General features: G+C 38.4%; 2 protein-coding genes across 2 annotated transcripts in view; both read right to left on the bottom strand.

Moving 5' to 3' along the window:
* Positions 1-36,405: 36,405 nt before the first annotated feature.
* On the bottom strand, positions 36,406-47,512 carry LOC136711235 (C-C chemokine receptor type 9). The gene is made up of 3 exons (XM_066687342.1): positions 47,365-47,512; positions 46,969-47,045; positions 36,406-39,817 (listed from the first exon to the last, which is right to left on the bottom strand). Exons 2-3 carry the CDS (start codon positions 46,999-47,001, stop codon positions 38,783-38,785), a joined length of 1,068 nt encoding a protein of 355 aa, XP_066543439.1. The 5' UTR covers positions 47,002-47,045; positions 47,365-47,512; the 3' UTR covers positions 36,406-38,782.
* A 24,119-nt stretch (positions 47,513-71,631) lies between these two features.
* LOC136711242 (thread biopolymer filament subunit gamma) overlaps positions 71,632-72,089 on the bottom strand; it is a 9,914-nt gene continuing 9,456 nt past the window's right edge. Inside the window, exon 9 of the mRNA XM_066687356.1 lies at positions 71,632-71,806. Coding sequence (XP_066543453.1) covers positions 71,778-71,806 — 29 coding nt within the window. The 3' untranslated portion in view covers positions 71,632-71,777. The remainder of the gene's footprint in view (positions 71,807-72,089) is intronic.

Consider the following 72,089-nt stretch of genomic DNA (forward strand, 5'->3'; position numbering starts at 1 on the left):
AGACAATTTTCATTAAAACCACAAAAATAATGTTATAAATATGTTATTGTGTTGATAATACAACATGACAATGTAAAATTGATGCCTACACTCCTAAAGACAATACAATTATAGCAAGTCACTCTGGATAACGAGTGACATTGTTGGATAACAAATTAATTGTTTTTCGATATGATAAAATACAAGTTTTATGAATCAGGCAATTACTTGACCACCTATGTAAATATATTACTTTGAGCTATTCAATATCATCTTTCACATTAAAAAAAAAATATATATATATATATATATATATATATATATATATATATATATATATATATATATATATACACTCACCTAAAGGATTATTAGGAACACCATACTAATACTGTGTTTGACCCCCTTTCGCCTTCAGAACTGCCTTAATTCTACGTGGCATTGATTCAACAAGGTGCTGAAAGCATTCTTTAGAAATGTTGGCCCATATTGATAGGATAGCATCTTGCAGTTGATGGAGATTTGTGGGATGCACATCCAGGGCACAAAGCTCCCGTTCCACCACATCCCAAAGATGCTCTATTGGGTTGAGATCTGGTGACTGTGGGGGCCAGTTTAGTACAGTGAACTCATTGTCATGTTCAAGAAACCAATTTGAAATGATTCGACCTTTGTGACATGGTGCATTATCCTGCTGGAAGTAGCCATCAGAGGATGGGTACATGGTGGTCATAAAGGGATGGACATGGTCAGAAACAATGCTCAGGTAGGCCGTGGCATTTAAACGATGCCCAATTGGCACTAAGGGGCCTAAAGTGTGCCAAGAAAACATCCCCCACACCATTACACCACCACCACCAGCCTGCACAGTGGTAACAAGGCATGATGGATCCATGTTCTCGTTCTGTTTACGCCAAATTCTGACTCTACCATCTGAATGTCTCAACAGAAATCGAGACTCATCAGACCAGGCAACATTTTTCCAGTCTTCAACTGTCCAATTTTGGTGAGCTTGTGCAAATTGTAGCCTCTTTTTCCTATTTGTAGTGGAGATGAGTGGTACCCGGTGGGGTCTTCTGCTGTTGTAGCCCATCCGCCTCAAGGTTGTACGTGTTGTGGCTTCACAAATGCTTTGCTGCATACCTCGGTTGTAACGAGTGGTTATTTCAGTCAAAGTTGCTCTTCTATCAGCTTGAATCAGTCGGCCCATTCTCCTCTGACCTCTTGCATCAACAAGGCATTTTCGCCCACAGGACTGCCGCATACTGGATGTTTTTCCCTTTTCACACCATTGTTTGTAAACCCTAGAAATGGTTGTGCGTGAAAATCCCAGTAACTGAGCAGATTGTGAAATACTCAGAACAGCCCGTCTGGCACCAACAACCATGCCATGCTCAATTGCTTAAATCACCTTTTTTTCCCATTCAGACATTCAGTTTGGAGTTCAGGAGATTGTCTTGACCAGGACCACACCCCTAAATGCATTGAAGCAACTGCCATGTGATTGGTTGGTTAGATAATTGCATTAATGAGAAATTGAACAGGTGTTCCTAATAATTCTTTAGGTGAGTGTATATATATATATATATATATATATATATATATATATATACACACACACACACATATATCTACACATATATACACATATTCATACAGTGAGGGAAGAAAGTATTTGATCCCCTGCTGATTTTGTACGTTTGCCCACTGACAAAGAAATGATCAGTCTATTATTTTAATGGTAGGTGTATTTTAACAGTGAGAGACAGAATAACAACAAAATAAATCCAGAAAAACGCATTTCAAAAAAGTTATAAATTCATTTGCATGTTAATGAGGGAAATAAGTATTTGACCCCTTCGACTTAATACTTGGTGGCAAAACCCTTGCTGGCAATCACAGAGGTCAGACGTTTCTTTTAGTTGGCCACCAGGTTTGCACACATCTCAGGAGGGATTTTGTCCCACTCCTCTTTGCAGATCCTCTCCAAGTCATTAAGGTTTCGAGGCTGACGTTTGGAAACTCGAATCTTCAGCTCCCTCCACAGATTTTCTATGGGATTAAGGTCTGGAAACTGGCTAGGCCACTCCAGGACCTTAATGTGCTTCTTCTTGAGCCACTCCTTTGTTGCCTTGGCTGTGTGTTTTGGGTCATTGTCATGCTGGAATACCCATCCATGACCCATTTTCAATGCCCTGGCTGAGGGAAGGAGGTTCTCACCCAAGATTTGACGGTACATGGCCCCATCCATCGTCCCTTTGATGCGGTGCAGTTGTCCTGTCCCCTTGGCAGAAAAACACCCCCAAAGCATAATGTTTCCACCTCCATGTTTGACGGTGGGGATGGTGTTCTTGTGGTCATTCCTCCTCCTCCAAACACGGCGAGTTGAGTTGATGCCAAAGAGCTCGATTTTGGTCTCATCTGACCACAACACTTTCACCCAGTTCTTCTCTGAATCATTCAGATGTTGGCAAACTTCAGACGGGCCTGTACATGTGCTTTCTTGAGCAGGGGGACCTTGCGGGCGCTGCAGGATTTCAATCCTTCACGGCGTAGTGTGTTACCAATTGTTTTCTTGGTGACTATGGTACTAGCTGCCTTGAGATCATTAACAAGATCCTCCCGTGTAGTTCTGGGCTGATTCCTCACCGTTCTCATGATCATTGAAACTCCACGAGGTGAGATCTTGCATGGAGCCCCAGACCAAGGGAGACTGGCAATTATTTTGTGTTTCTTCCAATTGCGAATAATCGCTGTTGTCACCTTCTCACCAAGCTGCTTGGCAATGGTCTTGTAGCCTATTCCAGCCTTGTGTAGGTCTACAATCTTGTCCCTGACATCCTTGGACAGCTCTTTGGTCTTGGCCATGGTGGAGAGTTTGGAATCTGATTGATTGATTGCTTCTGTGGACAGGTGTCTTTTATACAGGTAACGAGCTGAGATTAGGAGCACTCCCTTTAAGAGAGTGCTCCTAATCTCAGCTCGTTACCTGTATAAAAGACACCTGGGAGCCAGAAATCTTGCTGATTGATAGGGGATGAAATACTTATTTCCCTCATTAACATGCAAATCAATTTATAACTTTTTTGAAATGTGTTTTTCTGGAATTTGTTGTTGTTATTCTGTCTCTCACTGTTAAAATACACCTACCATTAAAATTATAGACTGATCATTTCTTTGACAGTGGGCAAACGTACATCAGCAGGGGATCAAATACTTTTTTCCCTCACTGTAACATTGGGTTTCATCCAGATGACACACAGATTGACGTTCAATCTAAAACAGACTGTAGTCAATCAGTTTCTGATCTATCATCCTGTCTAGGAGATATTTAGACATGGAAAAGAAGTTATGCTTTTGGGTTCTCGTAACCAGTTTTGAAAGTGTTTAGATCTTAGTCTATCTATTGATGGTATTAATTTCTTACCATGTGACCAAGTAATGAAACTTGGAGATATTTTTCATCCCTCACTTACGTCTGAGGCACATGCACTAAGGGTTACTAAGCAGATTTTGAATAGATTGCAGTACTCTGCTGCTCGAGTTTTAACATAGCTAGCTAGCCAATGTGAAATCGAAGATGTTTTCTTCAAAGATCCTTTGCAAGTTCGGGACTGCATATCTTTATGAGTGTGCATTCTTCAAACTCTCGGCTAATAACACACAGACATCTGAACAACACAATGAAAATCGCCAAATGTTATCCTCAAATACTTGTCCCTGATGTTAGTGCCAAGAAATATCAGGCATCAGGAAGCAGCAAGTAACAGAAAGTGTGAGTAGCTAGATTTCTTTTGGTCATAGTTCTGTGCTGAAAAACACGCATTTAACATAGTTTTCAGGGTGGGTGAGTAGCAAGGGTGGATCTAGACATTTTCACCTGGGGTGGCAAGGGCGTGGCAGGAGGTAGTTGTAGGGTGGCATGGAGGCATGGAACAAAAACCACACAAACCAAATAAAATGTACTTTGGTGGCTTCTGAAGGGAGATTAACCAAAAACAGATCAACCAGCCTAAATGTAAATTAGTATACGTACTGGAAAATAGATTTGCCAGATATAGTTGGACTGGATTGATGTCTCATGCAGCTACAATATCTGGTGGAGAATGGATGATGTGTACTAAAGGACTTTAGGGGAAGGAAGAAGCTGGAAATGTGCCCACTTTTGAATTTCATTTTCATTTTGTCCCTACAGTATTCAAGATGTAAAAAATATATTTAGGTTAATCTGTCATACATGTTTGCATCATGATTAATCATTAATATGTTGCTTTATTCTGAAATAATCATAAAAGGAAAATGTTGCTAGCAGTGTGAAAACTGCTTGATGAATAATATAGAAAAATGTATTAAATAAAAACAAATTACAATTATAAAAGAAAATGTTATTGTCAAAATAATGGATTTAGTAATTCATTTTAAATACTTAACAAGTTACCATTTACAACCAAGAAAATGAAAAAGAACCACAGCTTGTCTCTACCATGGGTGTATTATAAGAGCGCCAGTACTGTTAGCTTAACTGGCACTAGCATACGAGTAGCATTAGCCTAACAGGAACGACATGCATGCTTGTGACACTTAATAAACATACAGTGAAACAAAAATAACTTAATTTGAACAAAAATGTACACTTAAGGATGATTTTACAATACCAAAGTGTGCATTGAAGGTACACTTATTTACGCACCTTAAATACAAACAAACAAAAAATGCAGCAGCATGAAAGATATATTAAAACCATTCTCTCTCTGATTTTTACTATAGTCTAGACCGTGCAATTATCTTTGTCAGGGAGTTATTCGATGCGAAATCGGAGGGACAGTGTGACCCGATGCCACCATAAATTATTATAACATTGTAGTTTAAATAATGTCAATAATAATAATAATAATAATAATAATAATAATAATAATAATAATAATAATATTGAATTAAATGTACTATAATGTAAAACATTATATATTTTAGCATGGGGAGATTGGATCCGCCAGGGGCGAGTACGCTACTACACTTGTATAGGCTACAATGCATAATAGGCTACTCTACTTTGAATAATGCAAGTAAAAATTTAATAATTGAGATTCCTACAGTAGCAAATATGGAGGGATATATCATACAAAATAATCCGAGTCTGATACGAGACATTGTTGACATTAGTCAGGGAATTTAATTTAATGTGCTGGTGTCCCGTCAATTCTCTCTCAATCCTTTAAATCATTACATTACATTATTGCATTATACATGATTGCACCATTCTCAAAAGCTACACATTGCATTTGAAGAAATCGAACGTTCTTTGGCATGCACATAGATCCACAGAATCGGAATGGAATGGAATGCTGCATATAATTTGCTTAAATGTTCGAAGTCTTAACAAAACAGATGTGGTGTTTAAACACACTAATGCACTAATGCAGTTTTGTAACAGCCTATATGATGTACATCCATATTTGACTAATCAGACTCATTTTCAGAGTCATAGTTCTGGCACACATAAATTGCCTGGCCTGAGGTGCAAGCATCATGGGCCCATTTGTTGCATCTCACACACTTCACCCAAGTTTCATTTGGAAGGCTATTTGAAAATGGCTCCAGACAGACGAGGCTTTACTGGTGTGACATTTAGAATTGCTGTTTTGCACCATTTTCTTCCTTTGCAAGCTTGTTTTCGTGGGGGCCAGCTTTTGGATATGACCAGATATCCTCTGGAGTTGGTAGTCCGCTGTCAGCAATGGCATTGCTGGGCAAGGGTGAGCTGGTGCTAGCATAAGAACTAGGCAGGTCTGTGTCTGAGCTCTTGCTAGGGAGAGCTGGAATGTTGCTGAGGCCTGGCAGGGCAGGGTTGGTCTCCAGAAATACATCCCTGTTGTAAGGTTGTACCCCAGCCATCGTAAAGCCAACCTGAATGTTCAAGGGGGTTGCAGCCAGAGGATTAAATTGACACTGTCTTCCTGGGATTGTTCTTCATCCAGGCATCACACAGGGTTTTGATGTGCCTCTTTAGCACCCCTTAGATGGACCTGTCTAAGGGTTAAAGCCGATGAGAGCAATGGAGTGGGAATGACAGCATAATTATGCCATTTTCTTTGGCATAATTGAGTCCATCAATGGACAGATGAGACTCGTGGTATATATAATGATCCATTTATATTAACATTTAATACTATTATCATAGCTGATTACACAATATCACAATGCTTTTTGAGCATGTTCTATGGGTCTATGTATACTGGGGCAAGTTGTCACATGTGAAGACTTGCCCCAAGGTCATTGAGACAACTTGCCCCAAACTGACATGTGTGCTAATTTTGGCTAAATCTCAAGGTTAGCTCAACATAGGACTGCAGCTAAAGTATCAAAAGACATGTTATTGTCTCCTCTACTCAATGCAAAATTATAATTTTGAACGTTCATACCTAAAAAGTTTTATTGCATAAAATGTAAACTGACAATTTTTTTACTTTTGAAGGGAAAAAATAAGAAACTTGTGCTCACTTCAGATTAAAGTGACCTTGACCACATGTGAACAGGAAGTTGACCATAGAACATGCAGTCACACGAAGTAGCTATTTGATTTTTGAGATAGCACCTCTAGTGTTAGAGGTATGAACAGATTGACAACTTACCTCACCCTCCCCTAATGTGTTTTATAAATACACTGCTAAAAAAAAATAAGGGAACATGTAATCACAGTATAACACCAAGTCAATTAAACTTCAGGGATATCAATCTGTCCAGTTAGGAAGTCTAAGCGATTGTGAATCAATGTCGCCTGTTTTGGTGCAAATTAAAGTGACAACAGGTGCACTGGAGAGGCAACAGCAAGACAATCCCCAAAAAAGGGAATGGTTTTGCAGGTGGTGGCCACAGCCAACTGCTCTCTCCTTATCCTTCCTGACTGATTCTTCTCTAGTTTTGCATTTTGCTAGTGTCCCTGTCACTACTGGAAGCATGAGGCGGTACCTGCAGCCCATTCAGGTTGCACAGGTAGTCCAGCTCCTCCAGGATGGCACATATATACGTGCCGTCGCAAGAAGGTTTGCTGTGTCTCCCAGTACAGTCTCAAGAGCATGGAGGAGATACCAAGAGACACGAGGAGAGCTGGACAGGGCTGTAGAAGGGCATCAATCCAGCAGCAGGACCAGTATCTGCTCCATTGTGCGAGGAGTAACAGGAGGAGCACTGCCAGAGCCCTCCAAAATTACCTCCAGTGGGCTACTGGTGTGCATGTTTCTGACCAAACTATCAGAAACAGACTCCATGAGGGTGGTATGAGGGCTTGACGTCCTCTAGTGGGACCTGTTTTTTTTGTTTGTGGATACAATCCAATTTCAAATTTTATTAACACATACATGACATGTATTTTCTCCAACAGATATTTACAGTTTGTTTTCTATCACTTTGGTACTATTATCAATAGTATAAGTATAGCTATAATAGTATAGCTGATTTTTCAAAACTCTACAAAACTCTGATCACATTTGTAAAACAAGTCTTGCATTCAAAACAACTGATTGTGCTTTCATTTAGTTTGTAAACTTCACCACAAGGTCATTGATTCAACCACTAAGTTTTTTTGTGAAATACAATGAGTACATTGGTTAAGTAATCCAAACACAACATAATGCATGTAGAACCGTCTCGGAAATAAGTGGAGAAGTCGTGGAGATAAAGCTCAGAAGCCCCACGTCAGGAATAATTCCTTCAGTGAGAACTTAATGTTTACAAACATGAGTACAACTTTATAGGAAAATTACATAACATCTTATGGCCGTTCATCCAATCAGAAGATACAGGTCCGGGTCCGTTTTACGATCTGTCCTCCCGTGAAGAGGTGATGGATCCAAAGCAGATGTCCGTCTTTGATGTGCACTAGGAAGATGCGATCCCATGGTCATCATTTACCTAGTGTCAATCGCTCTTTAACAGAAACAATTCCTGCCTATCTGTAGAAACGAGTCATAAACAAATTCACAGCAGACATCTGTAGGCTATTTCAGCACTGTGTAATCTTTCATTACTGACAGGAGTTTCTAACAAATCGACCTTGTTGACCCTTTACTTGTCCTGCTAAATCTAATCTGCTCAGTCTGTATACAAAACTACTTCTAATGCTAGTATTAATATAAAACATTATATAATTATCACAAAACACTTTCTTCAACTTCCTATACAGAGTCTTCATTCCCTCCTTTTTGGAAATAGAGCAAAGTGAATAGAAGCCAAAAGAATCGTGTTTGTCAGTTACAATAATTTCTTCCTCCTGAGGGGCAGGTGGTATAGTGCTGCGTTTTCAGCTTCCATCCATCCCAACCTGCCACCTACGAGGTGTGTATGTATGTACAGTGAGGTATTCAAATAATCAGGGGATAGGAATGTCTTTTTCTTTGCCTGGTCAGGCAAACAATTATATCATAACTATACCTTAATGAATATTGAGCTCTCTTATGGAAATTGCAGTGGCCACCTACAATTTCCTGGAGCTTTACTGTGTATCTCAAATTATATTTCATCCTGCCCCAGGTCATAAAGGTCAATCCACAGTCACATAATACATACATTGTTTTGCTTCTAAAGGAATACAAGAGTTATGTTATTTTTACAAATTCAGTTATTCACATATATTTCTGTTGCATTTTAATTTATAAACATTGTACATTCCATACATCTCAAGAGAAGGGCAATGGACTTATTCTTACTTCATGACTCTTATTCTATTCATTTGAGTAATTTGACATCTCCACCAAAAGTACATTATAAATTAACTACCAATACAAGAATATATGCTACTGCGGATGTCATTTGAGCTGTTTTCACAATGTATTGCAGATTCCTATAATCTGGACAACCTTTAATTTCAGTATTTTAACTTATTTCTCCATTAAGTCAAGCATCACTTCAGCGTTGTGGACCTCAACATCGGTCTGTTCAAGATGCCGTGAGGCTGTCTTTAAAGCCGCGCCCTCGGCCTACTGTGTCTCAAGGAGAACACCAGCGTCTTCTCCATATGCACCTCTGCCACTATGGGTCAAACATCGATTCCTTCAGGATACGATTCAGAACATGCATATCTGCCATGTGGAATAAATCAGTCACCTGAAGACACAATGTGTGGTTCGCACAACATCAGAGATCCTCCTTATAAAAGGCATCTCTATCACATGGACAGTAGTTGACATTCACACAATCTATAAGGTTTCCAGTAAAGGGACAATTCAAAATAATAATCTTGATCCCAATTTATCACAGATTATTTCAGTACAGCACTCAGCTGTCGTCAGCAGCATCATATCTCCTGTGTTACTGAATCAACTTTACTTCCTAATGTAAATACTCTTTTGTGTGGAGCTGTCAAACTTTCAAAACAATGTGCTTATCTCTTGCCTTTTTATCTAACTTAAATATCTAAGACTATTTTAATAATTATTACAGCAGCTCTTTCAACAACATAGTTAATAGTTGTTAGGTAAATGATGGCAGTTATTAATCTTTTTCCCAATTAATTATTTACAAATGAACCATCATTTAAAATTATTTCCATAGTTTCATTAGGAACAACTCCTATTATTCCTATTTTCATTATTATTTATTTCTCTAATATTTCCTTCCAACATTGCCAGTGTCTTGATTTGTATTTTACCCCTTAATGGACATTCATTGTCTCAATATATAAATTTACTTTGAATAAACCTTCATCTTTAAGAATAGATTATATAATTCCTTGTATAATTCCACCCTTATTCTACTAAACCTTGTAATGACTGCTGTACACATCTTTGCATAAACATTATCATTATATTTCCCAAAAGTTAGAACCAAATTGGCACTGCTCTAAAGCCAATTCTATGGCCCAATAGACTTATTATGTAATAAAACCTTTTTTAACTAGAGCAAATATGTATTATTCGTTCATTTCAAAGCATTGGCTTTGTTATCACATACAATTTTTAAAACTAGTTTTTCACTCAATTCCCATATACAATAATACAATACACCATAGTAGCATTATTCAGTGTGTATCCACTTACATCACTTTGGAACATCACATATCATTTCACATTTCAGTCACACATCCAAACAGCACAATTCTTTCAATCCAGTAATCACTCTAATAAACTATGGAAAGGATAGTTCATGAAATGCCCATAGTCCAACAAGACTCTGTATCCTTCAATTGTGCTTAGATTTAAAAGAGGTTGGAGTTGTATGACTATTCATGTTTCTTCCCAATCTATTTCCATAATGTTTCTTCAGGCCTTTCTCCAACTTTTCCTGAAAGATAAAAGTATGTTATTTTCAGCACCTGAAATCAAACAGAAATTAATTGTTAATAATCTGTCCACCTATTCCTGGACATCGCCACCCTCCTGTTGTCAATTGGAATCAGCAGAGTTAGTTAGTTTATCACTTTCACAATATTATGGTAAGCATCGTATGCTTCCACCATCCCCCTCCCTACTGTCCGTCCACACACACTGGCATCAGTGGCCATGAGGACGGATTATGGGCCCCAGCACTTAGAGCAGAGGCCAATGTGAGAGGGGAGACTATGAACTGATGTGTCATGGCATGTGAGTAGGGAACCTGTGGACTAAATGTGAGGGAAATTCATTGTTGTTGGTTCCTGTGAAGACAGAAATAGTAGTTATTTTTCTATTCATCTGTATCAACATCAGTATTATTAGCATTAGTAATGTAACTATTCTCGATTTCCCAGGATATTACTGTCTGTTGACAATGTTGCTTGGTTTGTAGTAGTACATCTGTATTTAGTTACAAGGCAGCTCTCTTATCTCTCTCAGTGGGGAGCTGACCTCACAGACACTTTCACTGCCCCAAACCCCCCCCCCCCTTTTTTTTTTTTTTTTTTTTTTTTTTTTTTTTTGTTTGGGGGGGTGAATCCCTTCCTGATTAAATAGGGTATTTCTGTTTGGGAAAGCAGTATTTCCATACAGTATCAAGACTTTAGATTTTAAACTATATCTCATTCAATTATTTATTTATTTTACATTAAGTTGTACCTTAAGTAACTTCCTTATTTTCCCTCATATTCCATTCAATCGCCATCAAAACTCTTGTGCTGAAAGTGGCAGCACATTTCTTTCACACATACCAAACTCCCTTTTTTCACCTTCCCAAGCCTCATCAACTCTTAAACCACTTGTCAACTTCCTCAAACCTTCATCAACATCGCTCAGACCCTCTTAAAACATCACTCTGTATCCTAACAGCTGTTCTTTCTCCTTTTCCTAATTTCTTACTAGACAATTCAAGTTATATTATGCATACATATTATGTATTATTACTATTTATACACATATTTCACTCCATTATTTGAGTTAATAAATTTAGATATTTTCCTAATAAAATATATTTTAGAAAATAAGCATTTTCATTGATTTCAATAATGATTCCCAGATACCTCAGGAAAACAAATTTTCAAAAAATGTGTTTCAGTCAATGATTTCCCCAATGAAGAGCCTGCGTGGGCACTAAGACAGTCCGCCTGTGCGGCTCATATATGTCTTTATTGTCACTTCCTCCTATTGAAGTCCAATCTACACTTGTACAGGTTCAGAAGAACTGTTCCCAAAGCCAGATTGAACTGATCAATAGTTCATTTCTTACCTACACCTTGTATTTAGGGATCTTATATCTGGGGATTTCAAAAACTCTTCATTGTGGAACTCACAGCTACCAAATGACCACATCTTTAATTTCCTCGAGTATCTGGTTATCTATGTATTCATATCTTCACCAAATTTCACTGTTTCCTCAGATTCCCATTTCAAAAATTAGTTCTAATTCAATTTTCAACATTTATTTTTTTATTTCTGGTTCATAAAACTCATTCTAATAGTATTTTTATGTTTTATTTTCTCCTTCAAAATTTTGCAATACTAATTTTAGCTCACTTATTCAATGCTCATAATTTTATATTTCTATTGTATCCTTAAAATTCTTACCCTTTGACTAATTCACTCATCTTAAATCCAAGGTCTAATTTTAACTTTTATTTCAGTTATTTTATGCTATGCACCAATAACCAAATATTTTCTAAAATAAGACTGTAATATGTCACTATACTGGTTACATTCTCCTGCTATGGATTTTACATCAGGCTGTCACTCAGGGCTGCACCAGAGCTGCTCCTGTGGATTCCAGCCTTTAGTTTTCCTTTAATTTGACTTTACAGAATTTGTCCATAATATGATTTTTTAACAAACAAATTCTTGTCCTTCTGAGTCTTAGAGGACACCATGACTATTTATTTACTTTATTATTATTATTAATCTATGTATTTAGTGTATATTTTGTATTACTTTAACATTATTCTTATAATAGAATACATTATTCATTTATTATTTCTGATGCTTTATGCACTCTGGATACAGTTAAATGTCTAAATCCTCATTAATCTATTGTTAAAACATCAATAACTGTGTAATTTTAAATATGATTCTGAAATTATTGGTTACTTCCCTTCTCAGTCTTATTCTGGACTATGCACAATATTAAAAATACAAAGCATACAAAACAGACATTTACCTTACATAACCTTCAGACTATATATATATATATATATATATATATATATATATATATATATATATATATATATATATATATATATATATATATATATACATACATACATACATAAACACACAAAGCACAAAGATTGAAATCCAAAGACAATTCAGATATTAGATTAGTGGCGTGTTTTGTTGACCCTGCAGTGTCTCAAACAGCCCTTAGCATTTATTTATTTATTATATTGTTATTATTAAAAATCAGATATAAAATAATCTTTGAATTACACTACTTTGGTGTTTTCTTGATCTATTATGATCAATTTCTTCTCTAAATTCTTATTATTCAGACAAAGAATTATAGAAACTGTCAGTTTTTTATCTTGTCTTTACCATTTTAAGTTTAACATTTTTAAACTTCTCATCATTTTAAGTTTAACATTTTAAACTTGTAGGAATTCACATATAGACACGTATTTTAACGCCTTCATGCCAATCCAATCTTTGCCAACGATGGGGCTATATCGCTGGACTTTATGTACCTCAGGTTCCATCTGGCTTTAACTGCCACTGACTGTCTCAGCGTACAAGGGTTTCCTTGCTTAACTTGGAGCTCAGTAGGCCTCGTCGTACCTTTAGGTTCCCTTGGCATCTCTCCCCGCAGATCTGTCTTACCTGGAGTTCACCCTACTGTGAACCTCCGCTGTACAGTCAACCTTTCTATTTGTTTTACCTCTACCTCTCCACAGGTTCTCTTTAAATTACAATCTGAGAGCCTCACACAATCCCGAGATCAAATCTAAATATACAGGTTGGTCATTTTTAAAGCTACTCACCCATATTTTGGTCCCGGGAGTGGAGGCAAGTTCAGATCCTCGTTCGTGATGCCAAGTTGTAGAACCGTCTCGGAAATAAGTGGAGAAGTCGTGGAGATAAAGCAAACAGAACTTTAATCAAGCCGGCTCGGAAGCCCCACGTCAGGAATAATTCCTTCAGTGAGAACTTAATGTTTACAAACATGAGTACAACTTTATAGGAAAATGACGTAACATCTTATGGCCGTTCATCCAATCAGAAGATACAGGTCCGGGTCCGTTTTACGATCTGTCCTCCCGTGAAGAGGTGATGGATCCAAAGCAGATGTCCATCTTTGATGTGCACTAGGAAGATGCGATCCCGTGGTCGTCATTTACCTAGTGTCAATCGCTCTTTAACAGAAACAAAGTTCAAAGTGGTTTCTGGGTTACCAGGGTCAATGTCTGTAATTTATGCCTTATAAAGCACAAGTCTCGTATTCCAATACCCAGTCCAAATTTCAGTACACCAAAAGAAGTTCCTCCTCCAAACAATATATATCACGCCAGAGAGTAAGTCCAAACAAGCAAGGGTCATACACAGTAAGGTCTATGCTTTTTTCTTCTAAACAACACAGATAGTGTCCTCCTACTACCACACCCTTTCCAGGAGCAGAGATCACTTTATACAGGCATTGCATTAGCCCTTAATGCCTGACAGGTGAGTCTGCTGCCCTTTGGAAACAAAGGACCTGGATGCTTTTGGGGGAATGTAGTTATTTTTAGCAGCGGCCATTTTGTAGTTTGTAGTTCCTATTAATAGCACCCATCCACTACATGGCCATGCACTTTGCCATACTACCCATCACAACATCACACATAATTTCCATAATTCTTATCCAATAATCAAATGTGATTAATGAAGACATTTTCTACAATCATTGATTAAAAAAATTAACTTTTATTGAAACATAGGTGTTCTGTCTAATCAAATATAACAAATACTGTAAGAAAGAAATGAAAGAAATGTCATGAATTCAGTGTTTAGCACACACTACACTACTTTGCATCAATTTAAGTTCTAAACCACATTAGGGCTGGGCGATATCAACAAAAATCAGTATTACATTAAGTAGACCCAATTACCTCGTTAAAAATATATATATCGCAATAACTTTGTGTTAAAAAAGGCTGAGTACAATTGTGCCATATTCCAATGCAGTTGGAATGCAGACATTCTGCTAATTAATTAGTGCAATTAACATTTAGAAGTACAGAGGAGAATGCATAATCAACTCTATTAAACATTTGAAAGCTACAGATAATATATAAATGAAACACAAATGAAGCTTAAAATAACTAGGCCCACTGTACGGCTAACCTGCCCTAAACTGTTGCAAAGGCTGTCATTAGCTTACCAACTCACAAGTCACTGGCAAGGAAAACCAAAATGTTACCCTTTTTTAGTTTTACAGATGATTTGAGACATTTAAAAAATGTTGCCTCCAGTACTGAAGACTCATATAAGGTTATGTATGAAAACGTCTGTGTATAATTGTGCTATCTTTCATTGCATTTATAACCTTTGCAAACTTAATCAGTGTAAAATTCAGAGAAAAATGCAAAATCAACTTTATTGAACATGTAACTAAATATACACTCACCTAAAGGATTATTAGGAACACCATACTAATACTGTGTTTGACCCCCTTTTGCCTTCAGAACTGCCTTAATTCTACGTGGCATTGATACAACAAGGTGCTGAAAGCATTCTTTAGAAATGTTGGCCCATATTGATAGGATAGCATCTTGCAGTTGATGGAGATTTGTGGGATGCACATCCAGGGCACGAAGCTCCCGTTCCACCACATCCCAAAGATGCTCTATTGGGTTGAGATCTGGTGACTGTGGGGGCCAGTTTAGTACAGTGAACTCAATGTCATGTTCAAGAAACCAATTTGAAATTATTCGACCTTTGTGACATGGTGCATTATCCTGCTGGAAGTAACCATCAGAGGATGGGTACATGGTGGTCATAAAGGGATGGACATGGTCAGAAACAATGCTCAGGTAGGCCGTGGCATTTAAACGATGCCCAATTGGCACTAAGGGGCCTAAAGTGTGCCAAGAAAACATCCCCCACACCATTACACCACCACCACCAGCCTGCACAGTGGTAACAAGGCATGATGGATCCATGTTCTCATTCTGTTTACGCCAAATTCTGACTCTACCATCTGAATGTCTCAACAGAAATCGAGACTCATCAGACCAGGCAACATTTTTCCAGTCTTCAACTGTCCAATTTTGGTGAGCTTGTGCAAATTGTAGCCTCTTTTTCCTATTTGTAGTGGAGATGAGTGGTACCCGGTGGGGTCTTCTGCTGTTGTAGCCCATCCGCCTCAAGGTTGTACGTGTTGTGGCTTCACAAATGCTTTGCTGCATACCTCGGTTGTAACGAGTGGTTATTTCAGTCAAAGTTGCTCTTCTATCAGCTTGAATCAGTCGGCCCATTCTCCTCTGACCTCTAGCATCAACCAGGCATTTTTCGCCCACAGGACTGCCGCATACTGGATGTTTTTCCCTTTTCACACCATTGTTTGTAAACCCTAGAAATGGTTGTGCGTGAAAATCCCAGTAACTGAGCAGATTGTGAAATACTCAGAGCGGCCCGTCTGGCACCAACAACCATGCCACGCTCAAAATTGCTTAAATCACCTTTCTTTCCCATTCAGACATTCAGTTTGGAGTTCAGGAGATTGTCTTGACCAGGACCACACCCCTAAATGCATTGAAGCAACTGCCATGTGATTGGTTGGTTAGATAATTGCATTAATGAGAAATTGAACAGGTGTTCCTAATAATCCTTTAGGTGAGTGTATATATATACAAATAATAGAATGTCTATATATAAACATTACTGAAAATAAAACACAATGGTTTCCCATCTATTGTTTCTGAAAATAAATACAACTACAAATAATTAAAAAATTAAAAAATGTATTCTAATCAAATTAGGTCAATTTTTATCAAAAATAACTGGGCCTACTCTTCAGCCTCTTCTTATGCTGTTGTTGATGTTGCTACTCTAAGTTTTTGGCAAGGAAAACCAACAAACCAACACAAAAATCTTTTCTTGAGGATCGTAGGCAAGTAACAATGTTACCTCCCATACTGAAGACTCTCTCAGAGGGTGAGCTTGTGGCTGGAATACACAAGTACTTCTGTGCTAGTTGGCTCAATCTTCATTTTAATTGTGAAACATTTGTAACGTTTAAAACAAAATTAAAAAATCACAAATAAATCACACGCACTGAAGGGCTGCTTGTCTCTGCGCTGTGAGTCCCGTCTTGCAGCGGCTCCCCTGGAATCTCTGTAAACACACTGACTGAGAACTCGGGCAAAAAGATTCAAAAATGGACAGTCACGGCTCTTATTTTCACGCTTATAGCAAAAATATCTCAGAGGTTTGGCCAAAAACAACTATCAACATGTAATATAGACAAACACATAAATCTATCATATACACCAATCAGCCATAGCATTATAACCACCTGCCTAATATTGTGTAGGTCCCCCTTTTGCCGCCAAAACAGCCCTGACCCATCGAGGCATGGACTCCACTAGACCTCTGAAGGTGTGCTGTGGTATCTGGCACCAAGATGTTAACAGCAGATCCTTTAAGTCCTGTAAGTTGCGAGGTGGGGACTCCATGGATCAGACTTGTTTGTCCAGCACATCCCACAGAAGCTCAATTGGATTGAGATCTGGGGATTTTGGAGGCCAAGTCAACACCTTGAACTCGTGATTCATCAGACCAGGCCACCTTCCTCCATTGCTCCGTGGTCCAGTTCTGATGCTCACGTGCCCATTGTAGGTGCTTTCGGCAGTGGACAGGGGTCAGCATGGGCTATGCAGCCCCATACGCAACAAACTGCGATGCACTGTGTGTTATGACACCTTTCTATCAGAACCAGCATTAACTTTTTCAGCAATTTGTGCTACAGTAGCTTGTCTGTTGGATCGGACCACACGGGCCAGCCTTTGCTCCCAACGTGCATCAGTGAACCTTGGCCGCCCATGACCCTGTCGCCGGTTGGTGCTGATTGATTTACCTTTTGAAAACATAAGGTAAAGGGAATTAATTAGATTTTTTTGTATTTCTACTAAACCATTTATCTAGCACTAACACACTCATTTTTGTGAAACCCTGTACTTTAAATTGAGTGACAGTGTGTGGGTCCACAGTGGTGGACGGAGACTTTTGCATTTTTCCTTTTGCTGAAAATTTTGGTTCCGCCCGGTGGAACAAATGACTCCTACAGCACAACACCAGACATATGATCATCAGGATGGGCATTTTTAAGTTATCGGTAGAAGGGGGATAAAAACAAAGGAGTACAAGATAATGTTTGCAATGAGGTCTTAAATACTTGTATTTTTACATACATTAGGTATATTGATATTTGCTCATGTACAATTGATTTAATAGTGAGTTATAATCATAAGAGACTTGAGAACGAATGTTCCATGCTCAGAATTGCAACCTCTACTAGGGTTGTGTGAGGATGTTTTGTTACTGTCCATACCACATTCCGTACCGTATGGAACATTTAGGAGGTAGATTATTAAATACTGCGGTAACAATAAATTTGAGGTAAATCGCCCAGTCCTAGTCCACATCACAATGAATATCTTTTTTGCTCATGCACCGCAGGAAAAATATTTTGGAATGGTGACATTGGTCAGCAATAATGTCATCATATGCTTCATCCATGGCCTGAAGAAGGGTGACATGCTCATGGGGATGGCGGTCATAGACCTTCCACCTTAATTCTGAAAATAATTCCTCAATTGGGTTGAGGAAAGGAGAGTATGTGGGCAGGTATAGGTTCAGGAATCAGGGATTGGCACGAAACAATTTCTGAACAATCTCTGCATTGTGGAACCTAACATTGTCCCACACAATGACATAGATGAACTCTTTACCTTGACACACCGGCTCAATATGATTGAGGAATTCAATGAGTTGTGCAGCATTGTAGGACCCAAGAAGGGGCCTACGTCTTACCACTCCATCTTCCGATATGGCTGCACACATCGAGATGTTTCCCCCACATTGTCCAGGCACTTGGACTGTTGCTCGTTTGCCAATGAGATTGCGCCCATGGTTCACAGCAGCATTGAGCTCCATCACCCTCTAAAAAGATAGTGGTTACCCTAGATATTTTCAATTACAAGAGGCTACTGTTATAGCAAATAGCATGTGCATCAAACAGTAACAGTTGTCTTACAGTATATAGTGTTGTACCTGAACATACTCAACCCGTAGTTGTTTGACCAGGTCGTTGTTTCTCTCAAAAGGTACCAGGTAAATATGTTTCATAGATACCTGTTGCCTCTTCAAAACACAGACGATAGTTGGTAAGCTGAAGAAGGCCACATTAGCCATGTAATTATGGATGGTAATCATGTACTGTATTTTACAGTATTGTACATAAGCATTGCAGTGGTTCTTTGTGGCCTTAGGATTGTCATTCTGTACTTTCAATCTGAATATAGTAGTCAAAACAATGTAAAATCTATATACTAACCAAATGGTTAATTGATGATCAATTAATAGCAATCGGATTAGTGCTAGTAATAGGCATTTTAAGGTGAGGTGCTTTATTTAATTTTGTTTCATGAAATGTTGAAATTCGTCACAGACAAATGGGGGTCCCAAATCTGTCCCAAAAACTGAGTCTGAGGAAATCAATTGTTTATGAAGCTGTCATTGACTGGGTGCAAAACATTTTAGGCCACTTTGAGTGTGCGTTCACAACAACCAATAATATACTCCCTTGAAATGGACCAGCGTAGTCCACATGTATGTGCTGCCATGGGGCCACTGGCCATTCCCAAGGGTGAACAGGTGCAATCTGGGGCAAGTTCTGGGTCTGCAATGTAAAAACTTTCATACAATCGCTGCAATGCATACTGGTTAACCTGGAGTGTTACATTTACTTTTATTTTAAAATCCCCACAGATTCTGACCATCTTTTTTTTATAGCTGATACAATTGGTGTTGCCCATTCACTTCTGTCTACCTTAGAAAGTATGCCTGTTTGTAACAGTCTGTCCAGTTCAACCTCTACTTTGGACCTGAGGGAGTAAGGTACTTGTCTTGCTCTCAGGAATTTAGGTGTGGTATTTCCTTTAAGCACCAGTTTTGCCTTAAGGGGTTCTATTGACCTCGTGTGCCACTGTAGTTTAATTTCATGTAACCAGTTCCAATGTTGGTCCATTACCTTGCACTACTTCAACTTTAACATGCAACACTCCTTATGGTGCTATCTTCTCACGTGAGAAGGTTTTCAGCAAGGTACTGATGTTTTCCATGGCTAAGGGTTTAAACAGTACTAACTGCTATCACAGAAACAGGTGATCCTGAGTCGAGCTCCATCTTTAAAAGCTGCACATGAATCTGTCTCACAATGAATCATCTAAGTTTTCACAGTATTTTGACAACTTCCTTATCTCTGCAACATATCTGCTGACATTTCTACAAAATCATTATCTCCTCAAATGTTTTTTTAGCTGATTTTACAGGTGCTGTTAAATTACGGAGCAAGCTGTATGTTTTAACTCCCAATAAAACCCAAAAGGGCAGGCACTTATTATTGCCACTTATGTCATTCGCTACAAAATATTGCTACAACCATTCAATATAAGCTAACCAGTTTTCTACAGGTTAATCAAAACTTCAATCTTTCGATTTTAAGCTTTTTGCGTACCTACTCTGCAAGGTAATAGTTTCATCTTTGTTTTTGTTGTTGTTTCTTCCTTTCACCACTCTCTTTTATGTAGTTTGTTTCCACATCAAGAGCAGTAGTGGCTCTTGACCATTAATACTTGTGGGGTGGTCCCTTAATTGCTAACCACGCCCACTTTTTAAATAGTTATTTGAATAATTACGTGAAAATTAAATGGAATTCAGGCAAGTGGAGAGTCACTTGTGACTGAGTTTTAGGCTATAGGAGAATGGACAGTAAATAGCCTATTGAGACCATTGCAGCTAGTAGTCCACAAAACACTGTGGTTGCCTACTTACTTTAAAAGATGGATTTCCTTTATCCTATAACCCAGTGTCCCTGACAAAAAAGTCACAAGATAAACTAAACTCTAAAAATAGCCTACTCAAATTTAAACATATTTTCACAACAATGAGAAGGATATGTTCAGGAGAAAGAGTTTTGTGTCCTCTTTTCAGTTTATTCTCTTACCCCTGTGTTAGTCCATATATCTCCTGCTAATGATGACCAGTACAATATGCAGGGAAAACAGAATACTGTACTCCATGTAGAGCAGCCACAGAGCCGAGTTTTGTTATCATACCATGCACTTGAAAATGTCCTGTTTTACATTTCCCTCATTTCCTTTGTTTGTTGAGTAATGTTAATGTCTGGTCTGCCAGGACCAACTTGTACCATCTTGTAATTGTAGTCATTCAATGTTTTTTTTTTTAAGACACTCTAGTTACACACAGTAGCGCGGCTGCATTGATCGCCATCTTTACAAGTGTCTAACCGTGTGGACTGACACAAAAGAGACCGGTACAGGGCTCAGAGTTGTGCAGTGTGAGGGGCAGACTCTTGGCTATATTAGAGCTTCCTGCAGTTCCCATATTTGACCACAAATCACCATGCCTACTGGAGTGGGTCACTGAGCTCCCTGCCCCAAATATTGCACAATAGCTGGATTGAGACTGAATCCCTGAAATAATGATTTTAACTCTGAATTATCGACACTTGTTGTTTAATTCGATTCACTGATTGTCCAGAAACAATACAGTAATATTTATTACAAAGAAATTAATGATGTATTAATGTGGATATTGAGTTCATGAGAGAGAACAATGTTTTTGGGTGGATTCATTTTTTAGTGGGGCTATGCCCCACCTGCCCATATGAATGAAACATGCCTGGTCAAGAGTATCATCTGTTTGTAGCAAATCAAGTATTCTCATCCACCATTTGTAATATATTACCTATTATATGATCAAAGGACACAAGATGTCCCTTCAATTTAATCAAAAGAGCAAGCAACAGGCGTGAAATCAAGAACCTCAAGAGCTACTACTGGATGACCCTGTAATATTAATATTGCCTATTGAAATACACTACATTGCACTCAATGCAGGACCCTATAATTATTGCAAAAATGACCTTTATTACAATCTTTATTATTTGCCATAGGTGGGTATGTCAAAGTTAAATTCTAAATTCTAATTCAATTTTTAATAAGATAAGGGGGTGGAAATCTCCATCTTTTTGAGATTATTATTATTTTTGTGACAGTGGATGCCAGACTTGACCTTTAAAAGACAGCCAAGCTCTCACACATGGGGAAGGTCCATATAGCCCCGAAGGTATACAAAAGCAATTAGACAATTAGTTCCTGCTTTGTGCAAAAATGTCAAACATCCACACTAATTATATATATACACTCACCTAAAGGATTATTAGGAACACCTGTTCAATTTCTCATTAATGCAATTATCTAACCAATCAATCACATGGCAGTTGCTTCAATGCATTTAGGGGTGTGGTCCTGGTCAAGACAATCTCCTGAACTCCAAACTGAATGTCTGAATGGGAAAGAAAGGTGATTTAAGCAATTTTGAGCGTGGCATGGTTGTTGGTGCCAGACGGGCCGCTCTGAGTATTTCACAATCTGCTCAGTTACTGGGATTTTCACGCACAACCATTTCTAGGGTTTACAAACAATGGTGTGAAAAGGGAAAAACATCCAGAATGTGGCAGTCCTGTGGGCGAAAATGCCTTGTTGATGCTAGAGGTCAGAGGAGAATGGGCCGACTGATTCAAGCTGATAGAAGAGCAACTTTGACTGAAATAACCACTCGTTACAACTGAGGTATGCAGCAAAGCATTTGTGAAGCCACAACACGTACAACCTTGAGGCGGATGGGCTACAACAGCAGAAGACCCCACCGGGTACCACTCATCTCCACTACAAATAGGAAAAAGAGGCTACAATTTGCACAAGCTCACCAAAATTGGATAGTTGAAGACTGGAAAAATGTTGCCTGGTCTGATGAGTCTCGATTTCTGTTGAGACATTCAGATGGTAGAGTCAGAATTTGGCGTAAACAGAATGAGAACATGGATCCATCATGCCTTGTTACCACTGTGCAGGCTGGTGGTGGTGGTGTAATGGTGTGGGGGATGTTTTCTTGGCACACTTTAGGCCCCTTAGTGCCAATTGGGCATTGTTTAAATGCCACGGCCTACCTGAGCATTGTTTCTGACCATGTCCATCCCTTTATGACCACCATGTACCCATCCTCTGATGGCTACTTCCAGCAGGATAATGCACCATGTCACAAAGGTCGAATCATTTCAAATTGGTTTCTTGAACATGACAATGAGTTCACTGTACTAAACTGGCCCCCACAGTCACCAGATCTCAACCCAATAGAGCATCTTTGGGATGTGGTGGAACGGGAGCTTTGTGCCCTGGATGTGCATCCCACAAATCTCCATCAACTGCAAGATGCTATCCTATCAATATGGGCCAACATTTCTAAAGAATGCTTTCAGCACCTTGTTGAATCAATGCCACGTAGAATTAAGGCAGTTCTGAAGGCGAAAGGGGGTCAAACACAGTATTAGTATGGTGTTCCTAATAATCCTTTAGGTGAGTGTATATATATATATATATATATATATTTAGCCACCAAAATGTATTACAACAATAAGAACAGTCAAAACTAAAATTTCTAAAACACCAAACCAACCGTGTTAAAATACAACAAATCAACCTCAACAATATTAAAAGACAGTACAGACTTTCTTGTTCTTAAAACCTTCCATAAAACCCTGGCTCAAGCCTTTCCCTCATGTAGCAATCAATAAAAAGATCTAGTATAAAATACACATAGCATAAATATCAGCACTTTAAAACCAATAGTTAAAAAGAAGAGTATGTGAGGTGGGAGGAACGGCACATAACACACATTAGTCTGAACATATACATCTCACCCAGCTCCAAAATACAACTAGAGCGAATTCAGCAATCTCCTTTAAACTTTAAGTTTCGGTTTCAGTTTAGTTTCCGTCTCGGCAAGCTGCTCTCCCAGCTCGCAACCTCTTATACAGCTGGGCTCTCTCCGTCCTCACTTGGTCTCCATTTAAACCTGTTACAATGAGGGAAAAAAAGTATTTGATCCCCTGCTGATTTTGTACGTTTGCCCACTGATAAAGAAATGATCAGTCTATAATTTTAATGGTAGGTGTATTTTAACAGTGAGAGACAGAATAACAACAAAAAAATCCAGAAAAACGCATTTCAAAAAAGTTATAAATTCATTTGCATGTTAATGAGGGAAATAAGTATTTGACCCCTTCGACTTAGTACTTGGTGGTAAAACCCTTGTTGGCAATCACAGAGGTCAGACGTTTCTTGTAGTTTGCCACCAGGTTTGCACACATTTCAGGAGGGATTTTGTCCCACTCCTCTTTGCAGATCCTCTCCAAGTCATTAAGGTTTCGAGTTGAGTGGAGTTGATGCCAAAGAGCTCGATTTTGGTCTCATCTGACCACAACACTTTCACCCAGTTCTCCTCTGAATCATTCAGATGTTGGCAAACTTCAGACGGGCCTGTACATGTGCTTTCTTGAGCAGGGGGACCTTGCAGGCACTGCAGGATTTCAGTCTTTCATGGCATAGTGTGTTACCAATTGTTTTCTTGGTGACTATGGCCCCAGCTGCCTTGAGATCATTAACAAGATCCTCCCGTGTAGTTCTGGGCTGATTCCTCACCGTTCTCATGATCATTGAAACTCCACGAGGTGAGATCTTGCATGGAGCCCTAGACCGAGGGAGACTGACAGTTATTTTGTGTTTCTTCCATTTGCAAATAATTGCACCAACTGTTGTCACCTTCTCACCAAGCTGCTTGGCGATGGTCTTGTAGCCCATTCCAGCCTTGTGTAGGTCTTGGCCATGGTGGAGAGTTTGGAATGTGATTGATTGATTGCTTCTTTGAACAGGTGTCTTTTATACAGGTAACGAGCTGAGATTAGGAGCGTGCTCCTAATCTCAGCTTGTTACCTGTATAAAAGACACCTGGGAGCCAGAAATCTTGCTGATTGATAGGGGATCAAATACTTATTTCCCTCATTAACATGCAAATCAATTTATAACTTTTTTTAAATGCATTTTTCTGGAAGTTTTTGTTGTTATTCTGTCTCTCACTGTTAAAATACACCTACCATTAACATTATAGACTGATCATTTCTTTGTCAGTGGGCAAACGTACAAAATCAGCAGGGAATCAAATACTTTTTTCCTTCACTGTATATGTTCAACAATATGGTTTGATTTCTCAAATTAATTGACAGAAACCAAATTTGCACTGCACAAGGAGGGGAGAGGGAGAACTCATAAATCATTCTTAATTAATTAATTCAGGACATGTGACATTTTATCCAGGGGCTGGAGACCACTTTACATACATACATACACCGATCAGCCTATGACCACCTGCCTAATATTGTGTAGGTCTCCCTTTTGCCGCTAAAACAGCCCTGACCCTTCGAGGCATGGACTCCACTAGACCTCTGAAGGTGTGCTGTGATATCTGGCACCAAGACGTTAGCAGCAGATCCTTTAATTCCGAGGTGGGGCCTCCATGTATCGGACTTGTTTAGCCAGCACATCCCACAGATGCTCGATTGGATTGAGATCTGGGGAATTTGGAGGCCAAGTCAACACCTTGAACTCGTGATTCATCAGACCTGGCCACCTTCTTCCATTGCTCCGTGGTCCAGTTCTGATGCTCACATGCCCATTGTAGGCACTTTCGGCAGTGGACAGGGGTCAGCATGGGCATCGTCTGTTGGATCGGACAACACAGGCCAGCCTTCGCTCCCCACGTGCATCAGTGAGCCATGGCCGCCCATGATCCTGTCGCCGGTTCACTGCTTTTCCTTCCTTGGACCACTTTTGATCGGTACTGACTACTGCAGACTGGGAACACCCCACCAGAGCTGCAGTTTTGGAGATGCTCTGACCCAGTCATCTAGCCATCACAATTTGGCCCTTGTCAAAGTTGCGCAGATCCTTACACTTTCCTGCTTCTAACACATCAACTTTAAGGACAAAATTTTCACTTGCTGCCTAATATATCCAACCCTCTGACAGGTACCATGATAACAAGATTATCAGTGTTATTCACTTCACCTGTCAGTGGTCATAATGTTATGGCTGATCGGTGTATATCATTATTTATTTTCCTGCTGATAAAATACTCTATATAAAATATAAAATATAAAATATAATATAAAATCTTTCAGCAATAAAGAAAAAAAATGAAGAAAAGACAAATAATTGACTTAGAAAACTTTTGTTGTTGTGGTAATTGGAAAATAAAGAGAATACTTTTTGAAAATATTAATGAACTGCAGTATATTTCTATAGTTGCATAATTTCTTACCAAGTTGAATAAATGTAGCCTGTCTTCTAATAATACTATATATAATACTATAAATGTATATGACAGATATATTTTAATAGTCTTAAAGGATAGTAATTCTTATATACTTCTAAAGGTATGTGTTAGGTTCTTTGAGAGAACATAGAAATCCTCAGTAACCCACTGACCTACCCAATAGTGAACCCATGTTGCCTGAAGTGAACCCATATTTAGTACTGTACTAGTAGTCTAAGCAGTGTGTGCTGGAAAGCCTTGTGAGAACATGGGTTAGATAAGGGCACTGTGACACACTCACCTGACATCCTTTTATTTCTCAGTAATGTCTATGTCTCAGTAATTGCAATTATAATAATAATCTGTTTAATAACTTCACAATTAATCTAATCTGTTTTTGTCCAAACAGACAGAAACTTTTGGGCAAACTGACTTATTGTTCAGTAACAGAACATTCTCACTTCTAAAACTGGTTTCAGGATGTAGACTCATTGTGAAAGTATTAGAGTGTAATCATTTCTCAATCTTCATAAGCTAGTAGTAACCACACTCTGTTCGTTATCTAGAAACTGTCTTTTCTCACCATGAATAGTAACAAACAGCATAGACTAGTCTACTTTTCACATATCTGTCAAATATATGAGTTTAATTTAAACATCTTGCAAACTCCTCATCTCAAATGGAAATACATATAGACACCAAAAAATGACCAAAACCCCCTAATGGCCAGTTCCCAAAAAGGATAAAACCACCTGCCTTATAGACCTGTTTACTTCAGTCATTATGAAGACATTTGACTGTTCAGTTTACATTACCTCAAATCTGTAACTAATTAATTAATGGATTCCTCCAGTTTGCATATAGAACTAACAGGTCAGTGGATGACACTGTTAATATGGTTCTCCACTGTGTCCTTCAACATCTGGATTCACCTGGTAAATATGCAAGGATTGTGTTTGTAGACTTCAGTTCTGCATTTAACACCATTATTCAAGATCTTCTCCAGGCCAAGCTAGCCCAGCTGAATGTCCTTAGCACTCTCTGCCACTGGATTACTGATTTCCTGACAGATAGGCAGCAGTATGTTCGGCTGGGCAACTGCATTTCTGAATCTCTTTCTATCAGTACTGGAGCACCACAGGGATGTGTGCTCTCTCCCCTGCTCTACTCTGTACACTAATGGCTGCACTTCTGGTGATTTATCAGTCAAACTCCTTGTCACGGTCTCCCCTGGTTCCACCTTAGTTCACCACCAGAGGTCTCCCTCTCCCGAATACTAGTCTAGTGCTTCTCCTTTCCTTTGCCCAGTCAAACCAGTCTTTCCACATTCTTCCCTACCAGGTGCACCTGTTCTGTCTTCCTCTCCTATCATTGGTCAATCTTTCATTCACCTCGTTCAAACCCTCTCTCCTTCACAGTAATTAAACCTCTCTGTTTCCTAGATTCATCGCAAAGTCTTGCATTCTCTCTCGGATCAATTCTGAGCCTTGTTTCTTGTTTGCTTAACCGTGTATTTGACCTTTTGCTACCCTCTCTCGTTTACCCCTTTTGGATTTCCCTACAAGCCTGTTTGCCTGATCGATTGACCTTGGACTGTCCTTGTTAACTCTCTCTCGTTTTGCCCTTATCGGATTATCTGCTCCATATCTAAGCCTGCACTTGAATCCTTTCCTTTGGTCCTTGAGGACGTCACAGAAGACTTCGACATTAACATGGATCCAGCGGCTTTACCAGATTTACTCAGGGATCATTATTGGGTGAACATGACGAAATGTTAAGACAGATCAACTCCACTTTGGAACAGCTACTGCCTGCTAAAGACTACCTGCTTTATCTCCCGAGTCCACCAGACAGACAACACCAGAAGTACACCCCGGCCCTTCAGCTCCTCCAGTTCCCGACAGATCCGGACATCTGGCTATTCCGGACAAATATGACGGCTCACCAGACCGATGCGAGGGTTTTATATTACAGTGCTCCTTGTATTTTGCCCATCTACCAACTTCCTTCCCTTCTGATGATGCCAAGATTGCCTTTACTATTACGCTACTTACCGTAGCATCGGTGGGCATCGGCTGTATGGTCTCGTAGAGGGGAAACACGATCTCTCCCAGCATTTCTTGAACACTTCAAACAGGTTTTCCATCATCCGACAGCCGGAAACGACGCTGGTGAACAACTGTTCTCTCTCTGTCAGGGAGCTTCTTCTGCCGCCGAATATGCTCTGGAGTTCTGGACCTTGGCTGAGGTCAGCGGATGGGGTGAGCCTTCATTAATCACTCTCTTTCATCATGGATTGCATAATGATTTACAAGCAGAATTAACTTGCAAGGGAGACTCGCTCGATCTGGAGCAATTGATACAATTAGCCATCAGACTTGATAACCTAATGAGATCCCGAGACAAACTATCTGTATCTACTACATCCCGGTCATTCAATAGATCATCTTTCAAGTCTAGCCCTGTCACAGATCCAGAACCCATGCAGATAGGAAGGACTCGACTACCTGCCAAGGAAAGACAGAGGAGAATTCAACAGCATCTTTGCCTTTATTGTGGTCAATCTGGTCATTTCCGAGACGCCTGTCCTAGTCTGCCAGGATCTACTTCGGCAATTCCACGGAAACCTGTAAGTACCTGTCCCCTGATATCACCTGCTCAGTGTATGCTTTCAGTACGCATTCAGCTCCACAATCAACACATCTTTCTGTCTGCATTAATAGATTCGGGATCCGCAGGAAACTTCATAGACAGAAGAACTGCGAAGCGTTTGAAACTTCCCATCACACTGTTCCTACCACCACTTAATGTCAGAGCAATCAATTACCAACCCATCGGTTCCAGTCCAGTTACACAGAAAACCAAGCCAATCACCATGTCCATCGGAAACCGGCATTCTGAAAAACTGCCTTTTTTAGTGATCGACTCTCCTGGAGCTGATATAATACTTGGACATCCCTGGCTCGTTCATCATAATCCTGTCATTTCTTGGATCAAGCGGACTATTATTTCTTGGGGAGAACATTGCTTTATTAATTGTCTTACTTCACCTTGCAGAGCTACCCACATCGAGTTTCTGTCAACTCCGCCCGAATTCCCACCGGAATACAAAGACTTAGTAGAAGTAGTAGTAGTAGTAGTAGAAGTAGATGCTTCTGAAAACGGTGTCGGGGCAGTGCTCTCTCAAAGACACAGTCAACCACCAAAGCTCCATCCCTGTGCGTTCTTCTCAAGGAAATTATCACCTGTGGAGAGGAATTATGACATCGGTAACAGGGAACTCTTGGCAGTAAAGTTGGCCTTTGAGGAGTGGAGGCATTGGCTGGAAGGATCCAAATATCAATTTCTAGTACTCACGGATCATAGAAATCTGGAATACATTCGAGCAGCAAAACGTCTCAACCCCCATCAAGCACGCTGGGCATTATTTTTCACCTGTTTTCAATTTACCTTGACTTATCGCCCAGGATCTAAAAACACCAAGGCGGACGCTCTATCTCGTCAGTTTGACTCGGTTCATGAACCCCTATCCAATGATCCAATTCTACCCTCAACTTGTATTGTCGCCCCAATCAAATGAAATTTCTTGGATGAACTTCAAAGGGAACTTTCCACCAATCCTGCCCCTTCTACATGTCCTTCCAATAAGATCTATGTACCTACATCCAAACGTTCTACTCTCTTGCAATGGATACATTCTAACCCCGCTTCTGGACATCCAGGAATCCATCGTACTATTACCTTGATCAAACAAAAATTCTGGTGGCTCACTCTGGTACAAGATGCAACCCAGTTTGTTAATGCCTGCTCCATCTGTGCCCAGTCTAAATCTTCACGACATCCCCTCTCTGGTCTCCTGGAGCCTCTTCCAATTCCATGACATCCCTGGTCTCATATTTCTATTGATTTTGTTACTGATCTTCCCAGCTCTCAAGGTTATACTACCATTCTTGTTGCAATTGATAGTTTTTCTAAATAATGTCGGCTTATACCTTTGCAGAAGCTTCCCACCGCGCTTGAAACTGCTGAACTTCTGTTCCATCATGTGTTCCGCATTTATGGGATTCCTGAGGACATTGTTTCCGACCGAGGCCCTCAATTCACCTCCCGTGTCTGGTCTGCTTTCTTCAAGGCTTTGAATATTAAGGTCAGTCTCATGTCCGGTTACCCTCCACAATCTAATGGTCAGACTGAACGTCTTAATCAAGAGATCATACGCTTTCTTCGTTCTTACTGTAGCACCTCCCAAGATGATTGGAGTCGTTTTTTGCCATGGGCTGAGTATGCCCAGAATTCCCTGACCAGTTCCTCCATAGGCCTCACCCCCTTTCAGTGTGTCTTAGGATACCAACCGCCTCTGTTTCCTTGGAATGAGGAGTCTACAGACATCCCAGCAGTCGATGATTGGTTCCGTCGCAGTGTCTGGAATGCTACACACGTCCGTCTCCAAAGAGTTATTCGCCGTCAAAAGACCTTGGCTGACCGACACCGACGTCCTGCTCCACAATACCACCCTGGACAGTTGGTTTGGCTATCTACTAGGGATATAAAACTTAAACTCCCATCCAAGAAATTGAGCCCTCGTTTTATCGGTCCCTTTCCTGTCCTCCGCCAAATCAATCCCGTTACCTATCGTCTCCAGTTAACTCCTCACTACAAGATAGCTTCATCATTTCATGTTTCATTGTTAAAACCTGTACACCCCGATCCCTCATCTCCTTCTGATCCTCCTCAGGATTCTTCTTCTTCTTCTTCTTCTTCTTCTTCTTCTTCTTCTTCTTCTCCTCCGCCTCCTCCTCCCTTGGATCTAGAAGACGGTCCAGCCTATGCTGTCAGAGCCCTGTTACGGTCTCGTCGCCACAGAGGACACATGCAGTACTTGGTCGACTGGGAGGGGTATGGTCCAGAGGAACGTTCTTGGGTTCTAGCCTCGGATATCCTGGATCCATCTCTTATTGCGGACTTTCACAGGGCTCATCCCACTGCTCCTGCTCCTCCGCCTCGTGGCCGTCCTCGCCGCCATCTTCACTGCTCTGGTCCGGCCGAGGCCGATTCTGGGGAGGCGGATACTGTCACGGTCTCCCCTGGTTCCACCTTAGTTCACCACCAGAGGTCTCCCTCTCCCGAATACTAGTCTAGTGCTTCTCCTTTCCTTTGCCCAGTCAAACCAGTCTTTCCACATTCTTCCCTACCAGGTGTACCTGCTGTTCTGTCATCTTTCATTCACCTCGTTCAAACCCTCTCTCCTTCACAGTACTTAAACCCCTCTGTTTCCTAGATTCATCGCAAAGTCTTGCATTCTCTCCCGGATCAATTCTGAGTGTATTTGACCTTTTGCTACCCTCTCTCGTTTACCCCTTTTGGATCTCCCTACAAGCCTGTTCGCCTGATCGATTGACCTTGGACTGTCCTTGTTAACTCTCTCGTTTTGCCCTTATCGGATTATCTGCTCCATATCTAAGCCTGCACTCGGATACTTTCCTTTGGTCCTTGAGGACGTCACACTCCTTAAGATTGCTGGTGATACCACCCTTATTGGTCTCATCTCCAACGGTGATGAGTCCAAGTATCGGAAGGAGGTGGACAGCTTTGCATCATGGTGTATCAATAACAATTTGGAGTTTAACACAGTGAATACTACTGAGATGATAATTGATTTTAGGAAGCACCCCCTGACTCCAGCATTGGAAGTAGTGGTGTCATTGACATTTCTGGGGACTATCATCTCGAGCACTCTTAGGTGGGATGAGAACATCACGTCCATCAACAAAAAAGCTCATCATCAAATATTCTTAATGCGACAGCTGAAGAAACTTCACATTTCCCATTCTGTGTTGGTTTAGTAGATGATACAGGTCCATCCAGACCAGAACAGCTAGACAAGAAAAAGTTGAATAAATGTAGCCTGTCTTCTGATAATACTATAAATAATACTATAAATGTATATGACAGATATATTTTAATAGTCTTAAAGGATAGTAATTCTTATATACTTCTAAAGGTATGTATTAAGTTCTTTGAGAGAACATAGAAATCCTCAGTAACCCACTGACCTACCCAACAGTGAACCCATGTTGCTTGAAGTGAAGCCATATTCAGTATTGTACTAGTAGTCTAAGCAGTTTGTGCTGGAAAGCCTTGTGAGAACATGGGTTAGATAAGGGCACTGTGACACACTCACCTGACATCTTATCTGACATCCGTTTATTTCTCAGTAATGTCTGTATGTCTCAGTAATTGCAATTATAATAATAATCTGTTTAATAACTTCACAATTCATCTAATCTATCAATAATAATTCCTGAAATAACTAATATAGGGAAAAGACCAATTGGACATTTACACAGACTCCTGGGAAGTGGCTGCCACAGACAGGGATGCCTGGAGACTTGAGGTGCAAAGTGGGCTGGCACAGTTTGAAGATGCTCAAAGAGAAAAAGCAGAAAGATATAATTCCAAGCAAGCAGACCAGCTACAGTTTTCACTCCCATATTGGTCTCCATAGCCACACCAGATGCTGTTTAACTGACAACATCTAGCAGCGCAATTCCAAAGTCTTGCGAGACTGACGGATACCAATACATATGTATTTTATAATATCACAATAGCATATTTTGCTATTATTTATTTGTTATTTATTTATTGTCATCTGACCTGGCATTGTGTATTTATGTTGGTTTTCCGTGACCATTTTCATTAAGATAAATTCCTAGTGTATTTTTATGTAACATGGCAATAAAGTGATTCTGATCTAATGTGCTGGCCAAAGTAAATTGTATTGTTTTCTTTAAATTTTTGATCTAGTTCAATGTTCTTAGATTTCACAGAGCTGTTGAACATGACTGTGGTTTTACTTGGGCTAATTTTGAGTCCAGTATTTTTACTTGAATCTGAGACATCCTGTATTTTAAGTTATAGGTGCTTCAGGTGTTTTGACAAACCAGCAAAGTTGTTCAAATAAGTTTTGGAGTTTTGGAGAGGTTGTGTCTCTCCTTTGTAGATATTGATCTTGTCAGTGTCTTTTGTGGATTGTTGGTGTTATAAATATAATTGAGACTTATGTCTTGATTTCTTAGAGCACTGATGATAGAAGCTGTATATATTTAATCAAATGCTTTCTCGTAGTCAGTGAAGTACAGACACAGTGGAAGCTCATATTCTCTGCATTTTTCAAAACTTAATTATGTTGTATAGTGTTATATCCACTTCTGAATCCAGCTTGTTCTCTTGCTTGAGTGAACTCCAGGGTTCTAGAAGTCGATGTGTTAGTACTTTTGCAGGATTTAGATTAATGGGCCTATAGTTCTTCAGATCTTGTTTGGCTCCTTTCTTGTGAAAGAGGATGACATTTGGGTTGTTCTATTCATCTGTGATTTGTCTTACTCTGAGACACTTGGAAATGTTTTTTCAATTATCTCCTCTATTTCTTCCCTAGCTTCTTTCAGGATTTTCCATGTTAGTAATGGGCAGTCTGCGAACAAACAAATCATTTCAAACAAATCTTTTAAGTGAAAAACAAAACAATGTATCTCTCGCATAGGATTCATTGGTTTGACTCCCTTATGCTGCTCTCCCTTATTGTTGAGTGATGTATGCGTCAGCCAATACAAACTCAGTTTTGTTTGGGGCAGCAAGTGCACTGCCAGAGCTGAAGCACCGCAAATAAATTACATTACATTATTTGTCATTTAGCTGATGCTCTTATCCAGGGCGACTTACATTTGTACCCATTTATACAGCTGGGCACTTTATTGGAGCAATCTAAGTGAAGTACCTTGCTCAAGAGTGATCACTTTTATCCTATGGTGAAACATTAATATCCTGATGGGAGTTGTCTCTTCCAGGATGACAATGCCCCCATCCACAGGGCATGAGGGGTCACTGAATGGTTTGATGAGTATGAGAATGATGTGAATCATATGCTATGGCCTTCGCAGTCACCAGATTTCAACCCAATGAACACCTATGGAAGATTTTGGACTGACGTGTTAGACAGCGCTCTCCACCACCATCATCAAAACACCAAATGAGGGAATATCTTTTGGAAGAATGGAGTTCCATCCCTCCAGTAGAGTTCCAGAGACTTGCAGAATCTATGCCAAGGGGCATTGAAGCTGTTCTGGTGGCTCGTGGTGGCCCAACACCTTACCGAGACCCTTTATGTTGGTTTTTCCTTTAATTAACATCTGTATATTGTGACAGACCGGTAAGTGGGTGAGTTAAGAATGAGCCATCCAGACAGGGGCTTTATGGAAAGGACTCTTCTGCCCAGGTAAGTTTAATGCAAACCAAAATGTAATACACATTCAATTGAACAAAACAAAACAATAAATGCCTAGCCTTGTCCAGGCCTACCTGACTTTCTTCCTTTCCCTCTCTATTACCACATCTGTTCAGGAACCCCACAAACACAGGGGAAGTCCTTTTGGGAAAACTATTTCTCCCCAACCACCAGCAGGTGGCAGGATGACAATTCCCAGGTTAGAATGTCTGTGTGGATCTTTAATTATTAGTGTCCTGCAATGATGGACTATCCCCACAATCCCGGGTTCCCTAAACAGGTTTTTGTCTTTCCCCAAGCCACAGGGTATTTTATTATTAGTATTCAAGGGACTATTAGCAAGGGTATGGCGATTATACTCACTCGCCAGTATACTCTCTTACCAACTATACACATGGGCAGTTGATGGTACATATCCTTCTGTGAAGTGTGCAGCTTGCAACAAGTTCTAGCAGCTCCTCTTAGGCTTTTCCCAGCTCGTGTATGTCCCTGGCTACAACCTCCCACCAACTGCCCTGATTCTCTCTGCCTGCTCCCTTATACACACAAGAGCCCCCGCCCCTTCCTGTCTCTACTGCAGGGGCTCCTGTGACATGTAGTTTCCTACCTTGGGTGAACATTCCTTAAAGGGACGGAGCCCTGTTCCGTCACAATATATATAAAGAATATGTATAGGCATTGTCTATTTAAATAAATACAATCCATTTTGTGAAAGCATAACTACATGCACATATTTTGTTGAAAAAGATCTCCAGGGTTTCATGCATGTGCATAGTGCAGCAGCAAGCAGCACATTCAAGATTTGTTTCTTTCTCTTTCAGTTCACCAATGAACGGGAGACTTTCGGTTCTTTCAGTTCACTGACTCGGTTCTGCTATTCAATTCCTTAATTTGGGGCGTGCACTTGCACCTTTCCAACCTGAAGTACTGAACGAATCAAAGAGTCAAAAGAACCGGATCTTCATTCTGAACTGAATCAAAAGATCCAGTTCTCTGAAAAGAACCATAATTCCCATCACTACTTCCCGTTGCAGGACATCTAAGTATATGAGTACTTAGCCCATTTATCTGCCCGATTCTTTTGGACAGTTATGTACACTGATGTGCAGTTTTGATAATACACATTGTTACACCAACAGTCTGTCAGAGCACCTATGACCCCCTTACTCACAGTAGAGGCAACATTGACTAGAATTACCATGCACATTGTGTGGAGCATAGTAGAGTTGCATATTCATACATCCTTGTCATCTAACTGTCATGTGACTGTGCTGCCAGGTTCCCTGAAGCATTCGCACTCGGGGCCATATCAGCAAAGAATATTGCATGAGTAGAGTATAAACGTCATGTCTGGATATATTGATTGATTGATTGATTGACTTCCCTGTATCATGCACAGATGGACAGTCTGGTAATTTTAATCAAACACTTAAAATCATGCTGCAAAACCTAGTGAACTAAACGGGGGTGACTGGGACAGCTGGTTCCCATTTCTCTTATTTATCTATAGGGAAATGCCTCTCGCAACCACTGTATTGTTTCAATTCAAACGTGGTAGACCATTAAGAAGGACACTTGATGTGCTTTGTGAGATGTGTGAGGATGCCAACATAATAAATGTTATTGATTACATTCAGCAAATTAGAGAGCGGCTTGAACAGTACTACAGAATAACTCCATAAAGAAGCACAGTAATGACAAAAGACTTGGTATGACCAGCATGCCAGGGAGAGACAGCTGGGAAAGAAATTGTTATATGGCTGGGGCCTGTTATGACCCTTATTTGCCTGTCCTAATACCTAAGACTTAAGAATTTTATGTAAACCAAGTGGAAAGCGCTTGTGGTGATCCAGACCATATTTATGGTGTGCAGGACAAATGAGGAGGAAAAGCTGGATTAAGCCTTCCTCTGTGGATCTATTTTGGTGCTCCCTGACTTCTCCAGATTGGACTCTGTAAACATATATGATCTAAAGAAGTTCTGTATTAATTTTAAATAATTCTGTAACCATCAACAACATATTTCCTACCGTACCTGGACAAGTTGTTGTCTAGTGTAGGCTGTGCACCTTACCACTCTGCCTGAATGACAGATGTAACATTTTTTATACAAGCAGATTATGTATATTATTATGTATGTATACCTTTAAGCATGAAAAAAGGGTAGCTGATCTTCAGACTCCCCCTGTGCACCTGTCCACCCTGTGAAATTGATAACATCTCTTCAGTCAAAAAGCATATTTCAGTTTTTTTGTATTCGTTTTAAGACCAGTAGCTAAGGCAATAATAATAATAAAAAAAAAGTGTTTTTCAAACGGGGACTGACCAAAAAAGCCATAGTTTGTTTTAATTTAAGTTTATTTAAAAATATGTATAAAAAAGCACAACAGAATTTAAACGTACAAAAGAGAGCAGCATATCACAATAATAAAAACATATAGCAACTGTGACCTTGATGTACACACAAACATAACCATGAATAATAAAAAGAGAAAATTACTATGTTTTTGTATACAATGCTAGGTGAGGGACATTTAATTAATATTTTAGTCAGTTTCCTAAAACCCCAGTCCCCACCCAGGTATAACCAGCTTGCTTTTTCTGTGGTCCACATAAAAGTTATTGACAAGTGTGAACCTGTTTCAAGTAATTGTGATCAACAATAGTAGTATCCAAATGTTGTCAGTTGTCAGTCTGTAGACTACTGAAAAATACTATTATACTGTCATCCCCCGACTTACCTCATCTCGTTTTATGTCCTTCCGCCCTTATGTCGGCAACATTGCACTGAGCAGATGCATGGGAGGGGCCCCAGAGCTTCATTCTGCAGTCAGCGCTTGTATAAAAATCATCTCTGTTCTCTCTAATATGTTTTTTGAACAGTTAATTTAACTGTTTACTCCTGGATTTTCAGGATGGTTTCGAATAGGTTCTCGACTTGATTGATTAGCATCGATGGCCTCGGAACCAATTACGATGTAACTTTTGGGGGTGACTGTAATATGGGTATAGAATGATATATATGTATAAGCTTCAGTAATAACTCTTTCTGGGTTTTATCATTCACTAGCACACAGCATTCAAGTTAACATAATTTTCAATACATTTCTTAAGGCTAATTATAAAACAAACCTATAATTCTATAACTATGGGTTGGCATGTAATTGTATTTTCTGTGGATCATAAAAAGTGAAAACTAATGAGAAATTCTATGACTGTACAAATCTCAGCACTGCCCACCCACACATAATATCTAGAAGGTATATATATATATATATATATATATATATATATATATATACCGATCAGCCTTAACATTATGACTACCTGCCTAATATTGTGTAGGTCCCCCTCTTGCTAAAGAGCCCTGACCCATCGAGGCATAGACTTCACTAGACCTCTGAAGGTGTGCTGTGGTAGTTGGCACCAAGACGTTAGCAGCAGATCCTTTAAGTCCTGTAAGTTGCGAGGTGGGGCCTCCATGATCGGACTTGATTGTCCAGCACATCCCACAGATGCTCGATTGAATTGAAATCTGGGGAATTTGGAGGCCAAGTCAACACCTTGAACTCGTGATTCATCAGACCAGACCAACTTCTTCCATTGCTCCTTGGTCCAGTTCTGATGCTCACGTGCCCATTGTAGGCACTTTCGGCAGTGGACAGATGTCAGCATGGGCACCCTGACTGGTCTGCAGCTACGCAGCCCCATACGCAACAAACTGCGATGCACTGTGTGTTCTGACACCTTTCTATGAGAACCAGCATTAACTTTTTAAGCAATTTGAGCTACAGTAGCTCGTATGTTGGATCGGACCACACGGGCCAGCCTTCGCTCCCCATGTGCATCAATGAGCCTTGGCCGCCCATGACCCTGTCGCCGGTTCACTGCTTTTCCTTCCTTGGACCACTTTTGATAGGTACTGAACACTGCAGACCGGGAACACCCCACAAGAGCTGCAGTTTTGGAGAAGCTCTGACCCAGTCGTCTAGCCATCACAATTTGGCCCTTGTCAAAGTCGCTCAGATCCTTACGCTTGCCCATTTTTCCTGATTCTAACACATCAACTTTCAGGACAAAATGTTCACCTGCTGCCTAATATATCCCACCCACTGACAGGTGCCATGATAATGAGATTATCAGTGTTATTCACTTCACCTGTCAGTGGTCATAATGTTATGGCTGATTGGTGTATATATTGTTTTACTAAAAAGTAATTTTAAGGTCAAGGCAATTGAATAAAATGTCTCACAAAGAGTTTTAACAAGATAAAAATGCATAAAACATATGTACAAGCAGCAGTATTAATTTTCCTTTTAAAAAACAGTTAATGCTCTCATTTGTTATTCCAGCAAGGTTGAGTATAGAGTATATTTATTTTAGTTTCTGCAGACGTAAAATTATATATATTTATCTACTCAAGTTAAAAGGCTGTGGGTCTATATTCAGTATCCATACTGGCGTGTCCAAACAGTTTAAAACACTTATATGTTTGAAATGAGATGGAATAGTACCATACTGAATATATTAAACACTCAAAAAACATTTATGCTAATATTCCCCTGTCTTCCCAAGATCGTTACGATGTTATAGGTTTATGGCCTTCATACTTCTAACTTATGCAGTTTTCCTAGGAACATTTCCTAAAGATTCAAATTAATACATTTAAAAAAATAATATTAATATTTTTGAGCCAAAACTATAATGATAATGCCGCTGTGGTATCTGTATCGGACATTACAGGTGACCTTTTGGGGCCAGAATGAAAGTTGTTGTTCTGTCTTAGGCAGCCAAATAACTTCAGAATTTTTAGCAGATCATTTCTGAATCGTACCCCAATAAAGGCATACAAGAATGGATTGAGACAACTGTGCATGTATGCTAAACTCTGCATTATCTGATGTGCAATGTCAAACCTGTTGGACATGTCACAGTCAGTGATAGTTACATTGGCAGCATCTATTGCCTTCACCACCAAAATGCCATTGTATGGAAATTGTGAAAGAACAAACACAGTTACAACAGCTAATATTACTTTCAGTGCCTTGTGTTTCTCAAAGTTTTTTGCTTGCAGAAGTGTCTGGACAATTACTGTATAACAGAACAGCATGACTGCTAATGGAAAGCAAAAGCCCATGCTAATTTGTATAGCCAGAACAAGTATTTTTGTGTTGTTGCTGTCAGTGGAAGGGTAAACCATTTTACACAAATTATTTTTTTCCTCTGCAAAATAGAACTCTGGCACTGATAAACATATAGCAAGCAACCAAACAACAACACAAACTAATTTGCTGTAAAAGAGCTGCTTAGCTTTGGTGTTCTGTGTTTTTGTAGCTCTGACAATAGCATAGTATCTATCAACACTGATACAGGTGAGCAAAAGCATACTGCTGAAGAAGTTAATTTTGTAGATGCCAGACACAATTTTGCACATTCCAGTCCCAAAGATCCAACCACTTGTGGAGTCTGCTGCCCAGAAGGGCAACGTGAACAGGAAAAGCAGATCAGCAATGGCCAGGTTCAACAGGTAGACATCTGTCATGGTCTTTAGTCTGTTCTTGAAGTGGGCATATATCCCAACAACAAGTAGGTTGCCCACAGCTCCAAGTAGACAGATTATCCAGTACAAGGGGGGTTCATAATATCCACGGAATTCCCTCACAAAGCTCTTGTCACACATGCCACCAAAGAATTCAGCAGTGGTGGAAGTTACGTCTTCATAATCATCATAATTCTGAAAAACAAAAATGCAATACATTTCTTTGTTGGCAGCACCACAATATGTGTAATGTACACATTTTTGTCTAAGGAGTTTATATTCCTGTTGACTACTGTTATGAAATAAACTTGGTAACTCCTATAAATATGCATACAATGTGCTGGATATAATAATGACCTAATTCTTAGAAACTTTAAATTTGTGATTATGTAGAAATGTCCTACTTTCCATTTTGCTATGAACATAGCAAGCCAAACTGCTGTACACAGTTGGACAGTGTTCAGGATTTGTAGTCAAGTGATTATACACACCTGCAATTACTAAAATCAGAAGCCACAACTAGACAGAATTTAATATAATTATCTGTCTATTCTATTGATTGTAAAAGGCTTAAAACCAATCTTGTCATTTTAGCCTAGATACTGTATAAGACTACTCAGGAGGATTATATGAATGTGCCCAGTGGTTAGGGCAGGATTAAATAAAAAATGTTTGCACTGCTAGTCGCCTGCAGAAGCATTAGCGGCATGTCTGTGAATGGATATCACACTGCTAAACTTTCATGGTATTAAATCTAACCCGATAAGTGCTGCAAAATTACCTTCTCGCAGCAAATTTTTCTTGCACAACGTGAGGGAATAAAACACAACTTTCACACGGCCATTACTAGAACTGTGTTTTATTTTTAGTTAGGTGCTACTTTCTTCTATTTTTTATGTAAACACCATGATGTACAGTTATGTTATTTGCTATTAGCGGCTGGTTAAAGTTGTATGTAATCCCACCAAACAATACAGTGGGAGTGGTCACATCTTCGCTGTATTAAATGAAGAAAATTTCTGCGAGAAAACAACCTGAAAATGCTCTCGCAGCTCCTCTAGTTTTAGACAACTTCTATGTTGTCTAAAAGCCTCTCGCACTTACAAGAAAATGTAAAGAAAGCCCGTTCGGCATAGGTTTACATAGGTGCTGTTCCATGGGTTTATTCACACGCCTCCGCGGCTCTATGTTTACAGTGGAAATAACTGCTTATTGCTACAGTAACCGTAATAATGGTGTACAGTGCGCATAAGAAATTAGATGTGGCGCCCAACATCCATGCAAAAAAAATGTTGCCTATTGTTTGTGCAGAGAGAAATATGTTGATATTGAATTTTATATTATGTTTTATTCAGCAATGTGTCAGGGTTCATTTCAGTTATGGTTTTTATGTATTTTGTCAATACTTATTCAGGGATGAGAATGGTGGTTTGAAAAATGTTGGAAAAGAAGTTGGTGCTAATTTGCATAATGTATTGATGACGTCACATTAGTTACTAGTGTATACATTTGTTGTACAGGTAATCCATATAAACAAAATAAAACATCCCCCCTAATTTAAAATAATCTCAAACAGTAACCATGATTTTATTTATTTTTACAAGCACGCGGTTTATGTATAGGTATTGATTTTACTTGCATGAAACATGTTAACTTTCCAGTAAAAGCACCTTACTCATAATAAACTATGCGCGGTAATGTATGTATGTTAACTTTAACTTTCGGAAATAGCGAATCGGTGTAAACCCCTTGATTAATAAACACCGGTTCAGTAACAATAGAAAAGATACAACTATATTGAAAGTAGTAAATACTGAAGACACCAGAACACAGTAACCTTGACATTTAAGTTAACTATAATAAAAAGGTTCCCTTCTTAAAGTTCAGTTTGTGTCAACATTATATAGCCTATTTTCCATATTTAATAATAATAATAATAATAATAATAATAATAATAATAATAATAATCGGTTGATTGCAAAGAACTTGCACTAGTATGAAGCTGCGTACTAACCACGGGATAATCTAGTACACTGCTTTCAGTTCTATGCAGTACACACTGGTCTCAGGGACTGAACATACACTGACTCTTTTCGTTTCATGCCCTCTCCCTATGCTCCTCCCCATTACACCGCCATTACCACATTAAACCTTTATTGGGTGTGGTGGCACACTACAGTATTTAAACATTGTCAATGTACATTAACGAGAAAAAAAAAGTGATTGTCACGTTATATTTCATTAAAAAAAATACTCGGAAATCCGTGGATCCGCAGAAAACTTTCAACACTGCTGCCAATAAATAATAATAATAATAATAATAATAATAATAATAATAATAATAATAATAATAACTATACAGGTGTTATCAATGGCGGCTTCAGTTTTTATTTTATTATTTTTTCTTCTACTGATATTTGTAGCCGCCACGAAGTACAGGCATGTAGGTTTGTATCAGCGGGTAGATGAATGCTTTTGATTTACAGCACGGAGCGCCAGATTGCTTTATTTATATCCTTTCATGAGCCATCACTTCCTCACGCAGGGACCATGTGTGGCTTCTGCCTTCCAGTTTCTCTTCAATAACAAACACTGTGATTGGCTGGCTGTGCTTCTCGTACTGCCGGCCCATCTCGGAAGCCACGCCAGCAAAACATGTCTCATCCCCGTTCACAGGTCCTCATAGTTTAGATTTAAATCAGCGAGAAGATGCTCTGCAAGATTCCCTCCTGCGACTCTTCACGTTCACATCTTGCAAACATTTTGTATTTAATCCTTGGACAACCTTCTGCATTTAAACAAATACTACTTTTCTGTAACACTACCATTGTTATTTAAATCTGAAATATAAAATTGAAAGGTCTTGTATTATATTCTATATTAAGAATTAAAAGATTGGAATGCACAAATAGTTTATTTTTCTTCCTGTTAGCAAAAATATTAACAGGAGAAGAAAATGTAAAACAAAGTAAATGTGCTGCTATTAAATTCACTTTTACAGTTGGTAATGGAAAAACAAGTGTTTATCTCACATATAGAATGTCTGTATATGGCCCACACGCATGTAAGTGGTTAAGTCTTCTACCAAAAGCATGAACTGCTTCTTTCATCGTTTTGTGTAACATACTTCATATTCCTAGTTTCTCCACCTTGCACAGCACTCAGGTGCACTATAAATCACCCAAACCACATCCTTTTCTTTTTACGTTGAACCAGACAGTGTCTGTCTGTTGTGGCAACATTTTCACTTTTACAAAATAACAACCTAAATAATGGAGCACTGAAGTAAAGTAAAAGATCTGTAGACACACCAAATAAGATGTGTGCCAACTTGTAATTACTACTATTACTACTTCTACCACTAATTTCTACTTAAAAAATATTTTAAATCATGTACTTTGGGCAAGTATATGTCAGTCATATTCCCATCTTTGCTTAACAACTTGGGTGCATTTAGTATAATGTTTAGTTCACTTTTGAACAGCACATCTACATGTAAGACATTCTGTGTGCCAAGATTGCTCTTAATCTCACAGTTTGCCTCATGTAATATTATTGTATATTGCTTAAGTCTTACTCATTTACTTAATATTTCCTAATTAGTATTCCATCTCTTTAATTGAAATCTTACTCTTAAAAAAATATTTTATACAGATAAGATATTTCAATTACATCATACAAATTAAATGTATGCTTTTATTTCTTCTTCTGAGATCTTTTAGAATGCTAACTATATTTTTAGTAAAACCATTTTTCTCCTGAAACTTTGACTTCCAGCTATAAAGTAGAAAAAAACAACACATTCATCTTGTAAGATATACTAGAGAGTACCATATTTTCTCTACCATGGAAGATTCTTTCTGCATGGGAGACTGTGTCCCCTGACAGTCTGTAGTTTAACTGTTATACAGTGAGGGAAAAAAGTATTTGATCCCCTGCTGATTTTGTACATTTGCCCACTGACAAAGAAATGATCAGTCTATAATTTTAATGGTAGGTGTATTTTAACAGTGAGAGACAGAATAACAACAAAAAAATCCAGAAAAACACATTTCAAAAAAGTTATAAATTCATTTGCATGTTAATGAGGGAAATAAGTATTTGACCCCTTCGACTTAGTACTTGGTGGCAAAACCCTTGTTGGCAATCACAGAGGTCAGACGTTTCTTGTAGTTGGCCACCAGGTTTGCACACATCTCAGGAGGGATTTTGTCCCACTCCTCTTTGCAGATCCTCTCCAAGTCATTAAGGTTTCGAGGCTGACGTTTGGCAACTCGAACCTTCAGCTCCCTCCACAGATTTTCTATGGGATTAAGGTCTGGAGACTGGCTAGGCCACTCCAGGACCTTAATGTGCTTCTTCTTGAGCCACTCCTTTGTTGCCTTGGCTGTGTGTTTTGGGTCATTGTCATGCTGGAATACCCATCCACGACCCATTTTCAATGCCCTGGCTGAGGGAAGGAGGTTCTCACCCAAGATTTGATGCTACATGGCCCCGTCCATTGTCCCTTTGATGCGGTGCAGTTGTCCTGTCGCCTTAGCAGAAAAACACCCCCAAGGCATAATGTTTCCACCTCCATGTTTGACGGTGGGGATGGTGTTCTTGGGGTCATTCCTCCTCCTAAAAACACGGTGAGTTGAGTTGATGCCAAAGAGCTCGATTTTGGTCTCATCTGACCACAACACTTTCACCCAGTTCTCCTCTGAATCATTCAGATGTTCATTGGCAAACTTCAGACAGGCCTGTGCAGGGGGACCTTGCGGGCACTGCAGGATTTCAGTCCTTCACGGCGTAGTGTGTTACCAATTGTTTTCTTGGTGACTATGGTCCCAGCTGCCTTGAGATCATTAACAAGATCCTCCCGTGTAGTTCTGGGCTGATTCCTCACCGTTCTCATGATCATTGAAACTCCATGAGGTGAGATCTTGCATGGAGCCCCAGACCGAGGGAGACTGACAGTTATTTTGTGGTTCTTCCATTTGCGAATAATCGCACCAACTGTTGTCACCTTCTCACCAAGCTGCTTGGCGATGGTCTTGTAGCCCATTCCAGCCTTGTGTAGGTCTACAATCTTGTCCCTGACATCCTTGGACAGCTCTTTGGTCTTGGCCATGGTGGAGAGTTTGGAATCTGATTGATTGATTGCTTCTGTGGACTCCCTTTAAGTGAGTGCTCCTAATCTCAGCTCGTTACCTGTATAAAAGACACCTGGGAGCCAGACATCTTGCTGATTGATATGGGATCAAATACTTATTTCCCTCATTAACATGCAAATCAATTTATAACTTTTTTGAAATGTGTTTTTCTGGATTTTTTTGTTGTTATTCTGTCTCTCACTGTTAAAATACACCTACCATTAAAATTATAGACTGATCATTTCTTTGTCAGTGGGCAAACATACAAAATCAGCAGGGGATCAAATACTTTTTTCCTTCACTGTTTGTTCCTACACGGTATGTACCCATATCCTTAAGTTCATGGCCATCTTAGCAAACAACTAGACAAAAGGGGGCCCATGGTTACACGTGATCGAATCATGTTCTGATATTATGATACAGATGTGTTCAAAAATAATTGGACAGGATTAAAACCTTCAGTCTACACCTGAAAATAGAAATCAAGGGAAAGAGAAGACAAAGGAAGACCAGAGGAAGACTTCAGAAGACAAACCAGGCTGAGAAGAATAGGGTATTGTCTAATTCCTTTTTCTGCAAGTCATATTTAATAATGTATTAATATCACACATGAGAACAGAAAAATATCTAAAATGTAGCCATGCATATGGGCTGATGTCGGGAGGCCACCTAGGCACCCAATAGGGTCCAGGGGCAAAGCCCTAGAAGGACCTTTTAATATTTAATGTGTATATCTGTCACTACAATTATGTAAAATGAACAATGAACAATGTCAGTTATCACCCTACAACTACCAACAGTATTAAATAAAACAAAATAAAATAAAACACACCACATCCACTTAATGAAATTATAATTACAAGAGATAAAATTTAATACAAATTACAGCAGGGATTACACAGCCCAAAAAGAGGGCACTGGGAATTGGAAATACACATTAATAAAGCATAGCAGGAGTATGGATAGTAGTAACAGTGGGATCGTTTTTATAAAACAAACAAACAACATCAAGAAACATCAGCATGGCATTCAGCACTTAAAATACTGTGACTGTTTCTTTACAATAACTTAAAGCTATCAAATGCATTCATGTTTTCAAAAAATAATATGTGTATTTGTCAGTTATGTTTAATCATTTTTGAGTTGCCTTCCCTCCACTGTTTGTTAAATAAATTTCGACTTCTTCATTTAACCAGGACCAGCGCAGTTTATTTTGTTAAGTATAGCTGAATATATTTATTTTATACATGAAGATTCACGAGCATTACCGATTGACATCACTTGTTTTAAAACCAGAACTGAGCTATATCCCGATGCCTGATTGGCCTATTTTACAGTGTGACTGTAGTGTATGTGACAAATCATCGATTCGGATACAACGCTCTCTCCCCCGCTTATTGACTTGGCCACAAGACGACTTAATGCGTGTGTATGTGTATGTACTGCACGCAACGAAGGGAATGGCTAAACGATGGAATTCGAAAATTCGGAAAATTGCACACGTTTCCCCAAGAAAAGAATACGTTTGGTATGAGTTTTAATTAAACCGGAAAACATACGTCTGGGAAAAAAAAAAAAGTAAAACCCAGTGGTGGTGATTCAGCCAAATGTTAATTTACTTCCAGTGTGCTTCACAATTGGATATTACACTGATTCTAAATTGAACAGACATTTTGCTTGTGTGTATTTTTTTTCTTTCCCAGAATATTGTTCACAACATCTAACAGAACGTTAAACTAGTAAAAAGGGGGAAATGCATTTCTGCTTCAAAAGTCCACTTGCCAATCATGCAATTTTATTTCCAGTACGTTTACATAGCCTTCTCTTCAACTGCTTCCAAATTGGTAAATTACATAGACGCACACAGATTACAGGTATCTGTGTCCTGAAAACACATTAATAACATGCCACACCTACTATTGAACCTGAACTTCTAATTTATTTTTCAGAATTTCAGTAAAGCACGCAGGTTACCTCAAATGGAGCTGGTGGGCTGAAATAGTATCTATTTAATTATTCTTACCATCCGTAAGTCAGTAACTTATTATAAGTCAATTAATGAATAATTCAATTTGAATTCAAACGTATAATCATTTCATAGTTCCTATAACCACCCGCCCCCCCAAAAAAAAAGCCCAATGAGAAATTATTGTAGAAACACATTTATAAATAGGTTAATATGCATACACACAAAACATGTGCACTACTTACATATGTTGTACTTGCATATGTTGCACTTGGCATCTTGTCTTCTCCTCTAGAAGTATCCTTTGTCTAGCTTAAAAATGCTGTAATAAATAAAATAATCATTACCGACACAACATACTTCTGTTTACACGTTTACCTTTCCTCATCCTACACGTCCCTTACATTGCTCTGTTTATTATAATAATGTATAATCCTTAATGTTAACCCTTCCCTCCCTATCTGCAATGCGTTCCGTTAAACTTGTTTGTTAAACTTGTTTGGTTAATTTGTTATTTCATATGACATATTTAAGTGGGTGCTAACTCTGTTACCCAAAGTTTTCTGAAAAAATAAATAAAAATAAATAGTTGAACCTAAACAAAATATATTTTTTATTATACTTGGAAAAGTTTCACTTACTATGTTCAGCGTCTTCTTTTCTATGTGAAGCTTTCTCCTCAGTGATTTGCAATGCCTGTTCTTTGAAGCCATTCTGAGTATAAAAGTGGTTTGTAGCCTGTGTGGTTAACGTGCAATAGGCTGCCGTGACATGAACTACAGCACATCAAACCACATGACGTGCATCCTCAGCTTTGTTTACAATCATTGATAAGCGAGGAATTATAGGCGTAAACAACCAACTGGGTATTTTCGTAACTTCCCCTTTACTCATCATCAGCAACATATCACTAACAGGGACTTGTCACAAACATAACGTTGCATGTATAATAATAATAATAATAATAATAATAATAATAATAATAATAATAATAATAATGTATTATTTGTGCTTTTTTTTTTCTCATTAACTGTGGATAATTGCTGCTTCCAAACCCATTTGCTGGAAAAATAATAATAATAATAAAAATAAAACGTTATGTTTGTAGATAAAAAAATAAATGTTTCTTAATGAATCATTGTTTTAAAACATAATTCGCACACAAAACAATTTAATATTTGTTTTGTGTAGTGTATGTAGCGTTTCGTTTATAGTATAATGATCTCTCATTACAATTGACACAAATGTTTTCTTTTGATTTGAAATGTGGATGTTTTTAAATGTGTGTATAGTATAAATAAAGCGGTCGTTGTCACAGCGAAAAGATTGACATTTGTTTCGTTTATACAGAGGCTTTTGACTAGAAACGTTATCATTTTTCTGTTCATATTCAAAGAGTGCTGTCCCAATTGACGCCTGACATTAAACGTTTATATTCCGAGCACATTATAAGTGTTTACTGTGCAGATTGCTGCGTGAAGTAGATTTTTTTTTTATGAAGTTGTCCCTGGGCCAGTGTCAGACAATGAAGTCAGTAAATGTGACTAACTGGTCTGTCATTTCTTCTTTGTAGTTTACTTTGTCAACTGAAGTAGGTGCCACTGTGCCTGTTCTGAACACTATAAAGAATTTTATGTAATAGTCTAATTAAACTTGTTTATGGATATACAATGGGTTCCACAAATCCCTTGATACATTTTATTTAAATTATTTAACAGAAGACATGCAAATGTGCAATTTAAAAACTAACCATGCACAGAGCATGTTTTACAAATGATGGCATGTTTTAAAAAAAAAAACACAATTCATTCACACCTGTGAGCATCTAAAAATAATAATAATCATGCATTATCTTTATTTTTTCTGGAGGTTTTATAGATGTTTCCAAAGGTCACCTGTTTCCATGAGGTATAAGAGGAGATTCTTTGTCCTACTCCCTCACTTACTCTTACTCACTTATGTGCACACTAACTCGCTGCCAGCCTAGCTTTGCAAAGTTCCTTTCTCATGTGAACTAGGCTTTATTTGCTTCACACAGCTGGATAAGCTTTATATTTTATTCCCCTTGTCCCTGTATCTTGAAACATATTGCTCACTTCATACGTCATAACTTCTTTGATAATCCATTTGTTCAAAGTATTTTTTTTCATTTGAATCCATGACATCTATCAATCAATTACATTTTTGTTTGTTTGTTTACTTTTCAATTCATGTATTGAATTTATTAAATAGATTACTTGTTTTAGCTAAGCCACTCCATCTAACAAATTTCATAAACAATATGTACAATGTTTGCAATATTTGGCTATTTTCCCACTTCAAGAATGCTGGGACTTCAACAAGAAAAGTTCTGCAGAAGTGTGCTGTTGTGTACACTCCATAGAAAGATGGACAACTACCATTTTCAGTACAGTCTGTCTGTCTGTACAGTCTGGTCCATTGGGTGACATTGGTTTGGTGGATTATAGAGGCTAGAGGATAGAGGATAAATAGGATGCATATTTTATATGCTATTTTTTTTTTTAATGGAGGAAAGACTATTGGTAGGCTATTGTTTCCAGATGTTTCAAAATGTAGGCAATAGCCCTAATTCAAGCAGCATAAAAAGAGTGGTATATTGTGGGGGAAATGTAATAATTACAATAATAATATGCCATATCTGGAGTGGGCCTTTGGTTTGACATTCTCAGTATACATACGTTTGTTGAATATCTGAATAAAATCCCCTCCTGTTCCCCCGTTTTCAAAACTAAACAGATACTGTCCCCTTTACTCTTGTGGTTTCAAAAACTTCAGAACAAAAACAATTCTGACCTTTTGTCTTTGAACTATTTACGACCATGAGATAACATTTTTGTTCAGAGCTACACAGGTCTCCTTAAGGTTACCAAATGTTAAGGATCAAAAGATACTGACCTATTTGGAAACACCGGTGTATTTTGAGATGTATATTGAGAAGAATATGCCCACAAAAAATGTCAAAATAAAATAAAAGTAATTACATTTAGATTAATTTATTAAATATAATTTAGAACATTTGTTTATGCTTACATAACAGTAATGTTCAAATGTATAGTATATAAAATAATAACCCCTTGTTAAAGATATACATTTACTGCTGCTAATATAGTGGGGCGGATATGTGAAATAGATTTTAGCTTCTGGCATTGAAATTTATTTTAAGGTATTCTGATAATTTGAATAAAATAGGGAAACAAATTGTCAGAATAAAGCGTCCTTTTAAAATATTAATCTAAACATAATCTGTTTTCTCCATAACTCATCATATCTGATTTTAGATGTGTTTGTTTTTCTCATTAAATATAAAAATCAACAAAAATAATATATAATATAATAGTTTAATTTAAATAAATACAAAAGTAAGTTCTCAAAACATTGCTTTCTGCTGTGCACGAAGTTCAAAATGAAGGGTATCTGCTTACACATAAATGGAGTGATACATGTGATAATGGGTAAGGTCATACTACTTTATCAACCTAGCTTTAAGGGGATGAATCTTGTGCAAAACTTTGCCCATGTAAAACAGTGTTAAATTGTCAATATGCTATGTTGTCATTTTTTATTTTAATTGTTTACATTATTGGAATAAATGCATGGTTTCTGCTTATGTACAGTCCTTTTGGTTCTCCTATACACATTGACCAGCACAGTAGTATAATTGTTTTTCTATTTTATGTTTGCTCTACAGAAGTTACATCATAGACAAACCTTTTTTGCAGTTACATTTCATCACCTCCCTTTTGAGACCTCAGGACCTCTTGGGAGAGTAGTGACCATGTTATTCTATGTTTTCTCAACTCCAGTCAGAAGGAAATGGTACAGGTTTATACTTGATGTATGTTTGACCCCAAATGTGACTTGCCTGGAAGGCTGCCCTCATGTTGCAAAGGAGCAGCTTTATTTGTTGTGATGTTCTTAAGCTGGCAGTTTCCACACGCAAACAGGTGTTGACAAGCTTCACCGACTTTGCTGAGAAGTGACGTGCGGCTGTATAGGACAACCACAAATTTCTTTAACTCATCTATGACTTCATCACTTACGTGACTTAGAATATGAGACAAGCTGTTGAACAGAGGTTCCAAATGTTGCATAGATTGAACACCAATGCCCTACTTGTGTTTATTTGTGTACTATATTGATTCGCAATTTCCCATGTATACTATATTGGTTTGTGTGCATACTATAATCAGTTCTCATGCATATTATGCCCCATTTGGTTTATTAGAGACCATAATGGCTGCCGCTACTGGCAATATGTGGGGGTCAAGGAATATGCAATGCAGCCATCTATCAGCCTCTCCCTCTCAATGTTCATGTATTTTCTTTATATCTGGACTGTACTGGCTCTGAACTGATATTGTGTGCACAAAAATCTATATAGTATGCACATAAACCAATATAGTACACACGCAAACCAATATAGTATGCACACAAATCGATATAGTTGCACACAACTGATGAATTATGGCCTGTTTGGCCCCAATATACTTCCCCACACAGTTGTTTCCCCTCATTCCCTCTGAAGGCAGCAACATGATCATAACCAGATTAAGCAAGGCCACACAATCCTTGCGCACTGAAGCAAGCAGCAATACATGAGAAGCAATATATCCAAATGTTGCCCTGTGTCCAAAGTCTAGCCAAACCTCACACACAGGTACACTTCTAGCTGATGCAATGGCTAAGACAAGTGCATCTGTATCTGTTGCATAAATTATAATTTTGTTGTTCAGTAATCAGCCTCCTCATGTGTGCTGAAATCCTCAGTTTTTTAAATGAACATTTTACCAGATCTGACATGTTCTAAATCACAGTGATGGGCCTGATAGAGTGAGTTTTGCCATGTGAGCTGAAATTAATATCTTTCCAGGATTTACCTGTGTAAATTGGAAGTTGTAAAATGTATTATATTTTGAGTTGCTATGTTTAATGTTAATTTGAATTTGTAATGTTTGATGCCTTGTACTTAACTTTGTATTGCACTTATGTTGTAAGTCGCCCTGGATAAGGGCGTCTGCCAAGAAATAAAAATAATAATATTTTACTGTACAATTGAATAACTTTCTTAAAAAAAAAAAAATATATATATATATATATATATATATATATATATATATATATATATATACATTATATATGTATATATATATACATTATATATATACATACACATACACACACACAAGGAAGGAAGAGTCTTGGTTTATCGTGTCCTTTTTGAAGGATGCAAAGTAATTCAATCCGAATGTCCAGGTCAGTCTCTGTATTCCACCACCGCAGTCCTTTTTTATCTGGCACATTCCTTCAGCGGTGCTGCTCCTTCCGGCGCTCAGGAAGACAAGCAACGTGGATCAGTACTCACACACAGGTAATTAGAGCATCAGTTCTTAATTCCAGTTTACACACTCCCAGGAGATCTGTATGCACATCCATTTTATGCAGGTAGGTGGAATTTAGTTTGTATCATGCACATAGCTCTCAGAGCAGGAGTGTTCAGGAAACAGCAGAAGCTGGGTCATCAATAAACACCTTTAAAATCACTCTAGTTTACTGTACTCATTCAAAAATTCCAGTCAGAGAGAGTCAGTTTCCCCCACAGTCTATAACCGCACTCTTATACAAAAGCTGTGCAATATTTAGCTTTTAACACTGATCTCTGCAATGCAATCCTTTCCTTTCCTTTCCTTTCCTTTCCTTTCCTTTCCTTTCCTGTGAAAGAGACCTGTGAAATGGTAAAGATTTGTACTCCTTTCTCTTACAGTGATTCTCTTTGTATTTTTGTAATGTTTCATTTGCTCCATTTATTTTATTTATTTGATAATAAATATATTATTATATATATATATATATATATATATATATATATATATATATATATATATATATTATTATGTCAACTACTATTGATGAAATTGTATGTTTATTTTATAGGTTAAAAATATATCATGTGGTTAACTTCTACAATTGAAACATGAAATAAATATGCATTCAATAATACAAATTTCTTAAATACACAGAAAATATGCAAATTTTGGCATATAAGAAGTATAAGACTAATTTGTTCCATATGGTTGCTAATAGAAAACTAAAAGAAAAGGGAAGATTAATCAAAAACAATCCTATAAAGCAAACACAATCTAAGGCATAAAATAGTACATAATAATATCAATAATTGGCAGTAAGTAGCAATTGTGGTCTAATACTTGGCAAGGATTCATCATCTGATATTGCCTATCATGGGCCTTTGCTTTGCCATTCTCAGACATTGGAGGTTGCAGTGTCTAGAAACTGGGCCAATGCTTATTCTACTCTGTTCTGAATTGAGATTGATCTCATATTTCACTTAGTTGACACACTGCATGCAGCATATCCCTGTTCGATCTAGAAGGTCTGTTTTAATCCGGCCTGACCTCCTAAAATGGTCTCAGTTGAGATGATGCAACTAGCAGCCATGCTCTAGGATTTTGCAGGGATCCCAAAGGTTTCCAAACTGAGCTGTGGGAGTCCCTGCTTATTCTATGCCCCCTCTTTTGTCTCTTTTGATTGCTGAGGTTGCTATTGTGCTCTAGAAACTGAAAGATCATTCTGGGCCAAGGCTTACTCATGGTCAACAACTGGCATTGGATCACCTACCCAGCCCAGGAACATGTGCCCTATTCGGTTGGCTATCATGTTCAGAGTAAGATAGTCAGATGATTACGGTTAGTTCTGGTATGATAGTTAGTTCTAGCTCTAAACGTCGACTGTTGTTCAGCTTCTGTATCTATTCAGTATCCTAAGTATCAGTATACCACCATTTATATTGAATGGGGAATTTCCAAGGATTAGTTTGTAATAACATTGAGATTAAAACAAATACTTGTCAGGGTATTTCCTTTCATAAAGTGTCAACAACAAAAGGGGCGGATCAGATCCAAAGTGCCTGAAAATACCAACAAATAAAAACAAATACAAAAATACAAAATACAAAACTGCAGCAGCACATTTTTAATCATTATTCCATACTTGATAGACTACATCAATCATCAGTTTAATTCAGTACATTTTAAATGTACAGCAAAATATAGAAAGCATTTACATCTTAAATAATAAGATTAATGGAAATAAATAAGGATATTAAACACATTTAGGAGAGGGGAAACATAGTTGAATCATAGTTGCACAGAAATATTATTGCCATGGGCCTTTAACAACATACCACCTCGCACCTATACATTCACATGTGTATACCTGAAAAAAGTAAACGACTTCATCCAAGTACCCAAAAACCCCAAAGTACCTAAAAACAATCCTTACAATCACTACACTGCACAACAAGCCATACATCACTCGTGCTCTTGTAACTGAAACACCAATTTTCTTAATTGCTTGGACATGCCAAACACATCTGTAAGACAATAGCATGTTCAAATTAAGATAATAACATTCAGCCAGCTGGCTACCATTTAAAAGCACACACACAAGAACACTAACCAGAATATTTGAAGATGAAATACAGCCTATGGTCCTTTGACTATATGATTTGACTATGATTTGAGCATAGTCCACAAATATCAGACAAGTTGTATTTTTTAAATGTAGTTTTCTTTAAAAGGTTCTAGTCTTATAATTCAGCCAATATGGTAATTTAATCTCTTCATTTGGTACATTTACATGGTACATTTACATGGCACATATGTGAATATATGTGCACAATGTTCTGTTTATATGCATCAGGATTCTTGATATTCAGTGTATACATGGCAAGAGGAATATTGTGTTTATGCGATTAAGTATGCATGCACACCTCATTTCCATCCTAAGGAATAGCAGTGAAAGTATGTATGAATTTCAGCTGCACGTTTGTTGAGATCTGAGATCTGTGTTCTATTCTTCTTGTGTATTTTTTCCATTTATGAAATTAATTTTCTGAGATTGTATTGGTACGTGTGAGTCTTAATACAGCATGATGCATTGATGCAGACTGTTTTTCTTCACTCTTCAAGTACACATTTCAGTACAAAAGTTCAGTACACATTTTTTGAATTGAGCTGCTTCCTGGTTTACATCACACCAACTGCCTACTATGTCACACCAAGGTGAATACTTTCGTGGGTTCAGCCTCATATTAGTATTCTAAATATTAGAGGAATATTCTGCTTACATAGTGGAATATGTATTTATTTTTCAGTATTCCAAATACTAGTGGAATATTAGTGGCCATGTAAACACAGTGAGTGATATATATATAACAGTACGGTAGTCTAACAACCTTTATTTATTTCACTTGTTTAACAAATGTTTTCCTACCTCTGCAACCTCCATGCCCCCCCCGCCCCCCTAACACAGTTTTTTACATTTGGGTATGTGTGAGAGAGAAACAGATAGAGTGTGAGAGAGAGACAGTGTGGTTTGCTAATGTCCTTCCATTTCCATGATTGCATTATTTTCTGTTTCTGTCATACATCCTCAATCATTAAATGTTAAATGTGGTTCAGTTCTTAAATCACACAATAATGTTTTGCTATATATATATGCTACAGTGTGCTTTTTTATTCAAACACAATTCTCACACCAAATGCATATAATTATATATGACAAAAAAGGTTTTTCCCCAACATGTGATTCCGTTTTGATTAAACTAAGTAAAGTAACTGAAAGTGTGAACTCAGGTAGTGTGAACAGTGAACAAGTGCAAGTGCATGTCCTTATATTAAAAATAATACTAAAGATCATAACAATCAATGCATGAAATAACCATTTGAAAGGTCCTATGGCACATCACAAGGCAGTGTGCCTCACCACAAAGGAGGAATTGACACTGCACATTAATTACTGGCCCCTGTATCGTGGTATAGCCTTTTTGTCACTGACCTTTGCATGCCACCACAGGCAACATGATATGATTACAACACATGATCTGTTTGCTTTGTTCCATTATCTGTGGATGGAATATTCATGATCCTACACTTTTGCTATTTCTTTAAGTACCTGCCCACGCAAAGACAGATTTGTAATAAAAGGGGGGACTCCAGTTTAAAAGTTTGTTTTTCAAAGTCTCTCTCCCTATATATATCTATAGTTAAGTAGACACTGAGTAGACTCAGAGCTGCAACATTGTTTTGGGCTTATGAACCAAACCTTAAAATGTGTTTGACACACAGATTAAAATTCACCCACCAACATGCAAAGTGTATTAACTAAAACACCAAATGTTTCCCCTTTGAAACTTTCTTAACAGAATACCCTCTGTTTTTAAGTTCTGTACAGTGTATTCTGTACTGTGATATCCCTTGGGAGCTTTGTGTATGTGAGATTTCAGTGTAGAGTACAATAATAATAATTACATATTATACAAACAATATTATACAAATGTAATTGTCCACAGTGTATTAAAAACTTATGAAAGGAAAGTGCAATGTGGGAGCATATTCGTTTTTATTTTCTGTTTCAGAGAATTGAGAGTTGAGAGTCAGACTTGGTATTATAGTGTTCCGGAGCAAATTACTCAATCTTTACAGTAGCAGGAACAAAATATATATATATATTACCAATAGGTATAATACAAATGTTTGAATATAAACTATTTGGTTCATGATCTGATGCATCTGTGGACCAATAAGAATGTATTTATGATCTTTCACTAAATGTCTGTTGGGGCTTTATTATTTGTGTGTACCCAACATAGAGTGTGGATCTCTAAGTTCTTTTTTCTCCATCAGCAAAAATAATACAATAAGTAAGGGCTCCATGAGTATTCATATTGTTTTAATGGGGTTGTGTGTTTTATCACTGTTTTCTTATGTTGTAAATAGCATTGAGATGACTGCCCATCTCATCATTGCCCATCTCTGTAACAATAACAATCTATGATTTTTAAATGAATTGCCTTGGTTTTATATCAATATTTAACCATATTAAGAGTTTTAGATTTCAGAGGTCAGTCATTTTTTTAAATATTCTCTGAATATGTATATTCTCTGTTAATATTTTCTGAATATTAAGACGTGTATTTTCTGTTTCCTTAACACTGCAATACATAGCTTAAAGTCATTGTCATGAGGGTCACTGGGTATAACAGTGGTGTGAGAAATTGAATAAACACTTTTCCTGAGGAAATTGGGCAATTTGTTTTGATGAGCGGTTGCATGCTAAGCTGCGAATATTCTATTCTCTGCATATAGTTGGGCCTGACTTTGTTGTTTTCTGAGAACAGCCTATGGTGGCAATATCCTGGTATTTGACAGTACTGTCCTCTATTAGTAGTCTGTAACACCATCAGCAACCAGAACAATTTACAGTGCCTATAGAAAAGTCTACACCCCCTTGAACTTTGTTAACATTATGTTGTGTCAGTTCCAGGCATTTAAATGAGAATTGAGGAAAGCGTTTTTATTAATACAAAGTATTAATTACAAATACAAATCTGAAATATCATGATTAGGTAAGTCTCCACCCCCCTGAGTTAATACTTACTTGAAGCACCTCTGGCAACAATTACAGCTTTGAGTCTGTTGGCATAGGTCTCTTCCAAACTTGCACACCTAGATATAGCAATATTTGACCATTATTTTTTACGAAACTGTTCAAGCTCTGTCAAACTCCTTAGGGAGCATTGATGGACAGAAATCTTCAAGTCATGCCACACATTTTCAAATGGATTTAGGTCAGAGCTTTGATTGGGCCCCTCAAGAGCATTTACCTTTTTGTTCCTTAACCACTCCAGTGTAGCTTTGACTGTGTGCTTTGGGTGGCTGTTATGCTGTGAACCCTTTCTTACAGAGGGCAGCAGTTTTTCCTCAAGGACATTTCTGTACTTTGTTTCATTAATTTTCCTTTCTGCCCCAGTCCCTGCCAATGAGACACATCCTCATAACATCATATGGAAACCATGATACTGTTCTTTGGTTGATGTGCTGTTTTTGGTTTATACCAAACATACTGCTTTGCATTTTGGCCAAAAAGTTCAATTTTAGTTTTGTCAGACAATACTTTTTGTGTGTTTCAGGTGGGCTTTCTTGAGTCATGGCTTCCTTCTTGCCATCCCACCATACAGGCCAGATTTCTGGAGTGCTTGGGATAATGTTGTCACGTGCACACTTTGACCAGTATTAAAAAGCTGTAAGAGCCTGTAGGTCTGTAAGTCTCCTTCTTGTTCTGTCATCCAGTTCAGAGGGATGGTCTGATCTAGACATGGTCTTGGTTGTGCCATACACCTTCCACTACTTAATAATCATCTTGACCTTGGACTTGCTGAATTTACGTGAATCACTACAGTGTAACACAGGTGGAGGCCACATAACTTGGCAATCGGTTACAACTTAGCTAATTTAGCATTACCATTACAAGGTGGACACTCCTACCAAACTATTTTAATTTTTATTGTTAATAAATTTTCTACTAATATTTTTTTAAACTATTTTACTACATTTTAATTCCAGGCTATAAGGCAGCAAAAGGTGAACATTTTGAAAGGGAATGTGGAGTTATTATGGGCACTGTGTATATACACTCACCTAAAGGATTATTAGGAACACCTGTTCAATTTCTCATGAATGCAATTATCTAACCAACCAATCACATGGCAGTTGCTTCAATGCATTTAGGGGTGTGGTCCTGGTCAAGACAATCTCCTGAACTCCAAACTGAATGTCTGAATGGGAAAGAAAGGTGATTTAAGCAATTTTGAGCGTGGCATGGTTGTTGGTGCCAGACGGGCCGGTCTGAGTATTTCACAATCTGCTCAGTTACTGGGATTTTCACGCACAACCATTTCTAGGGTTTACAAAGAATGGTGTGAAAAGGGAAAAACATCCAGTATGCGGGAGTCCTGTGGGCGAAAATGCCTTGTTGATGCAAGAGGTCAGAGGAGAATGGGCCGACTGATTCAAGCTGATAGAAGAGCAACTTTGACTGAAATAACCACTCGTTACAACCGAGGTATGCAGCAAAGCATTTGTGAAGCCACAACACGTACAACCTTGAGGCGGATGGGCTACAACAGCAGAAGACCCCACCGGGTATTACTCATCTCCACTACAAATAGGAGAAAGAGGCTACAATTTGCACAAGATCACCAAAATTGGACAGTTGAAGACTGGAAAAATGTTGCCTGGTCTGATGAGTCTCGATTTCTGTTGAGACATTCAGATGGTAGAGTCAGAATTTGGCGTAAACAGAATGAGAACATGGATCCATCATGCCTTGTTACCACTGTGCAGGCTGGTGGTGGTGGTGTAATGGTGTGGGGGATGTTTTCTTGGCACACTTTAGGCCCCTTAGTGCCAATTGGGCATCGTTTAAATGCCACGGCCTACCTGAGCATTGTTTCTGACCATGTCCATCCCTTTATGACCACCATGTACCCATCCTCTGATGGCTACTTCCAGCAGGATAATGCACCATGTCACAAAGGTCGAATCATTTCAAATTGGTTTCTTGAACATGACAATGAGTTCACTGTATTAGTATGGTGTTCCTAGTAATCCTTTAGGTGAGTGTATATATATACAGTGGGGGAAAAAAGTATTTGATCCCCTGCTGATTTTGTATGTTTGCCCACTGACAAATAAATGATCAGTCTATAATTTTAATGGTAGGTGTATTTTAACAGTGAGAGACAGAATAACCACAAAAAAATCCAGAAAAACACATTTCAAAAAAGTTATAAATTGATTTGCATGTTAATGAGGGAAATAAGTATTTGATCCCCTATCAATCAGCAAGATTTCTGGCTCCCAGGTGTCTTTTATACAGGTAACGAGCTGAGATTAGGAGCACTCTCTTAAAGGGAGTGCTCCTAATCTCAGCTCGTTACCTGTATAAAAGACACCTGTCCACAGAAGCAATCAATCAATCAGATTCCAAACTCTCCACCATGGCCAAGACCAAAGAGCTGTCGAAGGATGTCAAGGACAAGATTGTAGACCTACACAAGGCTGGAATGGGCTACAAGACCATCGCCAAGCAGCTTGGTGAGAAGGTGACAACAGTTGGTGCGATTATTCGCAAATGGAAGAAACACAAAATAACTTTCAGTCTCCCTCGGTCTGGGGCTCCATGCAAGATCTCACCTCATGGAGTTTCAATGATCATGAGAAAGGTGAGGAATCAGACCAGAACTACACGGGAGGATCTTGTTAATGATCTCAAGGCAGCTGGGACCATAGTAACCAAGAAAACAATTGGTAACACACTACGCCGTGAAGGACTGAAATCCTGCAGCGCCCGCAAGGTCCCCCTGCTCAAGAAAGCACATGTACAGGCCTGTCTGAAGTTTGCCAATGAACATCTGAATGATTCAGAGGAGAACTGGGTGAAAGTGTTGTGGTCAGATGAGACCAAAATCGAGCTCTTTGGCATCAACTCAACTCGCCGTGTTTGGAGGAGGAGGAATGACCCCAAGAACACCATCCCCACTGTCAAACATGGAGGTGGAAACATTATGCTTTGGGGGTGTTTTTCTGCTAAGGGGACAGGACAACTGCACCACATCAAAGGGACAATGGACGGGGCCATGTAGCGTCAAATCTTGGGTGAGAACCTCCTTCCCTCAGCCAGGGCATTGAAAATGGGTCGTGGATGGGTATTCCAGCATGACAATGACCCAAAACACACAGCCAAGGCAACAAAGGAGTGGCTCAAGAAGAAGCACATTAAGGTCCTGGAGTGGCCTAGCCAGTCTCCAGACCTTAATCCCATAGAAAATCTGTGGAGGGAGCTGAAGGTTCGAGTTGCCAAACGTCAGCCTCGAAACCTTAATGACTTGGAGAGGATCTGCAAAGAGGAGTGGGACAAAATCCCTCCTGAGATGTGTGCAAACCTGGTGGCCAATTACAAGAAACGTCTGACTTCTGTGATTGCCAACAAGGGCTTTACCACCAAGTACAAAGTCAAAGGGGTCAAATACTTATTTCTCTCATTAACATGCAAATCAATTTATAACTTTTTTGAAATGTGTTTTTCTGGATTTTGTTGTTGTTATTCTGTCTCTCACTGTTAAAATACACCTATCATTAAAATTATAGATTGATAATTTCTTTGTCAGTGGGCAAACGTACAAAATCAGCAGGGGATCAAATATTTTTTTCCCCCACTGTATATGTGTGTGTGTGTGTTTGTGTGTGTGTGTGTGTGCATGCGTGCGTGCGTGCATGCGTGTGTGCTCAGAAGTCACTTTCCTTTGACAAACACCTGTTATATGACTGTAATGTGGTTTTGTATTTGACGTATGCATACCTCCGTATGTGCATTTGTCTGCATGTTTTTCTGAGCTAGTAGATGGGGTAGCATTGTAAAAGGGGGCTAGAATTTAGTTTAAGCATTGGTTGTGGATTCTTTCTGATATTTTAAAATCCTCAGACTTTTATAATTGCCTTGACTTTCCTTTGCTATAATGTGCAGATGTGTTGCTAAATATGGCCCCTATTGATGTTTTTCCACCTGCAAAATATATTAATTTTAAATGTATTAATATTAAGTGCCTGTAAATCATGGTTACATGTATTAAAATACTGTCTAACAAAACATTAAATACTCTACTAGAGGATGAATAACCTGAAAGATTTCTGGGAAGGATATGTCTTCATCAGCATTAATTACAGATATGTTCAGTCCTTCTATTGAGAAAAAAAATAAAAAAATTGAAGCATCTGATATCCAGAATACTATCGTATGTAGCTGCAGTTTTTGCATATTATTTACTTGTTTTGAAAAAGACCTGGAAAGTACCGCACATGCAGAATGAAGAGTCAGTTGAAGTAAGAAAAAAGAATACTGGTTGAATATTTACTAATATGGCCCATACAATTTTCACTTTAGTACACTTTGTGGTACACTACTTTATGAAAAGGTAAATGCACCATAGTCCTGGACTACAGTGAGGGAAAAAAGTATTTGATCCCCTGCTGATTTTGTATGTTTGCCCACTGACAAAGAAATGATCAGTCTATAATTTTAATGGTAGGTGTATTTTAACAGTGAGAGACAGAATAACCACACAAAAATCCAGAAAAACACATTTCAAAAAAGTTATACATTGATTTGCATGTTAATGAGGGAAATAAGTATTTGATCCCCTATCAATCAGCAAGATTTCTGGCTCCCAGGTGTCTTTTATACAGGTAACGAGCTGAGATTAGGAGCACTCTCTTAAAGGGAGTGCTCCTAATCTCAGCTCGTTACCTGTATAAAAGACACCTGTCCACAGAAGCAATCAATCAATCAGATTCCAAACGCTCCACCATGGCCAAGACCAAAGAGCTGTCCAAGGATGTCAGGGACAAGATTGTAGACCTACACAAGGCTGGAATGGGCTACAAGACCATCGCCAAGCAGCTTGGTGAGAAGGTGACAACAGTTGGTGCGATTATTCGCAAATGGAAGAAACACAAAATAACTGTCAGTCTCCCTCGGTCTGGGGCTCCATGCAAGATCTCACCTCGTGGAGTTTCAATGATCATGAGAGCGGTGAGGAATCAGACCAGAACTACACGGGAGGATCTTGTTAATGATCTCAAGGCAGCTGGGACCATAGTCACCAAGAAAACAATTGGTAACACACTACGCCGTGAAGGACTGAAATCCTGCAGCGCCCGCAAGGTCCCCCTGCTCAAGAAAGCACATGTACAGGCCTGTCTGAAGTTTGCCAATGAACATCTGAATGATTCAGAGGAGAACTGGGTGAAAGTGTTGTGGTCAGATGAGACCAAAATCAAGCTCTTTGGCATCAACTCAACTCGCCGTGTTTGGAGGAGGAGGAATGACCCCAAGAACACCATCCCCACTGTCAAACATGGAGGTGGAAACATTATGCTTTGGGGGTGTTTTTCTGCTAAGGGGACAGGACAACTGCACCTCATCAAAGGGACAATGGACGGGGCCATGTAACGTCAAATCTTGGGTGAGAACCTCCTTCCCTTAGCCAGGGCATTGAAAATGGGTCGTGGATGGGTATTCCAGCATGACAATGACCCAAAACACACAGCCAAGGCAACAAAGGAGTGGCTCAAGAAGAAGCACATTAAGGTCCTGGAGTGGCCTAGCCAGTCTCCAGACCTTAATCCCATAGAAAATCTGTGGAGTGAGCTGAAGGTTCGAGTTGCCAAACGTCAGCCTCGAAACCTTAATGACTTGGAGAGGATCTGCAAAGAGGAGTGGGACAAAATCCCTCCTGAGATGTGTGCAAACCTGGTGGCCAATTACAAGAAACGTCTGACTTCTGTGATTGCCAACAAGGGCTTTACCACCAAGTACTAAGTCAAAGGGGTCAAATACTTATTTCCCTCATTAACATGCAAATCAATTTATAACTTTTTTGAAATGTGTTTTTCTGGATTTTGTTGTTGTTATTCTGTCTCTCACTGTTAAAATACACCTACCATTAAAATTATAGATTGATCATTTCTTTGTCAGTGGGCAAACGTACAAAATCAGCAGGGGATCAAATACTTTTTTCCCTCACTGTATATCATACCCAACTGTGATTAGTATATCCCATGGCAACTCTTGTGTCTTTCTCGACACTCATGAGTGTGCCTTGTTCTCAATGCATTTGTTATCTATGCAATGATACTGATCTACTGTTTGCAACATGCTGTCACAATGTGAAAAAGCATATGGTTTAGCAGTACCCATTACAGACTATGTGACTTAAGTTTCCGATACATCTTTCCTGTTTTAGTAAAATAGTAATATTGATGTAGTTTTTATTCAAAACAATAAGCAATAGTATAAAACAACAAATACGTATAACAAAATAAAGTGTTAAATGCAATTATACAATACAATTATTAAATGCAGTCAAGTTTAGGTGATTCCTGTAAAATCATACATGCAATTGCTATACCCTCTAGCTGTATACTCTGATTCATAATGCTTCTCATTAAGACATAGGTGATTAAGGACTTGGTAGCTTAAGGCCATATATGTCATTAAATGTTAATCTATTAATGAAGAGGCAAAATAATCCAGAGAGAGATGTATTTTCAATCAAAAGGAATTTATTATGAACAGCTGCACAGAAGAGGTTTGAGAGCCAATCTCAAGAACAGTTTTACTTTTACGCAGACCAGACAAGAGAGAAAGATAACAATCCCCACATGTCAGTCCCATGATGAGTAGAAATTCAGTTTCTACTTGACAACTGGCCAGGAAGACCCATATATGGTTAAACTGGGGACAATTTAAGACACATGTAATGTTTAATATAAGGGGGGCTTGTAGGATGTATCAAGCCCCATATCCCTGGGGAAAACTGGTTCTTATCAGACTCTGTTCTTCTAGGTATCTATAGCACAGTACTGTGAGACAGTGACCTTGTTTACACAGACACCCAGGGAAAAACATGTAGTTCTTCAATTAATATGTTTTTTGTATTTACCATGTTTTGTTTCTGCAACATTGCTTATGCATGCAATCCAATTGATGTAATTTGATATCTGTTTGATAAATTCTGCATTTATCTGCCCAATTTTGGTTGTTTGGCAAATGGACTTTAGCTATTACATTGGAAGCTAATTGAGGCATTTTTAGTTACTGCTAATGTGTACTGTCCGAGCTGCCAGAGTGAATAAGTACCGTGCTTGTTTTCAAGGTAGACCCCAAAAATGCAGCAATGACAATGTAGTAAAGCCCCCATATCATTGCCAGGGTGATGGTGAGAGGGCACAATAGGGGGGCAGCACTGTGCAATGTGGAGTGCCAGTAAGAAAGGGGGTGGGAAACAAATGCCCACTACTAAGGCTGTGGTTAACATCCCTGAGCAGGTCCATGAGGCCAGTACCTGTTGTGGCAGTGCCATAGAAATGGAACCTGGAGCTGAGGGGGTGGCCATCCCAATCATTGCAATGTCCCAGTGGAAACAGTGGGTAATGTGATGTAGGAAGCAGGGACAAAAGAAAATGACAAAGAATACATAGAGGAGACTGTTGCAGAGGTGTGATAAGTGGGAAAAAGGAGTTGGAAAAAAGCCAGAGGGGCATAATAGGTAGAGTGAAAGGAGCAGAAATGGCAGTTAAATGGACAAGCTGGGCAGAGTGCAATCCTAGGTTGGGGGAAGAATTGGAGACAAAGAAGGAATGATGTCAGCAGAGGGGGCGAATGCAGCAACTGGGCTGTTGTAAATACCATAGGAGGCTGGTTGTTTGCTTCACAGGATACCTGTGTAGAGAACTATTGTTTGTAAAGTTATGTAGAATTGCACTCTGCGTTCGTTCTTATAAGACTATTTGCAGGCAGGGGACAGTCCAAGCCCTGGAATTTGGAACCAAGAGCTTAGAAACAACCGGGACAGACCAGGTAGAGAAGTGGGTCCATGTTTGGAGAACTGTACGGCTGATGATTGAAGCTGGGATTGAGTGTGCCATGAACTGTGAGGCTTGCTGGCAGAGATGGGAAGCAGGTTGCCGGGGAATTATTAGTAGGGTGGCGCAGACTGCTTGGAAGAGGTGGTGCTGACAAAGGTCTGGCAATCTACAGACCAACTTGTGGGAGTCACTGGAAGGGGATCCACGAACGAGGTGGCACTTATGGATGGAAGAAGATCTGTTGGGTGACCTGTGGAAGTGAGTGAGGTGGTGCACAGGATGCTGTCTGGTTTGTAGCCGACCTGCAAGGTGGCGAGAGGGTCAGTCGTGAGTGAAATGGCCTACCTGCAGAAGAGAGTGAGGTGAGTTCTAGACCAGTGTGAAACGACAAATGCTAGGGGTGTAGGTTAGAAAGCAGGTATTTGTGGTTTATGGAGCAGATGGATCCGTGACATAAGGGTTGTTTATTCACAAAATGTTATGACAAATTCCAAAATTTTAATTTAAGAGTTTATGAGGAGGAAATTGAACTTATTTTGAACTTAACTTAAAAAATGTGAATATCAATGATGGTTTCACACTGAATTGTCCTAGTGGTATAAATACAAACATTTTGCCAGCAGTAAACCACACCACTATCTGCTCCTTCCAGTTTTTACTGCTTTCCAATATCTTTTACATCTCCCTAAAAAACTGTTGTGGTCCTGGTCACTCTCTGACCACAGCCACAGCTGATCACCAAACAATAATTTTTAGAAAGTCTCCCATTGGACATGGAGAGATGAAAATGAAGCCAAGCTGATCTATATCAGTGTGAACTATTAAAAAAACAATTTTCAAACTCTATGCTGTGCAGTGTGTCCTCAACCAGACAGGAAAGTAGCCTTAAGCAGACCAATGAGAACACAAATTACCAAGCATACCATACCAAAAAGTTCCTGGAACAGAATAAAAAATATGGTTTGTAAAAAATAATGATGTATAAACGCAAAACCTAATTAATGGGATTAAATCCGTTGTTAGCACAATATAATTGTTAATTGTAATAACTGAAGGAGAGTGATATACAATTTATCAACTCAATACAAAGCTGGAGAAAATAGTTTCCATTTTAAGTAACTGAACTGGCAAAGGTTAATGTCTTGGGTTCAAGCCATTTGGCGTAGTGTTGTCATATCAGTTTTTAACTTGATATAGGGCATAATCTCATTCTGTTTTTGCATTTAATGATCTGCATGTTTAAAGAGCCTACACACTGTGGTAACCAATCAGGTTTTAAGAAGAATTTTTTTTACGCTGATAAGTATAATTCCGAAATATGAATGTACAGGCTTCACCCTTCACCTACATTCCCTACACCAAATTAACAATATTCATTAATCCTTTATAAACATTTAATGTAGTATATCATGGTAAAGTCACATAGGAGAATTGGACAGCAAATGGTAAATCGTGGGGGAAGTATAGTAATTAATGATACAAACCATAGAATAAGATTTTATTTTTTGATGGCTGCATTATAATAATAATAATAATAATAATAATAATAATAATACATAAAAATATTTAATAATACAATAATAAATAATAAGTATTCCCTGTACTGCTTTGTGTTAATGCTGTTGAAAGATTATAAATCCCCTTATGTAACATTTCTAGCATATATGTCCGTAAATATTTTGTAATGAGCACCATCCTATAAAGTAATGGAGTTTTCTTACTTTGAAGACACATTGTAAAGGATTGAGACTTTAAAATTGCTGCTGTTTATTTCACCCTGCCAAAATCCCAAGGGGGCAGAAGTTAAAGACAGCTGTCACCAAATGCATTCAACAGAAATAAATTATAATTATGCTGTTCTAACATGTACTAGACCACAAAGAACCAACCAAAACTAAACATATTTTACAACTGGATTAAATATGTTCTGGGTTGGTTAACATCTAGTATTGGTTAAACTCTAATACTAAAAATATTTTAGTGTTTTATACTTAGTTGAAATACTTAAATAACAGTTTCTATGAGGCCAGCAAGAAAAGTTATATTTCTATGTGTTAACATTAACGCCCGCTGGAGCAGAAATGATTTTCCATAATTGAACTTGCCTTTGGTTTGGAATCATTGGCTTTCATTGTCAATTACCATCTGATAATAATTGCTAACAACTCCTCCCTTTCAGGTAAACTAGAATTTCTTCAGAAGAGGTTTGCACTTGCAGAGCTCCAGACTAGGCTAACATGAGTTCAGCTTTCAGCAGATGCAAATTTCTATGCCATAAAAATACCTGTATAATCCCCTATTTGTGATTGAAAACATTGTGGTCTGAAAAAGAAGAACAGAAATGAATCTGTAATTCTTCCTCACTTACTTCTGGGTTAAAGAAAAAGAGCCATTCTTAGAGACAACAGAAACTAATGAGTTGAAGGAGAGAAGTTGTAGTTCCCACAAACAGAACTGCAGGTTCATGCGCACTCAGACATCCAGAGAGATATTTATGACAGAAAGTCAAAGAAACTATATGACAGTACTGGTTGTGATATAGTTCTGCACTGTTCTTCAGTGGGTCCTGGTAACTGTCCTAATATATGGACCAGATATAAACCAGCAGATTATATTTGAACTAAACAGCCCAACCTGTTCTCTGAGCATAGTCATTTACTGGTGGAGCCAGTCCAGAGCTCTTTATATCTTCTGTTTCTAAAGATGATCTGGTAAGTCAAATGATTAGTTTATGTAAGATGTGAGATCTCAGCACTGCCATGAGACTACAAACAATTATCTGTTAATAGGTAGTTTTTTTAGTGCATTTGTGTCTGCATTTTACAACAGAATAAAAGCCTAGAAGTCAGTCCAGATTCTGGGAGTCTGCTTCATCTTCAAGTCTTGGTATTTTGGTCCAGACCCCTACAATTATCTGTGTAAAAAAATGTCTTATATTTTCAGAAACAAATGTATATATTTTTAATGTCTGTGTGTGACCTGGAATGCTTGTTTCCATCTTGAGTCCGAAGTAGTCTGTGTTTTGACTTTGTCAACAGCTTTAGGATTTATAACATGTATCACATCCCCTCTCCTCTGTTCAAGCAAATATGGTCTCTTTTCTGGTTCTTCAGCCTGCCCCAGTATAACAAGTAGAGTCACTCCTGTTGCTCTTCTTTAGTAACTATATCTCATACCATGCAAAGTATAGTGTTTTCATAGTTTCTTTAAAATAAAATTATGTCAGGTATTATATGACAGGAACAATCCAGAAGTCAGCTTTAGGTCAGCATATAAAGAACTAGAAAACAAAAGAAAACCAGTACTCTAATACAGTAACAATTGGCCTAGTTGTTGAGTATTTTGAATCAGACATTAAACTGGGATTTTTATAAGGTAGATTTTTTTGTAATTCTTTATAAAATTAATGTGCTATGTATACTAAGTCTTTGCCATGATTTGAATATAATGCATTTTATTTCTCATCATACAAAAGTGGCTTTACTTCACAGAATTTCCAAGACTTCCAATGTGCTATTTTTTTGTATGCATCATGTTCTCCTAAACAATATTATGATTGGACATAGTACAATATCTGCTTTATACTTTATGCAGGTGTACATTTATATTGTTCTATATTTATTTGACTTTATTAACTACTATTGAATGCTATATGAAAGCAAGTCTTTAAAATTTATAATTTCCCTCATTATAGTACGTAGAGTTAATTTCAACTGTGCATTCCTAAGTTGTGAGAACCGTAAGTTTTCAGAATTCACTTGAACCTATTTAAGGAAATACAAGCCATGATTTCAATGAATTATTACTTTTACACTTCTACTTCAGTTTCATACATGTCATAAAGGATTTGAGGCTATTAATTATTTGCATTGTGAAAGTTGTTCTATGTATAGCATTCTTCTTTCTTTCTGAGAAAAGGAAACCCCAGACTACAAAATTATGCATTGACTATTTGCCATGCATTTCCTTGATAGTCTCACAGTTTGCCACAGAGCATAGAAACAGTGACAAAGGAGTATCACTGATCAGAAGGTATGAAATGTAACTTTTAAAGTTTGGCAACTGATTAGATGTTTTTCTGTGATTAATGATGCCAGATGGCTTTGTCAGTTTAAACTGTTGGAGGAAAGCTAATCTCAAAGATATTGTCCAAGTCATACCATGTTTTCACAATTTCAAAATTAAGATTGTTGTAAATAATTAAGTAAACATAATATATAAATTACAAATTACAAATTACAAGTTAACATAGAAAATTATGTGTTGATGCTTCATAGATAAAGGTATTATTACATAAATAATAAAGATATTATTAAAACACATACAACTAATTAAAACCATTAAAATAGTGAAACATTGGCAAACCTGCAATCATAATAAATAACAGACTTCTTAAATAATAATAATAAATCACACACACAATAACTGAAGTCGATTTTTTAAAATTTGAGTTATTATATTTCAATGTTTGTAATTAAATACATACAGATATACAGATATTGAACAATGCTTATCTAAGAAAGGTGATATAGCATAGAAATGCAGATGTACACTCAAAATCACAATCATTATCAAGTAGCAGTTCTGTCAGTATTTACATACATTTCTAAATACACAATGTTGAGATATAATTATGTTATGAATCATTGTTTACCTTTGATAACTTTTAACTTTTTAAAATAATGTCATCAGGTGGGATTTTCAACCATTACTTGTGGCAGAAGCATTCCAACAACTCCAGGTTGCATTACCTGTGCTAATGGACTGGTTTGTTTGCAAGTCCACTACACATTATCTGGATAATTGAGGATAATTGATAATTGATGGATTGAGGTCTGATGATTGAGATGGCCAATGAAGAACATTGATTTTGTATTCCCTGAACCATTTGGTCTAAGACTAAATTAATGTTGTTTTTGTGCTGGAAACTCCATTTGTAAACAAGTTTGAAATTATTGACAGATGGGGATTCCTTTACTTTTCATGTTATATCTGTATCTGTGATGGTTTTAAAACAACTCACTCACAGAAAGACGATCACATTTTCTTTACAGGACTTTACAACAAAATTAAATAAAAGGAACTTTGCAATTCCTAGTTTCCTTCATACAATGCAGTTCTGCTAGTCTTCAGTTCCATTTACTTCAACTGGTTAATAATGTCTCTTTCGAATAGGGCCGCAGTCTCAGTTATATAGGCAGTGTTGCACTGTGGGAGGGACTGTGGGTTGGGTTGTTTTTTTTTGGTTACGCCCATGGTGCTGGGCTCATTAAATAGGTGGGGTCTTGGGAAACAGATACAGACAGGCAGGGAAAGAGTAGATAATGGTGTTTATTTATTTATCGTGTAAAGTTAAATTTTCATTTCAACTTAAAAAATAAGATTCTTCTTTACCTTTTCTTTACTTCTAGGTGGGTTAAACTGATGTTTTCAGTTGTTTAGGAAAATGCAGTTGTTTCCTATATCTTTATATATATGGTTTGTATTGTACAAATTGTACATTTTATCAAAATTGAAATGTTTTTTTTCTTTTTCAACAAGCAACATACATGCCTAAAATACTGTTCATATCATGATATCTCTATGTAACACACATTCCTAATAAGATTCATAAGGTTTTTGCGCATAATACCAAACAAAATGCAATAGTTATACCATATATTAATGCTTTTGTATAGTAGCCCAAGAGCTGCAACTGCCTCTTAATTCTATTTCTCTTACATATACACCGATCAGCCATAACATTATGTCCCCCTTTTGCCGCCAAAACAGCCCTGACTCATCGAGGCATGGACTCCACTAGACCTCTGAAGGTGTGCTGTGGTATCTGGCGTCAAGACATTAGCAGCAGATCCTTTAAGTCCTGTAAGTTGCGAGGTGGGGCCTCTGTGGATCGGACTTGATTGTCCAACACATCCCACAGATGCTCGATTGGATTGAGATCCGGGGAATTTGGAGGCCAAGTCAACACCTTGAACTCGTGATTCATCAGACCAGGCCACCTTCTTCCATTGCTCCTTGGTCCAGTTCTGATGCTCACGTGCCCATTGTAGGCGCTCTCGGCAGTGGACAGGGGTCAGCATGGGCACCCTGACTGGTCTGCGGCTACGCAGCCCCATACGCAACAAACTGCGATGCACTGTGTGTTCTGACACCTTTCTATCAGAACCAGCATTAACCTTTTCATCAATTTGAGCTACAGTAGCTTGTCTGTTGGATCGGACCACACTGGCCAGCCTTCACTCCCCAGGTGCATTAGTGAGCCTTGGCCGCCCATGACCCTGTCGCCGGTTCACTGCTTTTCCTTCCTTGGACCACTTTTGATAGGTACTGACCTCTGCAGACCAGGAACACCCCACAAGAGCTGCAGTTTTGGAGATGCTCTGACCCAGTCATCTAGCCATCACAATTTGGCCCTTGTCAAAGTCGCTCAGATCCTTACGTTTGCCCATTTTTCCTGCTTCTAACACATCAACTTTTAGGACAAAATGTTCACTTGCTGCCTAATATATCCCACCCACTGACAGGTGCCATGATAACAAGATTATCAGTGTTATTCACTTCAAGCAAAACAGAAGAAAAGATTGAAACAGGAGAAATAAATAAATTTGTTTTTTTTATGCAAGCCAAACTATTTTATTAAGGAGAAAGATGCTGTTTTCAAACTGAAAGACAGGTTGAAAGTATCACTTAAATTGTAAGGCGTCAGATATCCAAGCAGTCCATCCTGGCATAATAGCATTTCGTTTTCAGTTAATGATGGAAGTCTCAGTCTCTTCTACAACAAACAAAAAAACAAGACTCTTAATAGGCTGTATGATGCATAAAGAATAATCAGTGACTGCCTACACCGTGATTAACTGCAAATCATTACATACAGGTTGTATATTTATTATGTATTAAAAGTTTCTACTTATAACATTTAATTTCTAATGTATTAACATTAATATTTGTATTTTGTTCTGCCTGCCTGGAAAATATATCAAGCAGCTCTGATCTTTGGAGACTGTACTATCTTCTGTTTTTAATTCTGCCCGGACTAATGAAAACTACTTTACAAA

Source organism: Amia ocellicauda, chromosome 2, assembly GCF_036373705.1.
Source record: "Amia ocellicauda isolate fAmiCal2 chromosome 2, fAmiCal2.hap1, whole genome shotgun sequence".
NCBI lineage: Eukaryota > Metazoa > Chordata > Actinopteri > Amiiformes > Amiidae > Amia > Amia ocellicauda.

Coding starts and splice junctions, on each gene's coding strand:
- LOC136711235 (XM_066687342.1), bottom strand. CDS start 47,001: ATGCCAAGTGCAACATATGCAAGTACAACATAT. Junction 39,818..46,968: donor CATATGCAAGTACAACATAT/GTAAGTAGTGCA, acceptor TTTGTTTTTCAG/AATTATGATGATTATGAAGA.